This window comes from Girardinichthys multiradiatus, chromosome Y (genome assembly GCF_021462225.1).
Source record: "Girardinichthys multiradiatus isolate DD_20200921_A chromosome Y, DD_fGirMul_XY1, whole genome shotgun sequence".
Classification (NCBI taxonomy): Eukaryota; Metazoa; Chordata; class Actinopteri; order Cyprinodontiformes; family Goodeidae; genus Girardinichthys; species Girardinichthys multiradiatus.
In genome coordinates this window covers 2,153,164-2,225,252 of record NC_061818.1, presented here as the reverse complement: position 1 = coordinate 2,225,252, position 72,089 = coordinate 2,153,164, and the positions used below count along the sequence as shown (strand labels likewise).

At 39.9% G+C, this 72,089-nt stretch overlaps 2 protein-coding genes across 4 annotated transcripts; both read right to left on the bottom strand.

The window, feature by feature from the left end:
• Positions 1 to 17,665: 17,665 nt before the first annotated feature.
• Positions 17,666 to 40,884, bottom strand: LOC124864008 (protein rogdi homolog). Of its 2 annotated transcripts, none has more exons than XM_047358608.1 (11): positions 40,692 to 40,884; positions 37,926 to 37,997; positions 33,894 to 33,976; positions 29,964 to 30,018; positions 29,796 to 29,876; positions 27,226 to 27,321; positions 27,035 to 27,133; positions 25,636 to 25,665; positions 25,507 to 25,556; positions 19,269 to 19,395; positions 17,666 to 17,976 (listed from the first exon to the last, which is right to left on the bottom strand). In XM_047358608.1, the coding sequence occupies exons 1-11, from the start codon at positions 40,764 to 40,766 to the stop codon at positions 17,935 to 17,937; spliced, it is 810 nt and encodes a 269-aa protein (XP_047214564.1). In that variant the 5' UTR covers positions 40,767 to 40,884; the 3' UTR covers positions 17,666 to 17,934. The 2 variants fall into 2 exon arrangements, with proteins under 2 accessions (XP_047214564.1, XP_047214563.1); XM_047358607.1 differs by having other exon boundaries at positions 25,636 to 25,749; positions 40,692 to 40,881.
• Positions 40,885 to 45,529: 4,645 nt separating this feature from the next.
• On the bottom strand, positions 45,530 to 71,128 carry LOC124864766 (putative oxidoreductase GLYR1). 2 transcript variants are annotated; one of them, XM_047359671.1, is made up of 16 exons: positions 71,018 to 71,128; positions 68,905 to 68,941; positions 68,747 to 68,826; positions 68,511 to 68,649; positions 67,589 to 67,699; positions 66,215 to 66,298; positions 63,208 to 63,261; positions 61,453 to 61,503; positions 61,299 to 61,372; positions 61,052 to 61,151; positions 53,135 to 53,245; positions 51,260 to 51,361; positions 50,992 to 51,154; positions 49,665 to 49,844; positions 49,329 to 49,453; positions 45,530 to 48,023 (listed from the first exon to the last, which is right to left on the bottom strand). In XM_047359671.1, exons 1-16 carry the CDS (start codon positions 71,053 to 71,055, stop codon positions 47,949 to 47,951), a joined length of 1,524 nt encoding a protein of 507 aa, XP_047215627.1. In that variant the 5' UTR covers positions 71,056 to 71,128; the 3' UTR covers positions 45,530 to 47,948. The 2 variants fall into 2 exon arrangements, with proteins under 2 accessions (XP_047215627.1, XP_047215628.1); XM_047359672.1 differs by lacking the exon at positions 66,215 to 66,298.
• Between the last annotated feature and the right edge of the window lie 961 nt (positions 71,129 to 72,089).

Below are 72,089 nucleotides of genomic sequence, written 5' to 3'. Positions count from 1 at the left end.
TCTTACTCAAGGTTATCAGTCAGAATCTCATACTTGTACATGCCTAGTTTTAAATAGTTAATACAGTTATAATAATTCAAACTCCTGGTAGATTTAGGTTTAATATGTGTAACTTCTGTATTTTTCTGAGAGCAGACAAGAAGATGGGTCAGAAAAACGTCCAGCAAGATATCGGGGACCAGTTTAATGATGTGATCTCCAGACTGCAGTCAAAGCAGTTGTTCCAGTCTGACTGGGACGTTGCTTCTTTTGCTGTCTTCTTCATCTTCATCTTGGTAAGTTCAGCTCAAGGTGGCAGCATATTGGAGTATGCAGTTACTTTTATTCTGACTTATTTTTTTTAAAAACTTTAATTCCTCTTTTTCTGCCTGGGACCTTGCATGTTTGGACATTTATTCACTTTGGTTTTGGATGCTGTGCAGATGGAAGGATTTTTTGCTGATATCTTGATACTGTTGGACAGTTGTTATGATGCGTAACCATAGCAACATCTGAAAAGCTCAAATTATACTACAGTCCCAAATGCCAGATACGTTGAAAAGGAGGTGCCATGGATGCAGAGTAGTAGCAAAGAGGAGAAAGGGAAGGAGGAAGTTGTAATCTATTAATTATTATTTACTCCCAAGGATTATTAGTGTCATTTGATTTGTTTTTCTGTCTGTATCATTGTAATGTTTTTCCTCATGTACAGCACTTTGAGTGCCTTGTTGCTGAAAATCGCTATATAAATAAACTTGACTTGACTTCAATTCAATTCAATTCAAAAATACTTTATTAATCCCAAAGGGAAATTAAACTTGACTTAATCTCTTTCATCAATCACAATGGGCAATTTGAGATTGTTGGAAAACAAATTGGATGAACTCCTAGCCCTAACAAGAACCCAACCAGAGTATTGGGAATACAGTATTATGTATTTCACTGAGACATGACCATAGGATATATACAATACAGACCAAAAGTTTGGACACACCTTCTCATTCAAAGAGTTGTCTTTATTTTCATAACTATGAATATTGTAGCTTCACACCGAAGGCATCAACACTATGAATTAACACATGTGGAATTATATACTGAACACAAAAGTGTGAAACAACTGAAAATATGTCTTATATTCTAGGTTCTTCAAAGTAGACACCTTTTGCTTTGATTACTGCTCCGCACACTCTTGGTATTCTGTTGATGAGCTTCAAGAGGTAGTCATCTGAAATGGTTTTCCAACAGTCTTGAAGGAGTTCCCAGAGATGCTTAGCACTTGTTGGCCCTTTCGTCTTCACTCTGCGGTCCAGCTCACCCCAAACCATCTCGATTGGGTTCAGGTCCGGTGATTGTGGAGGCCAGGTCATCTGGTCACTCTTGGCATTCTGTTGATGAGCTTCAAGAGGTAGTCACCTGAAATAGTTTTCACTTCACAGGTGTGCCCTGTCAGGTTTAATAAGTGGGATTTCAAGCCTTATAAATGGGGTTGGGACCATCAGTTGTGTTGTGCAGGAGGTGGATACAGTACACAGCTGATAGTCCTACTGAATAGACTGTTAGAATTTGTATTATGGCAAGAAAAAAGCAGCTAAGTAAAGAAAAACGAGTGGCCATCATTACTTTAAGAAATGAAGGTCAATCCGTCCGAACAATTGGGAAAACTTTGAAAGTGTCCCAAAGTGCAGTCACAAAAACCATCAAGCGCTACAAAGAAACTGGCTCACATGAGGACCACCCCAGGAAAGGAAGACCAAGAGTCACTTCTGCTGCAGACGATAAGTTCATCCGAGTCACCAGCCTCAGTAATCGCAGGTTAACAGCAGCTTAGATTAGAGAACAGGTCAATGCCACACAGAGTTCTAGCAGCAGACACAGCTCTAGAACAACTGTTAAGAGGAGACTGTGTGAATCAGGCCTTCAAGGTAAAAGAGCTGCTAGGAAACCACTGCTGAGGACAGGCAACAAGCAGAAGAGACTTGTTTGGGCTAAAGAACACAAAGAATGGACATTAGACCAGTGGAAATCTGTGCTTTGGTCTGATGAGTCCAAGTTTGAGATCTTTGGTTCCAACCACCGTGTCTTTGTGCGGTGCAGAAGAGGTGAACGGATGGACTCTACATGTCTGGTTCCCACCGTGAAGCATGGAGTAGGAGGTGTGATGGTGTGAGAGTGCTTTGGTGGTGACACTGTTGGGGATTTATTCAAAATTGAAGGCATACTGAACCCACATTGCTACCACAGCCTCTGGCAGCGGCATGCTATTCCATCTGGTTTGCGTTTAGTTGGACCATAATTTATTTTTCAACAGGACAATGACCCCAAACACACCTCCAGGCTGTGTAAATAAATTGACCAAGACGGAGAGTGATGGGTTGATGCGCCAGATGACCTGGCCTCTACAGTCACCGGACCTGAACCCAATCGAGATGGTTTGGGGTGAGCTGGACCGCAGAGTTAAGGCAAAAGGGCCAACAAGTGCTAAGCATCTCTGGGAACTCCTTCAAGACCGTTGGAAAACCATTTCAGGTGACTACCTCTTGAAGCTCATCAACAGAATGCCAAGAGTGTGCGGAGCAGTAATCAAAGCAAAAGGTGGCTACTTTGAAGAACCTAGAATATAAGACATATTTTCAGTTGTTTCACACTTTTTTGTTCAGTATATAATTCCACATGTGTTAATTCATAGTTTTGATGCCTTCAGTGTGAAGCTACAATATTCATAGTCATGAAAATAAAGAAAACTCTTTGAATGAGAAGGTGTGTCCAAGCTTTTGGTCTGTACTGTATATCCTGACTCCAACGTCTCACTGCCGGGCTTTCTGACCATACAAGCAGAGATTTAAAGAGGAGTGTCAAAACCAAAGGAGGTGGATTAGCAGTGCTTGTGCACAACAGATGGTGTAATCAAAGATATGTTACTGTAAAGTGTAATCTTTGAAGCCCAAATATTAAATTGTTAGCAGTAAGTTTTCTTCCATATTATTTACCAAGAGTTTACCACTGTTATTTTGACAACTGTATACATTCCACTATCTGCTGTTGTGATATTACATGTGAAGTCATCAGCTCAGTTGTTGCTAATGTAACCCTTATTTGTTGCTTAGTAGCTTCTCCAAACAGGACAGCATACACAGAACCATAGCACATGGAGCCCTCTCTCAATCTCTTCTACATCTAACCAGCTTCCCCTTGAAACTGGTGAAGTGGGAACCAAAAATCACAATTTTTACGCTCATAATAAACACTTATTTAAACTATATTTAAAGTCCCAAAATGTCATTGACCATCAACATACTTGCTGCAGAAATTAAACCTTAACAATATTGACTGTCTAAATGACTCAAGGTAACACTAAGGTACAGACACATCACACCAATACTTTTATGGCAGTATCTGGTGATTTTATTCACGCCTCACTCTCTGCTACACTTCCACCATTTTAATAGTTTGTCACCTGCTCTACCAGAGAAAACAAAACATTGGATTTGTTTGCAAATGTCAGGGGTGCATAGAGTTCCAAATCAAGACTTCCTCCTGGCAAAGCAAATCATAATCTCGTTTTTCTCTGCATGGTGTATAAACCCCTTGTTCAGAGGCAACCTGTAATAAATAGAACAGTGAGAAGATGGTCACAGGAAGCTGAAGTGGCCCTGCAGGGATGTTTTCAGACTACAGACTGGGATGTCCTGTGCCAGCCACATGGAGAGGACACCAGTGGCATGACTAAGTGTGTGACCGACTATAGTAGAGATAACACCATCCCTACCAGAACAATGAGATGCTTCCCTGATTACAATCCCTGGATCATCAATGATGTGAAGGAACTTCTAAACAAGAACCAAAGAGTGAGACATGGAATTAATGAGTTTACAGAAGCAATTTAAAGGCAAGATTAGAAACAGCAAGGAGCTGTACAGAAAGATGCTAGAGAGCAAACTCCAGTAGAACAATATAAGAGATGTGTGGTCAGAGATGAGGAAGATCACAGGCTTCAAGCAAAAGGAGGATCAGATAGATGGAAGTCTGGACAGAGCCCATGAACTGAACACATTCTTCAATAGCTTCAGTTCAGGAACAAGCTCAGCATCCTCTTCTTCTGCCCACAGCCAAACAGATATCCCACCCTCCTTTTTTTCTGCAGCACTATTGGCCATTACTTTTCTCATGTTTTCCGAAAGTGAGCTGGCAGGAAATTGGGTTTAGAAAGGTTGAAGGCATGCGGCAAATGTCAGTCAGCCTGGACCTAAACTCAGCCACATCCATGTTGAGAACCAAAGCCTCTATACATCCGTCACGCTTTCTACTCCTGCATCACTGCCGTGCCCATCACACCCTACTTTGACCCAAAGCTTTTTTGTCATGCCTCAGATGTTTTATTGTTCTCCTCGGCCCCAGACCCTTCTGCTTCTACATGTTTGTCCGCAACCCAATCAGGAGATGCTGGTACTCCTATTGTGTCCGCCTACCACCTGTCTGTTTCTGTAAGTCAGGTGAAGAGGCAGCAGGAGAGAAACAACAATCCGGTGTTGTGAAAGACCTGTCTTGTTTCATTTCCACAGAAACCTCACTCATCAGTTCTCAATGACTAGACCTGTTGCCCTGACATTTCGCATCATGAAGGTCCTAGAGAGACTCCGGTTGGCCCACCTGAGAATGCAAACAAGCACAAATCAGGACCTCCTTCAGTTTGCGTATCGCTGTGGAGTTCGAGATGAAGATGCCAACAAAAACCTGTTTCAACAAACCCATTGTCATCTGGACAAAGCCAGCAGCACTGTGAGGATCATGTTCTTTGATTTCTCCAGTGCATTTAACACAATTCAACCTGATTTGCTTTGTCAAAAAGTCCAGAAGACTCAGTTGGAGGCCTCAACAATCTCCTGGATCAAAGACTACTTGACAAACAGACCACAGTTTGTGAAACTGAAGGGTTGTGAGTCTAACCAGGTAGTCAGCAGCACAGGAGCACCACAGGGGACTGTACTCTCACCATTCCTTTTGATTCTGTACACCTCAGACTTCCAGTACAAGACAGACTCAAGTCATCTGCAGAAATACTCGGATGATTCTGCAGTCGTTGGGTGGATCAGAGATGGACAAGAAGCTGAGTACAGGAAGGTGGTGGACCGCTTTGTGGCATGGTGTGGAAACAATCATCTCATCTTGAATGTGAATAAAACAAAGGAGATGATTGTAGATTTTAGGAGAAACTGGAGTAGGTCAAACACTATTTCCATCATGGGAGAAAAAGTGGAGGTGGTGGAGGAGTATACAGTTGTGTTCAAAATATTAGCAGTTCAAGTGGACTAACCAGATCTATCACTGTTCTTGGTAGAAATCATATAAACACATGAGAAATAATTTACTAGTAGGTGTAGAACCAATATTCATTACATGCATGCCCCTGAGTCTGTTATTAATTTATTTATTAAAAGAGGCGTGTTCAAAATAATAGCAGCGTGGAGCATCAATCTGGTGGCCCTTATTTAAGGATGATGTCTGAAAACCCGCCAAAAATGGGTCCTTCCAGGCATTGTTCAGAGGACTGGAATACTTGTTCACAGGTGTCAGAAGTTGGTTGGCTCCATGTAACACAGATATGAAGTAGTTCTCAGAAAAGTGGGTATGCAACTAAATATTAGTTTAGTGATTCACAGGGTTGACTACTATTTTGTTGAACAGTCCAATTTTTGTTTTTGGCATTTTCTGTAAAGCGATTAAAGCATTTTAGATCTTTCTTCATGGTTTGATTTAGAATATAATGTGTAGTGTTCCCAATACATAGAAACAACTATTCTAAAGATTTTGAGCTTTACTAAAATTTTTAAATCCACTGATATTTTGAACACAACTGTAAAACCTTGACGTTCACCTGGACAACAGGTTGGACTGGAGACACAACAGTGAAGCCGTCTACAAGTAGGAACACAGCAGACTGTACTTCTTGAGGAAGCTTAGGTTCTTCAGTGTGTGCAGCAAAATGCTACAGATCTTATATAAGTCTGTTGTGGAGAGTGTGATCTCTTCTGGCATCATATGTTGGGGTAGCGGCATCAGAACCATTGACAAAAAAAAGCTCAGTGAGCTGATAAAGAAGGCTGGTTCTGTTTTGCGGACTGCTCTATGACCTCTCAAGTTTACTGTATATTATAGACATCCTCTTTATACAACAGCAAATTGCCTTCAGTCAGAGGCTTCTTCAGATCTGCTGTAAGACAGAGCTCTACAGGAGATCCTTCCTGCCCACAGCCATCAGCATCTACAACGGCTCTTTGAGGAAACCTTCATAATATGAGCTACAACAACATTTAATTTCCCTTTGGGATTAATGAAGGATTTTGAATTGAAATAATGTGAAGATAAGATTATTTGGATTCATATTTGGTTTTTCACTGAAGGTAAAAACTAAGTATTTGTTTCATCTTCATCTATCCATCCTTAAATCCATTCCTCACTTTTTGATGTACAGACTGTCAAATATGGACTCATATTTTCTCCTAATTTGCGTTATTGTGCTAAGCACATTACAGTTTATTGTGGTGTCAGTCTGCAGATATTAGAGGGCTCCCTTCCAACCAGGTAAACAAGTCTGTACCAACACTGATACCTAAACTCTTTTTCTGCTTCTTCTCACTGTTGTGCTCAGGTGTGATTCTCACTCTGGTCATCCTGGTCCTCATCCGCTGCTGGTGCTGCTGCTGTTGTGATGATGAAAAGGTAAACGCAAAGAACCGGTGCCTCTGAGGCCAACATCATAGAACGAGGAAGGGCTGATAGTTGGAACTCCAAGGCACTGTTTAAGAGTAGGGCTGTTCAGTCTACTGCCCGGGGGCCCTTTGCAGCTCTATTATTTTGATTGGCCTCAGCACAGTTTATGAAAGGTACAATCTGGGCCGCCAGCACAGACAGATGAACATTTTATTATTTCTTGTGGCAAGATTTTTAATTCAATAAATCATTTTAGAAATTGGAAAATATTGTCGATGGTAGGAGGTCGGTGATCGACTTTGTTGTCGTATCATCAGACCTTCGGCCGCATGTTTTGGATACTCGGGTGAAGAGAGGGGCTGAGCTGTCCACTGATCACCACTTGGTGGTGAGTGGGATCCGCTCGAGGAGGAGAAAGCCGGACAGACTTGGCAGGCCCAAGCGCATAGTGAGGGTCTGCTGGGAAGGCCTGGCGGAGCCCTCGGCCAGGGATGTATTCAACTCCCACTTCCGGGAGAGCTTTGACCAGATCCCGGGGGATGTTGGAGACATAGAGTCCGAGTGGACCATGTTCTCCGCATCTATTGTCGATGCTGCTGGGAGGTGTTCCAGGCACGTCCCACCGGGAGGAGGCCCAGGGGACGGCCCAGGACACGCTGGAGGGACTATGTCTCTCGGCTGGCCTGGGAACGCCTTGGGCTCCACCCGGAGGAGCTGGAGGAGGTGTCTGGGGAGAGGGACGTCTGGGCGTCTCTGCTGAGTCTGCTGCCCCCGCGAACCGGTCCCGGATAAGCGGAAGACGACGAGTACAAGTACGAGGAAAATATTGTGTTAAGCTCGAAGTATTTCTATGTTATTAACCCCGCCTTTGGCTTTCATTTTCTGTTCCTAGTAAATACTTTTTACTCAGAACCAGAAAACTCACAATGCAATAATTGTATTTATTTTTTTAAATCCAGTTTTTGGGGCATGACCGTGCTGTCAACATCAATATTTTGGCACTCATTGCAAAAAGTTTGAACAGCATTATTTTAGAGCTCCAAAACGTGAGTGGATCAGAACAGTTCCAACTTTCTTTTGACTGAAATCTGCCAGTTAGCTGCAGTCAAAGCAAAAGTCCTCTTTATTTTATAGATACAGGACAACAGTATTTTCACAAGATCAAAACTTATCCCTTGTAATGTAAGGAAGTCTTTTTGCTCTGGTAGAAAATGACCTGATATTAGAATTTTATGAAATTTAACAAAAAATATGTCAACACATTAGGTACAACACATGTGTTGTGGATCATTACTTTTATGTTTTAAATAAAACATAAAAAGTTCTAAAAACCAGGTTTTTATCTTATGGCTTGGATATTGCATGGTACTGAGCAGTATATACAGCTGAAACCTGACACTTGCATGCACTGTATAAAAAGACACCTAAAATCTTGGTTTTCTCACTGTCTGACATTCAATTAGACTAACCTTACCAGCATTATTTCTATGTGCTAAATGAAAGAATTATCAAAGATCTTTTTTTTTCTCCTTTCTTCAAAGTAAGAAGTTTACACACACTAAACTTACCATTCTTTTATATAATTTGGGTACAGTTATGATGTCATGGCTTCTGATAGGAAAGAACATTATGTGGAAAAACCTCAGGACTTTAGCCAGGAAGTTAAAGCTCGGACACAAATGGGTCTACCAAATAAACAATGTCTCTCAGTGGTTTAAGGACAACAGAATCAATGTGTTTGAGTGATCATCATCACGAAGTCCTGATCTCAGTTTCATAGACAATTTGTGGGCAGGGCTGAAAAGGTGTGTTTGAGGCCTCCGTAAATAGGCCTCCATACCTGACCCAGTTACACCAGTTCTATCAGGAGGAACGGACCACAACTCCAGTGAACTACTGTGAAAAGCTTGAGGAAGGAACCAAAACATTTAACTCAAGTTAGACAGTAAATATCTGGTTTCAACTGTATTTACAGTAGCTGTCCACATGTAAAACCATCCCAATGATTCTCTTTGGGATCAAACGTTTTGAATATTGGGCTAACCCAAAATAATGCTGAAAACTATTTCTGAACAAGCAAATATGATTAAGGATGATTTTTAAATGAATACATTTTTCAACATTCTTCTTATATTTGAGTAATTCAGTTCAATTGAAACTCCTATAGATTCATTCCCCACATATATTTCTAGTCTTATGTTCATTTGGATGATTCTGGCTTACAGCTAATGAAAACCCAAATATCACAGAAAATTTGAATTTTATAATAGGCCTATAGACGATTTTTTATTTAAAGATATAAAAGTCTGTACAGTATCTGCACCCAATACTTGGTCTGGGCTGCTTTTGCATGAATTACTGCATCACTGCAGTTTGGCATGGAGGTGATCAGCCTGTGATTCTGCTGAGGTGTTCAGGAAGCCCAGATTGCTTTGACAACAGCCTGCAGGTCATCTGCATTGTTGGTTCTGGTATATCTCATCTTCCTCTTGACAACAGCTGTGTCGTTTGGGTCAGACTATTTTGCTGGTGTTCCCATGGTGAATAAAGCAGGTATTGATACTTTGGTCTGGTAGGTGGCTGCATTGTGTTTGAACTTGATTAAACCCAGTGGACCGACACCCGCAGGTGACAGGGCACCCGAAATCATCACTGACTGTGAAAACTTCAGAGTGGACTTCAAGTGACATGGATTCTGGGCCTCTCCACTCTTCTTCCAGACTCTGGGACCTTGATTTCAAAATGAAATACAAACTTTACTGTCACCTGAAAAGAAGTCTTTGGACCACTGAGCGGCAGTCCTGTCGTTTTTCCTCTTAGCCAAAGTAAGACGCTTCTGACATTGTCTCTGGTTCAGGAATGGCCTATTACAAGTAATGTGACAGCTGCAACCCACATTTTGTAAAACTTGTTTAAACTCTTGGATGGACTTTACTTCACAATCATCCCAAGGCTGTGGTTGTCCCAGTTGGTAACATACCTTTTTTTAGCCGCATTTCTTCCTTCCACCTAACTTTCCATTAATATTCTTGGATACAGCACTCTCTAAACAGCCAGCTTATTAAGCAATGACCTTGTCTGGCTTACCCTTCTCGTAGAGCTGCTGAGCAACTTTCATTAACAGTTTTCCCTATGATTGGGTAGGCCATAACATTTCTGTAATAAAATAATTTTTAATCATCTTATGTAATGTAAATAAATAAAAAATCCTTAAATCTTATATATTTATTAGCTGTAAGTAATTATTAAAATGATCATAATTAAACACTTGAAATAGTTTTGTTTAAACATCCTGCTGTTATTTTCAGCACCAGTGCACATTACTCTGTATTAAATGGAACTATTTAATAAACTTAACTTTTTGTATAGAAGCACTGAAATAAATAAACGTTGTAATGATATTCTAACTTGTTGAGATATACCTGTACATGAAGTGTGTGTTGCTGATATACTAACAACATTGTTAAATTTTTTATCCTTCCTAAACAGCCCCGCAGAAGAAAGGTTGGCATAGAGAACTATGGTCTGGAACCCTGATTGCTGATGGAGATTGAGCAGAACCTTCTAACCCTTTTCCTTTGCCAAAACACACGCTTTACCTCTCGGGTCACCGAACTGGAATCAAACTGCTTCTTCATTTACTTTAGACAAAATATTTGTCCTGCACAATACTGTTTGCTAGCCTATGGAAAGGTAGCACATGTGATCTTTTTTCCAGTTAACTCTTCATGGATTTTATTGCCAGAACAGCTGGGAGCTATCAACTGTCTGTTGTTTTAGATCTGTGTAGATTTGTAAAAATGTTCTTTGTTTGTATGCTAAAAGGATTTTATTTAAATCAGAGTTTTAGTGAGTAATAAAACAGTTCACTGTGTCTTCCTGTGCTATTCGGTTAATAATGAATGTGTCCACGAGGTTTCTGTACAAAACTGAAATAAAATCTAACTAAGCTGTGTGGCAGGCTACCCAATGGAAAATTAGGCAAAAAAAAGCTAGATAGAATTTGATTTTGAAAGAGGATGGTGAGTGCCGACAGAGACAGAGCTGCACTGTAAATCAGCCACTGTAGCTTTAAGTTGGTACTTCTCTCTGAATCAAGGTATCGAGCTATGTTTGATTCTGCCTGAACCCAACACCCAGCGTCTGTCAGATGGTAATAGCCAAGAATGACTGCTAAGCTGAAGTGGATTCAGTTTGGATTTCTCACATTGGTTTTGTCTCTCCAGAACTTACAAAGTGAATAATGAAAATTGATTTAACTTTAATTAGCAGTTTAAAGTAATTTTAACTTGCATGTTTGAATCTAAATGAAAATGTACAGTACAGTTTAAAAGACAGATTAGAAAAATACTTTATTTCTCCCTGTGTGCAGGGCCGGCTCAAAGTCGTATGAGGTCCTAATCAGTTGGGTTCCCACAGTCAGTCACAATTACTGTGAATTTAGCCGAGTTTGAGAGACCTGGACAGAGTTTAAAAATTTTCTTCATAAGTAACCACAGGAAAGCCTATTACTCACTGACCACGGACAGAAACACAAACACACTGTGCATGAAATATGACACCAGCTCAGACACAATTTTATCAGACCAAAATTATTTTAAGAGTACATCAAGCTGAAACAAAGACAACATTAACTTAACATGTTTTTTGTATTTGAGGTAAACATTTCAAATGTGAAGATATAGTAGAGCACACTACTGCTGATTATCAAGAATCACTTCAGGTTTGGCACAGATCATATATAATGCGGGTAAGAATGAATTAAATCAGATCAACTAAAAGGCCAAACATGTGTCTTAGGTTATTGTTGGACTTTTACCCGTTCCTGATTTTGCATCTTTTATGTGGTTTGTTTTTGTACCATGTACATGAACATTGTTTCAGACTTTATAGAAAGGTTAGTGAAGGAATCCTGTTTCCAGTTTGCCACAACCAATGTTCGGGATAGCTTTGGACTTGGATCTACATTTTGACAACGTCATAAGGTCTGTTACTAAATCATCTGAAAACTTCACCAGAGTAAAGGGTTTCCTGTCAAAACAGCACACAGAAAACTGGTTCATGACATTGCTCTGACCAACACCAGGGCAATGGATAACATCACACAATTAAATCATTGTTCTGGCTTTCAGTTAGACAAAGAATAGATATTAAAATTATTCTTGTGCATATAAAGCTCTAAATAGTCTTGCAGACATGCAGAGTGCTTGTCAGGTATTACCTGTACAGACCCCTCAGGTCAACAGAAATCAATTTACTCTTGTGTTCCCAAAACCAGAACTAAACAAGATGAGGCAGCATTTAGTTTCTGTGCTCCTCTGCTCCGGAACAAACATCCTGAAAACCTGAGATGTGAAAAAACTCTTGGTTATTTTGAATCAGGACAGAAAACCTTTCTGTTTACAGCTGTTAGTAATTTGAAAGTAATTGAAATTTACCCGTAGTATCTGGATAAACATAAGTTTCGTTTATAATATACTTTGTAGATTCTTAAAGTTCTGTTATTTAGGCCCAAGAAGGAAAAGAGCTGGGAAGGCCTATTGTATTCGCAGGATTCGCATAATATTCTGCAACTTTAAGTGGAATTTTGGGGGCCTAAACATATATGAAAACTCAGAAAAGTTTGCACAAAGTTGTCCCTCTAGTAACATTAAAGGATGGAATTTCAATGGAATTGAAAAGAGGCGTGGCCAAATTGTTCTACAGAGCCTCCTAAACTGAGATAAGCCAACCAGTTATATCGTAGATTTGAAATTTGGTACGCAGATAGAACCCTCCAAGTCAAGAAATGTCCTAAAACCAGCAAGAAGTCAGCCATTTTGACTCAAAGAGTCGTTTTTGACATTTCATACATGTTGAACTGTGAAAATACACTTCCTAGGAGATTTTGAGCTATCAGCTTCATAGCCCATTAAAAATGATCAATATCGCTAGTTTCTGAGCATATCGAGGAGGTGTGGCCAGGTCTCAAACTTGAATTTTAACTGGACATGACTGATCCCTTTTGGGTGCCCAACACTCGTATGTGACAAAATGCTGACATTGTCAAAGTCCCACCCTCTGAGAACAGGAAGTCCCTTTTGTCACTAGGAAAGGTCCCTCTCTGATCCTCTTGACTTAATCCACTTGAAATTGTGTCAGAAGACTGATAGGTTGATCTCTGCTTTCAAACACAACAACTTTTTGCTGGAGGTTGTGGCTATGGCGGCGTGGAGTGCCTGTGACCTGCTTTTCCCACAAATGCAGAAATTGAAAGAGAACATCTAAATATTGAAGGAATTGGGCAGTAATTAACTATTTACTGCACTGAGCTGCCTCCGAGCACCAGTACCTGCTCCTCGCCTCAAGCTACAGCTGCCGCTGCCTCTTGCTTCAGCTCCTGAGGTTTCCGACGAGGGTGTCCAGGTGGACCTGCCTTTTGCCCTGGCTCCCGAGGTCACCGATGAGGCTGTACTTGTGGATCAACCTTGTTTTCCTGCTCCCGAGTTCTCTGGCAAGGGTGTCCAGGTGGACCTGTTTTGTGTTTCTCTTTCTAAGCTCGTCTGTGATTTCCAGGTTTCAGAGCTCCTCTGTGGGTCCCATCTTCAGTGCTCCGCTGTGGGTTCCAGTCTCCAGAGCCCCTTGGCCAACCTCCTGGCAGTGTTCTTCGTGGGTTTTTCATGCAGTGCCAATGCCAGCCTCCAGGGTTCTTTGATCGGCATTGCCCTCCTCCAGTACTCTTTTCCTCTGTGGGACGACCTCCACGTCGTCTGCCTGAACTTTGGGTTTTTGTTTCATTTTGTTGCCTTCCCTTCGCCAAACTGGGTGGGCGGAAGGGGTCCTTGTGCGGAGCCTCATGGGGGCGTCTGGTATATGTCCTTGAGGGAGGGGTAACGTCATGATCCACACCTGTTTTGTTAATTGCACCCACCTGTTTGTAGTTTTTTTCACCTCAGTTGTATTTAAGTTCCTGTTTTGTGTCCCTTCCTTTTCAGGTTGTCTGATGTCTCCCAGATTCCTATGTTTCCTCCGTGTCAGTAAATGTCATTATTAAAATATATACATCTACCATTTGTCTGCCGATGTCCTGTTGCTGCTTTGGTCCTGCACAACCGCACACTATGGCAACTAGAGCTTGTGTGGTGGATGTAAACATCTGTGCATTGCAATGGGAGAAACTGCACAGCAAAAAATCTAAACTTGTACAGCTAAATATTTACTAAAGCCTTGCATATAAAATCAATTTAAGCTTGCTTGTAAAGTTTTTACATGTGGAAAATTTTCACAGAAACTTGCCCTGATTGTGAAGTTGTAGAAAAGAAATTACAAACACTTAAAATGACATTTACAAAACTAAAGCAACAGCTTCAAACTTAGAATTCATCACATATTTGTACTTTGTTCAATTTGTATTCACTGACCTATTACAGGGAAGGGAGGTGTTTCCAGGACAACGGACTCACCAATCACAGTAAGAGCTCCAGTTTGACCTGGGTTTTCTGGTCAGCCCTCATCTCTGCCGTTCTTTATGGCACACCAAGCTGAGGTAAGTGTGATATATAAAACCTTAAAGGCTGGTCCCAGACCAGATAAGCGATCCCAAATCGGACCTTGGCAACATCTGAGGGTAGAAAACCAAACTCCAGAATGTGTGCAGAACACAGGATTTTTCTCTTTTATCAAAAGGAGTAACGGTTTATTAACAAGAAACGCTCACAAAATCCCTCCCTCACCTAGAGCTAGTTCCTAGGATTGGTTTGCAACCTAGTCACAAGGCAACAAGCTCACCTGCTCACCAACTGAGTCTAATGCATTGTTATAAAATCTATGTTGTAGACACCAGTGATTGGGTCACAGGAGAATGTGAGGTGCGTGTGTGTTCCAGCATTTGTTAAATTGTAAGGCCCATTGTGGGGACCCTCTGGTCCTTATGGGGCCCAAACCTCTAAGCAATTGATACAATACAAAGAGTAGATATTTAATGTTCAAATTGATAACCTTTGTTTTGCAAATATTCATTTTTGAATTTGATGCTCATCACCTGTCCTCTATTTAGTTTTGTTTTCCATTTCATATATTTTTTATATTTTCTTTTTTCTAGTTTTAATAATCTATTTATACACATCTCATTTACATATTGAATGAATATACTAGGATTATTTTTGGGAGGTATGATTAATTGTAGGCCTATTGTTGTATTTATATAACTGACTTATCTGTTGTTCCTTGTTCTAATAAAGTTCCTAATAAAACTACTGCAGCCTAGCAAATCATGTAGATTAACGTTAGCCTAACTTTGTTTATTTGAATGTACTTGGAGAATACTTAGAGTCCGTTGCCCTGACAACTCCCCAGAGCAGGTTTGTGAGAATTTTCCACAAGTAAACATTTTCCACACAAGCTCAAACTGATTTTACATGTGAGTATTTAGTAAATATTTAGCTGTACAAGTTCTGGGTTTTTGCTGTAGCTTCTCACATCGTAATCTTCAGATGTTGACATTCACCATACAGGCTCTGGTATTTTAAAACAGAATCACATCATTTCAGTCCAAAATAGCTGCAGCTGGAACTGTAGCCAGTTGTGGTTCAACAAAGTACAGGCTCAGAGAAAGATGAGCACAAATGCAAACCACACTAGAGATTTGTCATTCTGGAAACCGTGCATTATTTTCTTCTCACACACTGCTGTGTGTTGGTCTGTCACACAGAATCCGAAGAAAATCCACAGAAGTATGTGGTTGTAAAATGAAAAATGTGAAAACTTTAGGGGATATGAACATATGAAAGCAAAGAAAATCAATGAAAATAGAGTCACACAAACGGGTTCATTAGGAGTTTTATTGCACAGAGAAATCATTTTCACATTTCATATTACAGACTGCTTCTCATAACAGATTTACACTTAGTGTTATGAAGTCATTTGTTCATGATTAGATTAATGTTCCACAGATGAACCACTTGAGAAGCATAATAAATACTAACACAGCAGACAAAGAGAATCAAATAACACAAATAGCTTAGAAGTGGGTTAAATACAGGAATGTGTACAAAACTGTAATTTTCCTAAAACAGTTGCTGTTTTCTGTTGCTGCAGAACCGAAAACCCCGATTCTGTCTGGTTATCTGGTACCTTGGAGTTAGCACTAGACAACAAATACCTGCCTGAAGATGAGCCTTGTAAGTTTGATGTAAATGATTTCAGTATGGACCAAAACAACTGCCAATTTTCCTGTGAGCATTTGTGGCATGTTGCAAATGTTTTTGCAGGAAGTGGACTCTGGAGCTGGGTCTCAAACAGATGATTCTGTCTGCTCAGTAAAAGGGCAGGAAACACCTTCTGATCACAGCAGGAATGTTTTCCTAAAAGTGCTGAATTCATTCCCTCACATCTGGGATTTTTTTTCCTGTTCTTGACAACCCAGTCATGAAAAAACAGAAAACCTCCCTTTGCCCCACTCCACAGACACTCAGAGGATGATGTAGAGAAACTGTCCACTGGACGGTGAGGAGGGTTTAGTGTGCTTTCAGTTGAGCTGCCTTGTTCTCATTCCTTAGCCTGATCATTAACTCATTGCCACAATATCAGCAGGTCCAGGGCCACCTTGGGTCAGTGATGCTGATCAATGTGTGCAGACACCGGTAGCTGTAGAAAGAACGTACTCATGTATTAGTATAGGACAATGACCAGCTGTCAAAGGAACAAACACCTTTTCATTGATGACTAAATTATTTACAAGAGACATGTTGATTGTTGTTTGCGTTGTCGCTTGTTTTTTAAAGAAAAAGCAGCATTGTATAAAAAAAATGGACAAAGAGGCTTGAAGTAGAAAATCAACAATCAGAGATTTGTGGCTGATTCCCATTTTCCATTTTTTGTAAAGTTCTGACCTACTGATATTAATTTTAGTCAATATCTGAAGAACTACAGTCAACAGCCCTTCCTATTATTGGTAATTTATTATTAACACCGGAAGCAGATGTAATGTCATGCTGTGTATGAGAGAGACCAGTCGCTGTAAAACAGGGCTTAGCTAACAATTTAAAACAAAGACAAAATAAATGCAGACCTCACACTCGTAACTTTCTTTAACATCTAATGCTGTGTTCAAGTTGTCTCGGAAGTTGGACATCAAAGCGGGGAATGATGTTATACCCGATCTCAGAATGTTTTAGTTGGAAAATCGGGATTAATCATTTTGGGGTGCTAACTACTATTATCACTACAAACTGATATATATTTATCTCTCCCCATTTTATGAATTTAAACATAGGAAAATTTTTACAAACAGATATTTTACAGCAAAATGTAAGCCAGTGGTTAAATGAGATAAAAACCATCAGAAGTGCTTGGAAATAGTTTCTACTGGCAACTTTCTTAACATGCTCTATGCATTGCAGCCATATTGGATAGAAAACTCAGGGCTGCTCAGCAACCTCTGTTGATCCCTGCTGGAATTCTGCCTGCAGGGGAGATACTTGTTTTGACTGGGAACTGTCACTTCCCTTAACATAGAGAATGCACTACTACATCAATTAGCATCCAAACTAACCCTTTAAATGAGCTGTGTTCACACTGACTGGAAAATAGATCAGATTTTTGCCATTTTAACTGGTTGGCCACCTGTCAGAGCTGGTCAAGCTAAAAAATAATAATTGACCAGTTTTGGTCGACGGCCAATTTTACTATTTCTGTAGCTTGAAGGTGTCACCTTCCAGACCAAATAACATTGACTATTTTTAGAAGCTGATAAGAGCTAACCATGGTGGAATGGTGGTACGTGTTAATCTAAGAGCACAATTGAAGTCTTTGAAGGATGAACCGGAGAAACAAGGACAACTAGAAACGGATCAGAGGAAATTCAGTCTTTTTAGGAAAAAAACAACCACTGTGATGATGCTTAGTCCTATACTGAGTGCAAACACTAGTGTTCAACATGATGAGTGACAAGTACCTACCTGGGACAACAACCAGGTACATACTGCTTTAACTTAAAGAATTCAAATAATCACATTCATTTATTGAGAGGTTCAAGTTGATACCATAAGCTGCAACATACACACGCACACACAAATGAAAAATCACTGACTACAACACAAATGGTAAATATTGATATCTGCTGTCAGATTGGTTTCCTCAGATCATCGTGCAACAGTTCAGGCTGACTAAATGCATGATAAACACATAGAAAAAGAAAAGCTTTCCAGGATATCCCTTACACTTGAGTGGTTAGTTTGATTAAGATCCGTTTCTGGAGGTTCGACTGGATCAGAACGGCCTGTAGTTCCAGAAACTGGAGAAGACAGATATCTGCAGGGGAGAAAGGACAGAAGCTCAGGTAAGTAACTGGATCAAATGCAGCACTGAGATCTAACAGAACAAGTACAGAGACAGGTCTGTTATCTGAGGCTATGAGAATATCATTAGTGACTTTCACCAGAGCTGTTTCAGTGCTATGATGAGCTCTGAAGCCTGACTGAAATTCTTCAAACAGATTATTACTCTGGAAAAGCTCACACACTTGACAGTTTTTTAACTGTCAATGTTAATTTTTGATACAGCACATTTAAAAACAAAGTTCACCAAAGTCCTTCACAAGATATAAAAAGCAGTCAAGATAAAAAAGTTGATGGGACTCGAAGAAAGTAAGTTTTCAGGCAGGATTTATACTAACTGTATGGACAGCTGGTTCCAGAGTCTATGGGCTACCACTGAAAAAGGCAGATCCCCTCTGTTCTTCAATCTGAACCTAGGCTGCACTGAAGGCAAGGGATTCTGTTTGTTGTGTTTAGATTTTGGACTTTTTTTTGGTAGAGTGCCTTAAGACATTTATTTTGAATTGGTGCTATTAGAACAGAATAGTTAAAATTCTAGAACGGTTCATAGTTTTTGACAAATGAATCAGTGAACCTTGAACTAAAGTTAATGTACCTTATTACAGGGATTAGTTTTCCTATGCAAAACCTTAGACCAGACAGTTTATTTAATTTTGACTGTACCAAACTAATTAGAAATTAAATGAATGAATAAAAGTTTGAATTCAACTGCAAACAGCAATTTAAGACACTTAATTGAGTTGGTGTTTATTGTTCTTTGTGTTTAACGTAATCTTTAGGAATATAACCGTTTCATTTCGGTTAGAAATTAAACAGAAAAAGTGTCCAAAGGGCTTTAGATTTGATATTAATGAAAATGTATCATTAAATATGACATAAGCATGTCAGCTCATTCCTCCACAGTCTGTGCTCTACCATAGTGATAATATCCCAGAAGCATGATTTCTGTCTTCTGGGAGTTTGCGACAGGATCATCGTCCTTGTTTGGCCTGGAGGTCCTACAGTTCGTTCAGGGCCCATCTGTAATTATGGAAGTGTGCTTCCACAGAAACTAGCTGTTTGATTTAATCCTTAATCCTTTTCCACCATACACCATAGTTTGACCTAACTACATGTAATTATTTTATATGTTCAAAATGGAATTTGTTCTGGAGTTTTCATATAAAAATTTAAGGCAAAAATAAACAAAACAAAGCCTTGTAAGAAAGGAGTGCTTCTGCTTTAGGAGGTGTTACAGTTTTAAGATGAAGCTTTGGCAACACCCACCTTGTCTTTGAGCTGCTGACATAGCTGCAGGGAGATGGTGAAGAACACCAGCGTGTCACTGAGCCATGGCACCACACACTCCACTTTGTGGACATGGCTTACCTCAAAGCGGTTGTTGTTGAGCTCACTGTGGAAGATAGTGTCCCGAAAAAAAGGAAAAGAGGGTTAATTAAACACACACCAAGTCAAACTACAGTACCTGATACCAGAATTTTAAGACAATATTTCCTACTGGTGAATGAATGCATGCACAGGACAGTTTGAATAACCCTGGTTTGTTCCAAAGAAGCTGTAAGTAAGTTAGTGACTAGAAGGAACAGCAGGAATCAATGTGTCTAAACTAATGACTGATTGTCTGGATCTAATTCAGTCAGTCATTTTCTATACCGCTTCTTCCATAGTGGGTCGCAGGGGAGCTGGTGCCTATCTCCAGCAGTCTGTCTATGGGCGGGAGGCTGGGTACACCCTGGATAGGTCACCAGTCCATTGCAGGTGGATACCATTCATTTGCCTAAAATAACTTTTGATCAAAATGAGGGTCTTCTATCTAAAATAACTGAAGTTGAAATAAAAAAGCCATTTTAGAGTCCAAAACTAATAAGGCACCAGGGCCGGACGTCTTCCCATCAGAGTGGTATAAACAGATGAAAGATCTCGTGGTCCCAACTTTGAAAACGGTATTCAATTATGTATTACAAAATGGAGTAATGCCACCATCTTGGAGCGATGCATCCATTTAATTGATAGCTAAGGAGGGTAAAGACAGACTTGAGTGTGGTAATCACCGCCCTATAAATGTGCTTAACCAAGACTATAAATTATTTACATGTATTATTTCTAGAAGATTAGAGAGTATTCTACCTAAAATCATTAGTTTGGATCAGATAGGTTTTGTAAAAAATAGACAGACACAGGATAACATTAGCCGAACGCTACACATCATTGATCATATTGTTAAAAATCAAAATGAGATGGTACTTATTAGTCTAGATGCTGAAAAGGCAAATTGGGAATTTCTGTACAAGGTTTTGGGTAAATTTGGTTTTAATCAATCATTTATAAAAGTGATTCAAGCTTTATATGAATGTCCAAAAGCGAGAATTAAAGTAAACAGAGCCCTCTCTCAAATATTTGAATTACAGAGAGGAAGCAGACAAGGATGTCAGAGTAGCCCGTTATTATTTGTTATCTTTATTGATGCACTGAGTCAAGGGATAATCCAGAATGCTAACATCACAGGAGTAAAATTGTTTGGACAAAAGCATAAGATTAGTCTTTTTGCAGATGATGTTTTAGTCTATTTGACAAATCCAGATCCATTTTTCCTTAAGCTCCTTTCTTATTTGGAAACACTTGGCTCAGTGTCTGGCTATAAACTTAGTATCGCTAAAACACAATCACTAAGCCTAGATTACAAACCTAGCCAAATACTGACCTCTAAGATTATTTAAATTGGGACCTTGATTGTTTAAAGTATCTAGGAGTATTATATTACCTAAATTATATGATGTAAATCTAAAGCCATTGTGGCAAAAAATTAATAAGGATATTAGAAGATGGGATTTAATACTAATATTAAATTTTGAATCCTGTGTAGAGAATGAACATACTGCCTAGGTTACTGTACCTGTTCCAAACTGTTCCTATTGTTATTTCAGACAAACAATTCAAGAAATGGAACAAAGCAATCACTAGATTTATTTGGCAGGGAAAAAGACAAAGAAGGCGTCTTAAAACTCTTTAGTTAGAAAAAGAGAAAGGCGGCCTGGCTTTACCCAACTTCAAGGATTACTACATCCCAGCCCAATTCAGAATACTGGTATGCTGGTGTAACTTAGAATATAAAGCGAGATGGAAAGAAATAGAATTGTGCCTTTCTGGAGGTTGTCTGATACAAGCTAGACTTGGAGATAAAAGGCTCATTAAAGAGCAGTTGCAGCAAAACAATCGGTGGATTAACGTACCTTTGAAACTATGACTGAAATACATAACTAGAAATACTCTGCAGGAAGAGATAAAGTTATTGCGTTGGGCCTCTTATGATTATGATTTTGTACCTGGAAAAACAGACGCAACATTTAACATTTGGAGAGGCAAAGGCCTATCTTCATACTGTATCAATATTCATAAAGGGACAATAGGAAATTTTCAATCCATTATGAGAATATTAACTACAAAATAGAGATTTATTCAGATTTCTACATATTCGTCATCATATACATAGTTTATATCTAAACATTAAGAATCTTTTTAAAATACCTATTTTGAAGATTTTTTTCAAAACATATCTCTATGATTCAGCTAATAATATCAAGATAATATAAGGATCTTTAGAAATTTGATATCTATTATTATGTTTTTAAACAAATATGGAAAAAAGAGAGCAAATCATTGAAGGACATTTGGTTAAAGTATTGCTCTTCGCAGTGGAAAAGAAGCTTTGGCTGGAAGAGCCTCTGTAGATATTTTATAACTCCAGCACAGAGTTCACCCAACTCTGGTTTAACTACTTGTTGGAGAAACTGTGGTGTAGAGGGAGTAAAACACTTTCATTTGTTCTGGTCATGCCCCTTAATACAAAGCTTCTGGAACTTGATTCAAATTTAATTGAAAATAATATTGAAATGTGCAGATAACTTTCAATTGGGATGAATATTATTTGGTACTTGGTACTCTATAGATGTGGATAAAAATACTAAATGTTTGTTTGGCACGATGAGGTTGGCAGCACAAAAATCCTTGTTATAATCTTGTTCATGAATCGCATTTCATAACAGACTTCAAATGGACGATTTCAACAAACTTTTGGAGAAATGGAGAACATATATTTTGCCTAGAAGGCCAGGATATGTCTGACACCCATGTACTACCTGTAAAAGAAACAAATCTGTATAATCTGCACCTCGTTTATCGCTTGGTTTTTGCTGTATTTTCTTGTTTGTTTTTTTTTGGTTTGTGTGCGGTTGTATATTTTTAAAGATGAAAAAATAAAATATATATACCGTATTTTCCGCACTATAAGGCGCACTTAAAAACCTTAAATGTTTTCAAAAAATGACAGTGCGCCTTGTAATCCGGAGCGCCTTATATATGGATCAATTGGTTAATTGGTTGATCCATACTGGTTGTACACGGCGCTCTGTCAAAATGTTTCAGTACGACTGGTAGACTACAAAGCCGCACCGCTTGCAGCATTACGGCTACCGTAGTCAGGGGTGTCGTCGAAGGAATAGCGGTAAACACCTGTACTGTGCTTACTCCTAGTCCAACACCACTTGTGTGTGTATAACGTTTGAATGTACTGTTGCAGGAATTGCCTGAACTATATGTGATTAGAAGCTCAGTGTGTGGGGTGTATGTTTCGTGTGTGTATGGAAGATGTTGACATTACTCCTCCGGACAGAGGTGGCGCTGTGTGCTGCCGTAGCTGAGAATCAAGAGTGAAGGAGTGACGTCGGTATTATTGTGTGTGTGGGGTGGGTAGAGACGGCGACCGGAGCAGCGGTGTATGAGTCTGTAAGCCCTGTGTTTTTACGTGCTGCAAAGTCATTAAAAAGAACCCCGAATCTCGTCAACAACTCAGTGTTTTGATGCTGTTTCTTCATGCTCAACTCAGCAACGTATGAGTGAGGGAGTTAACCCCGAGGAAACTAGTAACTTCGGCCCCTGTGTCATCAGACTACGGTCAGGGGACAGAAACAGGAAAGGTTAACAGTACTAACGTTTGATTTAGTGCATCAAACTGTTTCTTTTACGTGTTTACTGAATCAGGGAAAAGTTCCCTTTCACGTTTTAACTAACGTTTGATTTCAACTTCAACTTCATAGACTCCAATGCATTCCTAACGTGCGGTTGGCTCTATTCAATAGAATTCTATGTAGAGGAGACCTTACCATGAGAGTGAATGGAGTTATCAGAACGCTGGTTTGTAGTGTATTAATAAAGTTTGACTGACTGACTTATCTGACTGTTTTGTTGACATTCTCTTTAGCACAGCTCCATCTAGTGGATGCATAACGCAACCCCAGTCAAACGTTTGACTGCAGTAGCTTCTATTCTATGCGCCTTATAATCCAGTGCGCCTTATAGTGCGGAAAATATGGTATAAAAAAAAGAAGAATCAATGTGTCTAGAATAAATACATTAATTCTTGCAGCCACCTCTATGGGACTCTTTTGTTTTAAGAGCAAAATGTGTATCAGTCATTCAAGGGCATAAGAAGGTTATCAGTATGGATGCAGCACTGTGTTATAACCACATGGTTTTTTTTGCTGCCACTAAGATATAATACATCTACACATGGACATGTAAGTAGAGTGACTACATCTCTTAGACGATGGTTACAGCTAACAAGCCTCTGTCTATAGTTCAGACACTGTGGGTATGGAATGAGGAAGCTGGTGCATTGCTGCAGGACTGCTTTCAGAGCACAGCCTGGAAACAGAGCTACGCAAGACACTCATCCAATTTTGCATTATTTGCTGTTATTTCAGCTTTTAACTTTGTTCTCTCTTTTCTCTTCGTAGAAGCTACACCTGGCCTGACTCTGTGTCTGCCTGTGACACCTTTCTGGAGAGGGGTATCGTCAAAGCTTCTGCTGGCAACAACTTAATGCTCACCTTCTACAGATGATCCACATAGCCCTGTCTTTTAGTATTTAACCCTTTCTCTCTCCTAGACATGGAAATTGACTGAGCTTTTACTGTAACTAACTCTATGTTCTCTCTTTCAGACTCTAACCTTGAAAACTGGCTCAGAGTTTATCTGTTCTTTCTTTCTAGATGAAACGACTAAAGGAGCTACATCCACCAACATTTACTTTTCCTTCCCATAGAAAGTACTCCCTGGATCAGTGCTTCTTTGTTCTTTTTGTGTCTCTGCTCTGTTCTCTCAAACCTCCAGTCGGTCGTGTGGCCGCTCACACTGAGCCTGGTTCTGGTTCTGCTGGAGGTTTCTTCCTGTTAAAAGGGAGTTTTTCCTCTCCACTGTCGCTACATGCATGCTCAGTATGAGGGATTGCTGCAAAGTCAACACCAGTGACTGTCCACTGTCTCTACATGCTCATCCAGGAGGAGTGAATGCTGCAAGTCACTGACTGGATGCAATCTGCTGGGTTTCCTTAGATAGAAAAACTTTTTATCCAATTTGAATAAATAACTAAATCTGACTGCATTGTTCAATTGTTAGGATTAATTGGAATGTATGTACCTGACTATTGTGAAGCGCCTTGAGACAACATGTGTTGTGAATTGGCGCTATATAAATAAGAAATAAATAAAAAAACTCTTTCTATGGCAAGTTACCTGGAGCAATCAAAAACACGTCAAAAGCAGGTTTTTATAAATGTCAACTCTGACTTAACATCTGAAAAGCACGACACACTGGTACACAAATCGGCCACGTTGGTTTGCCACCCCCTCTGCTAAGGATAGGAATTTGATTTCGTCCACAAAATGTTTTTTTTTTTTTACCTGTCCTGTCCGGTGTTCAGGCATACCATAAAGAGCAGATGGTTGCCAACATGTGCCAGGGCAGGTTTGCTCTACAAAAAGGATAGCTCAAGACATAAAACTAATTGCGCGATTAACTTTATTGATCCAAAGCCTCTGAAAGGCATCAGGGTCCAAACACTAAATCTGACTCGGGTTATTTGACATGACCTTCAACAAGCAGTTCATCCTGGGAAACCCTCACATGGAATCAAAACAACTCCGCAAGGAAGAGTTGGCCAGAATTCTTCCACAGTGACGTAAAATACTGACTTCAAACGGCCAAGGGTGGAATAACCAGTTATTAAGTTTAGAGGCAATTACTTTTTCACACACACAGGTTGGTCTGCATAGCTTTATCCTTTAAAAGATGACTTCATTATTTAAAAACTGAGTTTAGTATTTACCCTGCTTATCTTTTGTTGATATTAAAGTTTATTTGATGATCTGAAACATTTAGGTGTTATAGAAGCAGAAACAGAAAAAAAAACTGTAATGTGGGAAATACTTTTCACAGCATTGCAACTTCTAATGAACTGGGTGACAGTGGCTTCTGACTGCACAAAGTAGAGCTGGAAACAGTCCTGTTATATATATATATGCCACAAAGTAAATGTTTATACATTTTAATCTGATAGGTGGATGGATAAAAAACTCTCAAGATGCTCATTGATTAATGAGTACAAAAGGGGCCACCTTACAGCAGACAGACAATTTTGGCTATACTGAATCTGGAAAAGCAAACTTACAACATCGCTCCAGGATTGTGCAACACTGAGCTTCCTGTTGGCTTGAAGTTCTAAGAACACAGGAGGGAAACCATTAAAACGGCGGGCAGGTGAGCTGTAGGTGGATCCATTAGTGTTGTTGGTTCTAACCTTGGTGGTGTTGGGTGGCAGCACATGTAGCTGGTAGACAGTCAGACACAGTTTGCTTAAATTTATGTAAAAGTTCACCATCACATTACCAGGCATAGGAGGAGTGAACATTTTCTGGTGTTAAAATGACAGATGGAAAAAGGTGTGAAACAACATCTCATGGCTTCATGTCTGTAAGCTGACACCTGTACTCTATACTCTACACCCTGCAGATACAACACCTTGCACATGCATTCAGACCCCTGGAACTGTCCAGTCTTTGTCACATAACCATAATCTTCATTGTATTTCATTGGGATTTTATGTGACAGGCCAAGATAAAGTAGTACATAATAAAATGATTTTTGTTGTTTTTTATGTTTCTGCAAATAAAAATCTGAAAAGTGTGGTGTGCATTTATATTCAGCTCCTCCAAGTTAACACTAGAACCACCTTTGGCTGCAGTACCGGCTCCAGGTCTTTTTGGGTATGTATTCTGCAGCCTCTAACGTTTTTTTTTTCAGGATTCGGTTAATTTATATAACGCCGATTTGCAGCTAATTTTATCTCAAGGCACAAAAAGGAAAACCTGTCCAATTAGGATTGTCCTGTATAAAGTTCCATCCATCTTCCCATCATCTCTGAACAGCTTCCCAGTTCCTGATTTTGGTCTGATCTTAGCAGAGCACCTACGTCCACATGTTTACTGTATCTCCTGCATGGCTCCTGGCAAATTGCAAACAGACCTTCTTATGGGATCCTTTACACAGCTTTCTTCTTGTCACTCGTCCATTAGTGCTGGAGAGGGTAGACTTTCCCTGTCTGTTTCGCCAACAGATTCCCCCACCTGAGCTGTGAATCTCTGCAGCTTTTGGCTGCTTCTCTGATTAATGCCGTCTTGCCCAGTCTGTCTGTTTAGTTGGACATCCATGTCTTGGCAGGTCTGCCGTTGGTCCATCCTCTCTCCATGTTCAGATGATGGGCTGAAAAGAGCTCTGTGACATGTTCACAGCTTGGGATATTGTTGTAGAACCTAACCCAGCTTTAAACTTTTCCACAACTTTCTCCCAGACCTGTCTGCAGTGTTCCTTGGTCTTCAAGATGCTGCTTTTTCTATGATGTTCTTTAACAAACCTCTGAGGCCAGAAACAGAATATCTGCAGTCAAACTCAGATTCAGTTACAAGCAGATGAACTCTGTCTACTACATAGATCACTTCTCAACCCTGGATTTTATTGACTGCTTTCACAACAATGCACTCATTTGTGTAGATCTTTCACATAAAATTTGGATGAAACAAACACATTGAGCTTTATGCTTGTAATATGTGACAAAACGTTAATATGAATACTTATGCAAGGTATTGCTGCAGCATTAAAAATGGAGCTTGTGTGAAAGGCCTACTCATGCTGGCCCGTACCATCAGACCACTGGTTGCAAGTTCTGGAAGAGTCAAGGATGCAGGAGTGGTGAGGCGGTTTCGTGCACGTGTCAGCTGTAACATCACTGCGTCCATGAGCTTTAGGGTGAACAGAAACATCTGGTCATTATCACAGAGAGTAGCCACATTCAGCTGCACCCCGAGGTGCCACCAAGCTCAGAGAGACAGACCTTATTAACCTCAGCCCCCGTCTTGAACTGGTACGTCTCATCACGGCTGTTTAGAAGCAGCAAAGCTTGGTTTACATGGTTCCTGGCATCCTGGATCTGAGGAAATAAAAGAACAGGAATAATGATAGAGATTCCAGATGAAGTCCGTCTTCAGATGTTGATGTGGAAAAGCTTAAGCTACTGACCACCAGGCAGGATAAGGAGCCATATTTATCTTCCATACTCAGCGAGCAGGATGATAACGGAGGTAAAAGAATCTCCTAAGCTGATTACTATAGAACTGCATCTTAGTCTCCATAACAACCTCAAGATACTATCGTCAGCTTGTTGTTGGGAGTAATGTAAGAAAAAATGCTTTTTCTGTCCTAAAATCACAAACCTTTGCCGAACTGAGCCAGGTCTTTAACTGGAAGTCTTCTACAAAAAACCCTCCAGGGGGGTTTGGTGAAATATGCCCACTCTTAGGTATGGTGGAGGATCCATGATGCAGTGGGCCAATTTATTTTCCAAACCCCATGGGAACGTTGTCAGAGTGCATGACATCATGAACTCTTTGAAAATATCAGGGTATTTTAGATAAAACCTGGTAAACTAAAAAAGGGTCATCAGCAGCATAATGATCCAAAGCATTAACAACAGTACAGAAAAGATTCATCAGACGTCAAATCAGCTTTCTTCCATGCCTCATGACCATCTCAGTCTCTAGTTAGTCTTTTCTTGCTAGGTGCTGAAAGAAATTTTCCATTTTATGTCAATTTAATGGATAATAAAGTAACTTATCTAATTGATCATAAATTAAAAATGCAATAAAATTAACATGTCTAATTTTAAAACAATGTGGTTAAGTTGGGTCTTAATTTTAAGACAAAAATATTTTTTAATTAAACATTTTCGAAATTAAATAAATGTATTAATCATAAATTCTAACAGTTTTTGCATAATTCAGCCCAAAAATTATGTCTGCTGAATCAAAAACAATACACGTTTTAGATTCCAGCCAATGTTGCCAGTCCAGTCAATCCAAAACCCACAAAAAAAAAACAAAGAACCTGACATTAGCAAAACAAAGAATACAGTCAACACATAAAAACCATAATGGTAAATGGACTGAACTTATATAGCGCTTTTCCAGTCATACAGACCGCTTTACACTAGAGCCACATTCACCCAATCGCACTCACTAACACTCACACATTCATACACCGATACGCAGATCGATAGGCAACTTGAGGTTAAGTGCCTTGCCCAGAGGCACATCGACATATGGCAGGAGGAAGCTGGAATCGAACCCACAACCTTCTGAGCCACAGTCGCCTATCTTATAATGAAACACATTCTAAATTGCACCTCTTTCAGTTTATAGGGGAATGGAACAGAAATATAGCCTGAATTCTGAGACTGTCTTCTATTACCACCACCTAGTGGCATGTTTGTTTACCCTTTAAACTGTGACCTCAATTGATGCATTTGGTTGGCTTTAGTTGGTCTGATAAATCCTGTAGTCTGTAATCCTGAGCAGTTCCAGCTGTTCAGGCAGCCTTTCAGTCATTAAAAACCAGCCTGTTAGTTGGAACTCCAAGTCTTTCCAAAACCAGTGAAGACTGTGGCACTAGTCCAGTGTGTCCCCAGCTTTGGTACAGTTCGGTTGGCCATATGGAGTAACAGCAGGGGGACGAACAATTGTGCCATCAGTACATTTGTTAATAAGTGTTTCTTAATATGGAATTTCCCTCACTGAATCAATATAATTAAGTTATTTTACACTTCTCAGTGTGAGATTATGTTGCTGCAATAACAGATTAATTTATATCCAGGCTTTTTCCCATGTATGTTTATATTCTGCTTCTTCTTGTTCAGGTGCAAGGTGAGCAATACAATCACAAGGTTGCATGTTAACATTCACTATTCACCTAATAATGGATCTTTTTAATTGATCAACATGCTGCTTTTACACAGATAGTTGTAGTTTAGCAGTGTGTTTATGAAATTGGAATGGTGAAAATATTATAAAATTATATTATAAGCACTGTTTTCAAGTGCAAGGCTGTTAGTTTTTAAGGAAACATGAAACTGGTCTAATTTTACCAATTAAACCGATAAATTAGCAACGTTTTTTTTTTTGCCATTTGTTTGCGAGCATGCTTGCAACCATCAGTGCAAATATATGGATATGTGCGCAGATGAACTCCAAGGTGGAGAAAAGGGCACAGCTTATATCGCCTATAGAAGCAGGGAAAGAGGTTGGGAACCCACTGATTTAACCAAACATGTCGGTCTTTTAACTGTGGAATGAAACTGGATCTGCCAGAGATAACACACAGGCAGACTCAGTGAGACCATGGAAATGGCACACAGGAGGAGACAGGAACCAGGAAGTGTGGCAGGCAAGGCTAGCTAATTCATCTGCAGCATTTATATGTCACATTATTACAAGCAGACTTGCTGTAGGACTACTGGTTCGACTGCAAAATATTTCTAACATGTTGAATTAAATAATCTTATTTGTTTACTTTTTGAAAACATCTTCCCTAAACATGAAGGAACTGAAAATAGACACTGAACACTTATACCTGCTGGAGTTTCCACTGTTTGTCTTCTCTCAACTGAAAATGCAGGACTTGGCCGCTCTTGGCAACCTTCAGGTTTATGTCCTGTTGAGAAAAGTTAAACATTGAAAGCTGTCATTCAGCCTTTAATCAGTGTTTGAGGGAGCAATGAGGGAAATATTGTCTACTCACAGCCTGAGTCAGAGCTTCTCCCTGCAGAGTCAGCACCCCTTTCACCTGATCCATGCTGCAAAAACAACCCAATGAATAAGAGATCAGTCTTTTAAAAGTGCTTCCATAAAGTTATGTAGAGTAATGCAAACTGGGACACTCCAGAAAAAAGTAAACTTCCAACAAGTCCAGTGTCTCATAAAAGTGTTCATACACTTTGACCTTATTCACATTTAGTCACGTTCCAACCACAAAATCCAATGTATTTTATTGGGATTCTATGTCACAGAATTGTCAAGTAGAAGACAAACAAAACAAACATTGTGTTAAAAGGTTTTAACAAATATAATCTGAAAAGTGTAAAGTACATTTATATTCATGTCTCTTTACTCCGATACCCTGAAATAAAATCTGTGTCAAACAAATCAAGTGTCTTCAGAAATCCCAGAGTCCTTCTGTAGCCCCTTTCCATTGCAGGAAGTTTCAGCCATTAGCTGGACTTTAAAACCTTTCTGCGTGTTTTGACACAATTTTACCCAAGTATTTTCAGTTTTCAAGGTCTTCAATTTCAGACAAAATGGTTCCTTATGTAGGGTAGGACTTTTCTTTCTTTTCTTCCTTCCTTCCTTCTATGAAGAATGGAAAATAATAGAGTTCACACTCCACTAAGTTAGGTTTACATGAAATGCCAGTCTTAGGGATGGTGTGGTTTTATTATACTATACAAGGAATATTATATAATATATTATACTATATAAGGAAATGGGGTTCTGTTTGATCATTAAAGTGGACTCTATAAAAGTACTTTTCTTAATATGAATTTACATGCCCAAAATGTTCTGCGAAGACAGATAAAATTAACTTGTAAATAAATACTTCGGTGACACTACCAGCTGTGTGCTGATAGGACAATGCAGCTGATTGATAAAACTTCCGCCTCTCTTCTCAAGGACAATGACTCTTCTATCAGTGTTGACACATAATTCTTGCAAACACACTCAGACTAATATATTCGCACCATCAAGATTCCACCGTACTCTTGCTAAATCTTTACTTATGTGTGTGTTGCTCACCCCTGCTGAGGTTTTTTGTACTATTTCAGACTCTATTCTGCTAAAAATAGAGGCTGAAATATGATTTTCTTTCCTCCTATCTTACTTTACCTAAACTTGTGATTTCAATAATTTTCATAGATTTTTAGATTTCTCAGAAGGATTACCAGCAAAAGCCAATTATTATTAGTATTTGATTAAAGCTGTTTTTTCACCAATGACCAGAGATTTTTAGATTTCTTAGGATTGTATTACAACACTTTCATACCAGTGAAAGCCAAACATTATTAGTATTTAAAAAGTTTGGACCTACCAGTGACCCAGCTTCTTTACTTAGACTTCAGTGAGCGCCCATGACTGTTACTATTTGAATGGTGGGACCACAGCTGTCTCATATCAGCGACCTCAAGGATTAATATTATTATTTTTCTTCTAGCACAGGATGAATTCCTTACCACAGAGGACTTAATGAGCTAATTACCTCTATTAGAAAGATTGGATTAGAACCAGCTCTTACCGGTAAACTCCCAAGGATTATTAATGTCATTTGATTTGTTTTTCTGTTTGAGTTTCTGTATCATTGGAATGTTTTTCCTCTTGTACAGCGCTTTGAGTGCCTTGTTCCTGAAAAGCGCTTTATAAATAAACTTGACTTGACAGTTTATAAAATAGCTACATTCACGTAAAATGTCAAACATTTTTTATTGAATTATAAAATAGTTTATATTCTGTTACTGTTATTCACCAGATTTTCCAAAATGCCTTATATCCACTTTCAGCTGCAGCAAACAGCAGGGAGCAGAAATGACAGAGTGATATGGCAGGATCAGGCTGCGGTTACTGGGAAAACATACTCCAACCGCTGAGCCTGCAGCCAGAGGACAGCTCTGCTGTCTGAAAACTCCGGAGCTCATTTTATAATGTAAGCTTATTCTTGAAGAATGCACAGATGAGGTTTTGAGGTTACCTTTCTCATTTAAAAACATCTTTAAGCTGCTTTTTGTGGGCGCGCCGGCGGCGCAGGAGTAAAGCAAGCGACCCATGTACGGAGGCCTTAGTCCTCGACGCGGCTGTCACAAGTTCCAGTCTATGGGGGAAATTTACTGGCAAAAATCAAGAGCACATATTTTTAATTTGAGAGCAGGATTTCATTCTGCTTGCACTCAAAACTTCTGCTTTCCTTAAAATATACTGTTCTCTCTCAAATCTTTGTTTCTGTGCTCTGATCTAAAGCTTCTTGCATAGATAATTTCTCTAACAGCTTCCTTCATCCTCCATGCGCGCAAACTTGCTCTCTGCTCGGATCAAAACTGCCCTCTCGAGTTTTTCCCTGCTCACAAATTCTTTTGTTCTCTCTCAGATTAAAGTCATATCATCTCCTATCAACCATGTCAGCCAATAGAATGACTGTGTGCAAATGCTAGGTCACAGGCTTAGTTGGGGTGCACTTGTTTCCTTCTACTGACTGTGCCTGTATTGCTATAATTGAGTGAGAACATATTGCATTTGGCTCAGCAATTGATCCAGAATTTGACGCCTCAGCAGAGTCTGTCACAATGGTAGATAGTATAACATTACAGTTATTTTATTGTGAAGCACTTAAATTATGGAAAATGAAGAATAAGCATTTATTTATAAAATGTAAGATTCAGATATCATAAACAGCTATCCTAATAAGTAAAAAAAAAAAGTGTTTAATTTAACCCAACAAGGACCAAACACTTAAAATGTAAGGTTAGCTTTGTCACCATTTTACTGAAAATATTGTTATAACAGTGATATTGTAAATCATTAACTTTATCTTTGATATACTAGATGAATTAGCAAATTTACAATGCAATTCTTAAATATGTCTTCCACTGAAAAGATGTTTGATTGTCATATTTTATTCTAATGTTGTATATGTTGATAGAAACAGATGTAGATGTTAAACTACTGAATGTTTAAAATCACTTACTTCAGGATAGTTTGAACTATCCATTGTCATTATACTTTGCTGAGTTGAGCTATCCATTGAAGTAGATTGACCTATTTCACAAAATTGCGACGCGCACCGGATGCATAGAAACACTTCCAGATTTTGCTCCATATGACCTGTGTCAGGGTAGTAGCAACCCAGGTACGCTCAGTAGAAGGAAACAAGTGCACCCCAACTAAGCCTGTGACCTAGCAGTTGCACACAGTCATTCTATTGGCTGACATGGTTGCTAGGAGATGATATGACTTTAATCTGAGAGAGAACAAAAATAATTTGTAAGCAGAGAAGAAACTTGAGAGCGCAGTTTTGATCTGAGCAGAGAGCAGGCTTGCGCACATGGAGGATGAAGCAAGCTGGAAGAGAAATCATCTATGCAAGAAGCATTAGATCAGAGCACAGAAACAAAGATTTGAGAGAGAACAGTATATTTGAAGGAAAGCAGGAGTTTTGAGTGCAAGTATTACTACGTTTGAGTGCAGAATGAAATCCTGCTCTCAAATTGAAAATATGTACCCTTGATTTTTAGCAGTAAATTTCCCCAATACCAGTCCCAGCCCGTTGACATTTAATGCAGGTTTGGTTACAGATACTGCCAATAAACTCAGTTGTCAAATCTTTTATGTTATTAACTTGCTACTTACTTGCAGCCTTGACTGTTTTTGATTAGCTGAATCTTTGTCACACACTGACAAAACTAGCTTAGCTTAAGCGAGTTAAAACTTATTATGTGAGGTGACAATAAAACGGACTCACCTAAACACTTAGACCATGTATCTGCCACTTCCTCACTCAGAAAGCCATTGTTTTCTAACAAACATTGTCTGCTTACTGTAAGCTGCAGCTAACTGGAAGACAATGTAGCTGTACACCATCTAAAAAGTTTGGCTTTAAAACAAATAGGTAAAGCTTTGGCAATATTACGTTGAGCTGCCAAGGATGAAGTTTTCCTGCTTCAGCTGACTTTCCAGGCCTGGTGTGGACATGGAGAAACGTCTGGACGCCTCCTGGAAACAAAAACCAAGAGACATTTCATTCACCATCACAGCATTTTATTTAGCAGATCAACTAGATTATTCTGTTCCAGAATTAAGCCACTAAAGATGGCAGCATATATGAAGAAGTCTGGACAGAGCAAAAGAACGGAACACATTCTTCAACAGGTTCAGTTCAGAAACAAGCTCATCATCCTTCTTTCCTCCCTCCAGCCAAACAGACATCCCACCCTCCTTGGACCCAAATCTTTCCTATTTTTCAGAAAGGATTCAGTGAAGTTGGTTTTAAGGGCTGAGATTTGTTGTGTTTCTCACTGCATCGTCTGGCAGCATTCGCCACATCCAACTTGTGTGTCTCTTCATCTTGTTGTTGTCACCCCAAGTTGTTGCATTTTATCTGTGAGGACTGAGAGGCTATACGATATCCTCTTAGATATGCTTTAAATGTCTCACACAACTAGATAGGGGAAGTGTCATCCTTATCATTCATCTCAAAAAACAGATGAATCAAAAGGCTCAGTCATAGTTGCGCTTTGGGGTGGTGTGCAGGACTCTGTTGACGGCACACAAGCCTGAACAAGAGCTAAGCATTTATAGTTGACGCAGATGTTACTGCAGTATTCACGGAAAACACAGGGGGCAGTATGCTAGGAAACCAGTGGAAATGTAATAAAAGAGAAGAAGTGCTTCACGTAACACCAGAAATGGCTGCGTACACAATGAAAACATTTATAATTAAAGTGATTCTGCTTCTCAGATTCATAAGAGTAAAACAATAAAGAAGAAAAAGCTTTTTGACCTCTTTGTGAAGGATCTAAAACTGTACCTAGATACAATTTTGGACTCAATAAAAAAGCTCAAAAACACGTGTTAATTCAGACAATTTAACTTTGTAACTCTAATTTCTCTTGCCTTTTTTTAATCTTATCTATTCTGTTACTCCCTTCCTTCTGTTCGTAAAAAGGTGATTTATTTGTGCGTGAAATGATTTCACCTTCAACCTCATTTTATTCTGAATGGAGCATGACATGCGCGGTCCGTGCCACAAAGCTTCAGAGGTCAAGTGTTAATTTTCTTACATATCTCTGCCATGATGAGTGTTAGCTCTAAGGTGAAGGAATGGATTGAATTTACCTCCTTACTCAAGCTTAAGGAAAATACAGAGGGTCCACCGTATTTGGGATATATTAATAATACTGAAATAACAAAGGAACACATTTTCTGTGGGTTACTCATCTGTTAGACATTATGGACAGCCAGGTAAAATAAAACATTTTTTACTACTACTACCACCATTATTATTAGTATTAAGAAAATACAAAACCACTTTCATTATGTCTTCAGGAAAGACGTCAGGGGTCCTCTCCATCTTGGAGCACTCTGCCTTGGGTCCATCACCCAACACCAAGTCAAAACATTTATGGCAGTTCTGGCATCCCGTACTTAATGTGAATACAGCCGCTGGCTTGCTGTCTCCAAGCTTGTAATTAGGAACTGGCCCAAAGGAACATGCTTCTGTCAGCTTTTAAAGTCTAACGGAAGGTGCTATAACATTATCGTGCAGATTTCTGCTAAAAAGCAAGCCAACATGTTGTTTGGACAGTTTTTCGTTTTGCTTTTTCCAACTTTGCACATACCTACTGCTGGATGACAGAACCTCTCCATCATTGTTGGAGTCTTCACTGTCATCGCAGGATGCAGGAGAAAAACATGGAAGCAACACGGTTGAAGCAGCAATGTTGTTGCAGCAACAGGAGGAGGAAATAGTAGCAAATGGTCAGAGGCGCTGAGTGGGCTGGATCACACACCAGGCACAGTTCAGTTGTAACACATTTCCTGCTCGGTTTAAGACCTCAAGCCTTTTCAAGACAAATGATTCCAGTCCACATCATGAGTCCATGGTGTGAAACTCCAAGTCAAGTCCTAAATCTTTTGTGATTTTAACAGGTCAAGTCTAACATCATGCCGCAAAGTGGTCCCCTAGCTCGCTGTACTCAGCTTCTTGTCCATTTCTTACCCACCGAGCGACTACAGAGTCATCTAAGTATTTCTGCAGATGACAAGAGTCTGTCTTGTACTGAAAGTCTGAGGTGTACAGAGTGAAAAAAGAACGGCGAGAGTACAGTTCCCTGTGGTGCTCCTGACTACCTGGTTAGACACACAACCCTTCAGTCTCTCACGAGTCTCTCTAGGACCTTCACGGTGTGGGATGTCAGGGCAACAACTCTATAGGCATTGAAGATGGATGGATGAGTTTTCTTTGGTACCGAAACCTGGTACTGGCACCTAGAACCCTTTCCTGGGTCAGGCTAAGGTTGAAAAGGTTCTGCAGAATGCCAAGGAGCTGCTCTGCACAGGCCTTCAGGACTCTGGGGCTGACACCATATGGACCTGGAGCCTTTTCTAGTTTTTTCTGTATACCTCCTTGTTGTCTCTTATCTTGACTTTAAGTTTATTCTGAATACTCCTCAATAATCTCCTCTCTCCCTTCCCTTGCTTTTTTTTTTACTTGTTTAGCAGTGACCTTTGATTGTCTCAAAAAAGCTCATAACATCATAAAGCACACTTCTCACCTGGGTCACACTCTGAACTGTTACTGTTAGGCAGACGCTGTAGATCAGTTAAAGTAAGGACAAGCAGATTCAACAGTTTCTATCCAGCAACAGCTAAACTCAACACAGCCAGACTGTAAGGAGAGATGCAATAATGGCAATGTGTGATCAGTACAAATACAAGTATGTGTTTTTATTTTAATAATTTTTAATAATAATTTTATTTTTTAACAAACTTCTATTTTACATTAATCATTTGTTGGTCATGCACAGACCAGATAATGTTTTTCAATTTCTTTGTACTTGTGACAATGACAATAAAAGGATTCCATTGTAATATATTCTATTCTATAATGCCACAAACCCATTGAGGTGTTGTGTCTGTAGCTTAGCAACAACTGGGTGGATGACATCACATCCATTGTCATGCACGTCGGCAACATGTCTGCTCATAATAGTACAAAAGTCAGGCAGAAAGACAGAGTCAGGGAAATGATCCTGCAACTGCACCCAGGGACAAATACCTTAAGTACTGGAGACTTGTCCTGTGGTGTGATGAAACTGAACTTTAAGTCTTTGGCCATAATGACCATTATTAGCTTTGCAGGAATAGGGGGAAGCTTACATGCCTGAGAACATCATCCATACTGTTGCTGAAATATTGCACGTAATGCAGAGCACTTTCTGTCGCTAATTTTCTGTCACAGCTTGTTTTGTTTTTTGCTGTTCGGTTTCAAAAGAATGCTAGAAGCTACTGTATTTTGATGTATTAAGCACCATTAGTAAAAAAATATACATTCTTGCACATGAGAATATTCAAATGGTAGAGTTGGGGGGCAAATTGGGCAATTTGGAGACCTCGCCTCAAAAGTCTTAATATTAAAACCTCTTCTGCGCTTTGAGCGTCTGGTTGCTGAAAAGCGCTATATAAATAAACTTACCTTACCTTCTGCTTCACTTTATGAAGATACATATTTGCAGAGACTATAATCACAAATTATACTATAATTTGACAGAAGTTTAGAACATCATTAGAATCATTATGAAAGGAATCCTCATCCTAAAATATGTTTTTTCATCATGTTTTTCTTTCCCCCCATTAACAAATATACTGAGATTCATCCACCCTAACACATCTTAGAAGTGTTCACATTAATACGACACCAAAGGTATTCAAATAGACCATGTGACTGCAAAGATATAAAACTTTTATTATGGTGAAGCAGTTTCTCCAGCAGATAACTAAAAATAGGTTTAGAGTTGAAAGGGTTAAATGATAGTGGTCTCTCATACTGCCTGTTGGCCACATTCAGTTTCAAAAACTACCTTTGTTATTATTATTAGACTTTTCTGCTTCTTGATAAGTTAGTAAAATGTTTAATTGTCCATCACTAAATTGCAGCTCTTACCTTTAGGATCTCCTGGAGCTGCTTCAGGACAGCGTGAACTTCTTCTTTCAGCAGCCAGTTAAACTCCTCCACCTAACAGATGGGAGAATCACAGTGAATATCTGTAAGATCAATACAAGCACCTGGATGCTACTTCTTACGAAGCCTCTACAAGAGTACGCTGAACTTTTTTACGCTTTGTCAAATTTCTGCTGCAAACTTGTCAGGACCTGAGGACCAACATAACATCATTGTGAGGTAATGGGACAGTAATTAACAGTTTTCACCATGTAGTTTTACATAAATAAGAAATGTCATGCCTTTGTCTTGAGACCCATTTACTCTGACACCTCTAAATACAGTTCAGTGCAACCAGCTACCTTCAGAAGTAACCTAATCGGTAAAAAGAGTCCAGTTGTCAGTTGTTTAATCTAAGTTCAGATGTTCTGTTTCTAGTCTTTTGAGGTTTGTTAGAGAACATTAGAGAACAAACAGCATCGTGTAGACCAAGGACCACAGTAGAAAGGGCAGGGAGAAAGTCGTGGAGAAGTTTAAAGCAGCGTTAGATTCTAAAACAGTATTCAAAGCTTTGAACATCTCACAGTCAATCATCTGAACATGGAGACAAGATGGAGCAACGGCAGACCTACCATTAAAACCTTTGTGTGACAGAAAACCAACATTGCACATCATCCTGAACATGCCATCTCTATGGTAACATGATGGTGTTTGCAGCATCCTTTGTGGATGTTCTTTTTAGGCATAGACAGGGAGGCCTTTAGACTGGGGTGGAGGTTCACCTTCCCGCAGAAAAATTTGGTCAAGATCAAAGCATGTTTATGTGTTAGAATGGTCCAGTCAAAGCCCAGAACTAAATCCAACTGGGAATCTTTGCAAATACTTGAAAAGTGATGTTTACAGACACTCTCCATTCAGTCTGTGAATGTGTAATGCTGGTAGCGAGGTCCACAGAAGATTCGCAGCTATAACTGAAAGGTGCTTCAACAAAATTTCATTCAAATGTATGCCTCAATTTCTCAGATTTCTGTTCTCTAGACAAGCCATGCGTCGTTTTTCCTTCCACTTCAGAATTCTGCATCCCATAAAATTCCAATAAAAACACATTGAACAACATGTAGAACAGTTCTATTGGTAGGAACAGTTTTGCGAGACAACAAAAAACAATTTGGTTGTTCTGTTTCCCTGTTTAGCCGAGGTTCTATTGATCTCATTTTAGGACAATATATACTAGGATAGGATAATATCAATTAATTACCAATTACAGTGTAATCTAAAATGTTAAATCTCAGACAGAAATGTTTAAGTATGTAAAAGTCAGGTTTTGGCTTCCTTAGGAAAATATCCTTATGTGCACAACTATTGGGCAACTATTATTGTGCAGTTTTGATGCAACTAAATGAAAAACACTTTTCACAAAACATTTTCCCGTCTCACTTTATTTTATTTCTTTAAAGTGAGAATTATAAACATACAACTTAAAATTTCCAATAAACATTTATGACATAAAAATAATAATAATCAGCGACCAATTTAGTCCCCCTTCTTTTCAATAACAGTGATAAGCCTTCCATTCATGTCAGTTTCTTGATCTGTTGGCGATCAGCTTCGTGTGGAGCAGCAACCACGTCTCCCAGACACTGTTCCTAGGTGGACTATTTGCTTTCACTGTAAATCTTCTGTTTAGAACTGCCCACAAGTTCTCATTTGGCTTCAGGCTAACCATGCAGAGGAGTATTTGGATGCACGTGATGGAGCATTGTCCCGCATAAAAATCATTGTCTTTCTGAAAGATGCAGACTTCCTGCTTCTTGCTTGCGGAAAGTGCCCAAAAACTGGAAGTAGGTTTGGGAGTTGATTTTGAGCCCATCTTCAACCTGAAAAGGTCCAACGAGCTTATCTTTATTAATACCAGCCCATACCAGTACCCCACCTCCACCTTGCTGGCATCTGACTCGAAGTGGAGCTCTGTGCCCGTTACTAATCCAGCCACAGGCCCAGTAATGGAAGATGTCAGCACTGGAGGATTATGGGTTCCTGGTAGCTTCATGCTTGATTCTTTTCAAATCCTTGCATCTTTTTTTTTCTCACCACACTTTTCCTGCGACCCTGTTGACTATTTGCAACAAGACGGTTCTGTGATCACGCCCCAATATCTAAGCAATTTCAAGAGTGCTGCATCCCTCTGAAAGACGTTAGGTCATTTTTGACTTTTCAGTCTTTTAAAGCTAAAGAAAAGAAGCTGCCTAATGCACATCTTGACATAGGGCGCTGACCTCCTTAGCCCACACCCTCCTTCATTACATGGACACACACCACCTGCTATGCTTAAATCCATTAAGCATTAAAGTTTATCCAGCTTGGAGTTAGAAAATATGTCTAAAAGTATTGATATGGTAAAAATACTCAATTGCCTAATAATTGTATACCTGTAGTGTCTAATCAAGTTCAGCATTTTAATCGTCTCATGTTTGCCAAACATCTGTACATTTGATCTATTTTTGATGTATTTGTCTAATTAAGTTTTGGACTAGCCTCCATGTTCAGTGATGCTCTGTCACCGCGCGGGCCTTCTGATTGGCCGCGGTGACAGCGCGAGCTCCTTCTCCCCTCGCGCCTCACAAACATTTAGACTGGCGTCATGCTATGCCGACCAAGAACTGGACGGCAAGATGTCCCACAGCAACATTTGGGGTATGTAAGGATGAGACGGCTAGCTGTCTGTTTCAGCAGGCTGTCCCTGTGTGTCTCCCTGTTGGAGGCGCTTACCAGCACGGCTCTTTCCACCTGACTGGCAGCGGACATCTTCGGCAGCTCGGACAGGGATCTCTGCGGGTGCAGCATTTTTCTGCGGCCAAGAAGCAAAACCTAAATGAGCAGCTTAACAACACTGTCCGTTCTCTTGAGATGAAGGTGATTTTGCAGCCCATTAGCTTAGCGGAGGATGTGTTGCCTTCAAGGCTATCGGAAATTATATAACAAATGAGGGTAACAAAGAATCTCTTAAAAAATAAGAAATATGCACTCTGTAATAGACCGTAACAAGTCTAACTTGATTGACTTTAATAAAGATGCTAAAAAAAATTGATACCAGTTCATTTGTAATTAAAAACAGGATGTTAAAGGAATCTACTATGGTGCGTGTGCAGGTCAGTTGTTTTCCCATCTTAGAAACATCAACATTTTAGCATTTAAGTTGTCTAAAAAACAGACCGCTGTAATTGTGGTTGAATCTGAAAATTTATATCACCCAGTCAATTATTAAAGAAGTAAATTTTGATTATTACGAGAATCAAGTAAACGCATCATTATACTAGTCACACACTTGCCATTACGATGGCCCCACCCACTCGGCCTTATTTGGTAAACCCCGCCCACTCACAGAAACAAACCCGACCATGCAAAGTTCAGACTTGTTCAATGTTATCGCTGGTCGGCAGAGAATCGTTGGGGGCAGAAGTTTAGTCACTGTTTGCAAGTACTTTTCAGCTGCAAACAGAAACGCTTTGTCTCTATCTGTGGATAATTTTTTATTGTCTATTTTAGACATTTTGTTGATTCATTTATCCCTCCCACTTGTACTTGAGGTAAATAAAAGCTATGAAAGTTAGCATTCAATAGAAACTATGTTTTTTCCACTTAAAAGTGAAAAAACTGACAAAGCACGCTTGGCAGTGAAGTATAGATTTTCACTGCAGTCATTTTCTACCGCTTCTTCCATAGTGGGTCACGGGGGAGCTGGTGTCTATCTCCAGCAGTCTATGGGCGAGAGGGAGGGTACACCCTGGACAGGTCACCAGTCCATCGCAGGGCAACACACAAACAACCATGCACACACTCATTCATACACCTAAGGGCAATTTAGAGCTACCAATTAACCTAACAGGCATGTCTTTGGACTGTGGGAGGAAGCCAGAGTACCTGGTGAGAACCAACGCATGCACAGGGAGAACATGTAAACTCTATGCAGAAAGACCCCCGGCTGGGAATCAAACCCACGACCTTCTTGCTGCAAGGCAACAGTGCTACCAACTGTGCCACCGTGCAGCCCTTTTTTCACTTTTCTTAAAAGCACAGAGAAGGAAAAAAAAAACCTGCTAGTTCTTATTTCTATGTGTTTTGGGTCAATCACAAGGGGAACAAGATTCAAGCTGGTCGATTGACATTGATAAACACTGTGGTAACAAATGACTTTTAGATTTTGAAGCACTGGACCTGCAAACAGTTGAACATTACATGTTTGAGCCAGAGTTGGAATCCAATGGCCCTAAAACATAATGGATGCTGGAGTGGATGGTTGAACCTGAAGCAAACAGTGTTCATAAACATGTTTCTCTTTAGAACTGGTACATTCTTGTTTATATTCCTATTGGATTTTTTTCCCCCTGGCATCCACACCATCTTCTCCAAACACCTTCTCTCTGACTAGTGAGCGACAGAAATGTTTTTCCTTGCCACCTCCCTGTGTTGTTGACTTGATGATGGATTTGAAAGAGTAATGTGATGCAAAATAGGTATAAAGCTAAACATAAAAAGCAAAATTCAAATGGATATATTCAAAAGAACTAATCAGACAAGATAACGATAAATATCTAAATAGCAACTAGAATTAGGTCTAAATGTTTCAGAGAATTAACAGTGGAGTACAGCAATTCAATTTCTTAAAATTATGCAGTTTGCTTCTCTGCAGGATTCAGGTGTGTCACAATACAGAGGATGAATCACAATCAGATTTCCCAAAAATCTGAGAATGTTTTAAGAACATTTACAAATTATCCAGCAATCATTGTGTTAGAACGAGAATAATTAATCATAGGTTAAAAACTTTCATGACTATTGCATATTCAGAAAAACAGACATCTGTTTAGTCTGAGAATTTATAAAATTTCCAAGAACTCCATCTTCAGCTCTTCTGGCCTCAGCTATTGTTAGTGTTCCAGAGCTAATATAGCAGACTTGGGGTTGCAGAAGAAACCCTCTCTCTGAAAACAAATCTGGCAGCATGACTTTGGTTTGCAACGTTGCACGCAAAAGCCGAGATCTTTGGCTACAATGTACAAGTTTCTACAAGAAAGGACTGATGATCTGGGTTTGTTGAACAGGTGCAGCTTACTAAGGATCTTCTGCTGTTGAATGAACAAGTACAGCTTAAACTACTAGAATATTGGAAAAGTTGGTTTTGCCCTCATTTCAGAGAAATAATTACAAAATCCAAAATTCAGTGTTTCAGGAAATTTGAATATTACTGGTCCTTCTCAAAATATTAGCATATTGTGATAAAGTTCATTATTTTCCATAATGTCATGATGAAAATTTAACATTCATATATTTTAGATTCATTGCACACTAACTGAAATATTTCAGGTCTTTTATTGTCTTAATATGGATGATTTTGGCATACAGCTCATGAAAACCCAAAATTCCTATCTCACAAAATTAGCATATTTCATCCGACCAATAAAAGAAAAGTGTTTTTAATACAAAAAACGTCAACCTTCAAATAATCATGTACAGTTATGCACTCAATACTTGGTCGGGAATCCTTTGGCAGAAATGACTGCTTCAATGCGGCGTGGCATGGAGGCAATCAGCCTGTGGCACTGCTGAGGTCTTATGGAGGCCCAGGATGCTTCGATAGCGGCCTTTAGCTCATCCAGAGTGTTGGGTCTTGAGTGTCTCAACGTTCTCTTCACAATATCCCACAGATTCTCTATGGGGTTCAGGTCAGGAGAGTTGGCAGGCCAATTGAGCACAGTGATACCATGGTCAGTAAACCATTTACCAGTGGTTTTGGCACTGTGAGCAGGTGCCAGGTCGTGCTGAAAAATGAAATCTTCATCTCCATAAAGCTTTTCAGCAGATGGAAGCATGAAGTGCTCCAAAATCTCCTGATAGTTAGCTGCATTGACCCTGCCCTTGATAAAACACAGTGGACCAACACCAGCAGCTGACACGGCACCCCAGACCATCACTGACTGTGGGTACTTGACACTGGACTTCTGGCATTTTGGCATTTCCTTCTCCCCAGTCTTCCTCCAGACTCTGGCACCTTGATTTCCGAATGACATGCAGAATTTGCTTTCATCCGAAAAAAGTACTTTGGACCACTGAGCAACAGTCCAGTGCTGCTTCTCTGTAGCCCAGGTCAGGCGCTTGTGCCGCTGTTTCTGGTTCAAAAGTGGCTTGACCTGGGGAATGCGGCACCTGTAGCCCATTTCCTGCACACACCTGTGCACGGTGGCTCTGGATGTTTCTACTCCAGACTCAGTCCACTGCTTCTGCAGGTCCCCCAAGGTCTGGAATCGGCTCTTCTCCACAATCTTCCTCAGGGTCCGGTCACCTCTTCTCGTTGTGCAGCGTTTTCTGCCACACTTTTTCCTTCCCACAGACTTCCCACTGAGGTGCCTTGATACAGCACTCTGGGAACAGCCTATTCGTTCAGAAATGTCTTTCTGTGTCTTACCCTCTTGCTTGAGGGTGTCAATAGTGGCCTTCTGGACAGCAGTCAGGTCGGCAGTCTTACCCATGATTGGGGTTTTGAGTGATGAACCAGGCTGGGAGTTTTAAAGGCCTCAGGAATCTTTTGCAGGTGTTTAGAGTTAACTCGTTGATTCAGATGATTAGGTTCATAGCTCGTTTAGAGACACTTTTAATGATATGCTAATTTTGTGAGATAGGAATTTTGGGTTTTCATGAGCTGTATGCCAAAATCATCCGTATTAAGACAATAAAAGACCTGAAATATTTCAGTTAGTGTGCAATGAATCTAAAATATATGATGGTTACATTTTCATCATGACATTATGGAAAATAATGAACTTTATCACAATATGCTAATATTTTGAGAAGGACCTGTACATCAGATCAATGAAAGTGATATTTTAAACAAAAACATCAGGCTTCAGGAAAGTCTGCTCATTTATATGCACTCATTACCTGGCCTGGAAATTACAAGAAGCCTATTTTTCTCTACATGTAATGAATCTGAGTTTCACTTTCTACGGTTAGGGATAGGGTTACCCTAGGCCCTAGGGTCAAACTACACTGGAACCTACTGAAGGATGTGCATGCAACAGACAAATTTCCTTACTGGGTGACTAATGGTGCACACCCACTGAGATGATCATTAAATCTACCATAAACCATATAAAATATATATTTTAGAGTAATATGGGAGACCTTATGTTAAACAACTTAGATTTAAGTCATACTGTATAATGAATACATACATGGCAGCAAGTCTAATAGCATGGTGTGGGTCAATGACCCAGTCAAAGTCCAGGTCTTAAACTGAAATGTTTTGTTAGGACCAGAGATAAGCTGCTCAGATACAAATGGCAAAAACAAACAAGATGAAGCAACCTTACAAAGAACGGACCAAAGTCAGTCACGACGTGTGAGACTGCTGCAGCCAGACAGAGGGTGGCTTCTTCATTTCTACACAGCCTCTAGTTTGCATCCAGTAAATATTGACAAGCTGCATGATGTCACTTCTGGTAAATTTTTAACTACTATAAACTGTACTTACATTTACATCACAATCCTGATGACTTACTATGCAAACATCGTCTTCATCATGAAAAAAGAAACAAAACAGTAAATCAATGTCAGTAATCAAGAGAAGATTTATTAAGCACAAAATTCTTGGTATTTCTACATGTACACAAACTCATAAATATTCCCCCAAACCAAAGTTGCATCCTCTCTCTATTGATGGGATCCAAATCCTTATCCTTATGATTTCAATGCAATAAGCCAGACTGTATGAGCCACATATTTATAAACCATTTACAGTTGAACAAAACCATCTACTGTATCAAGAAATAGATGTTAGTCATTCCGCAGAGTCCAAACAAATGTAGTTGTCAGTAATTCTGGTTATTGTAAATACAAAAGGAACCCTATGTAGTTTCATGTGCTATTTACAACTGTCTTCTAAAAACAGGTTCTCACCCTCATAGGTGTCTGGAAAAACTAAAGAAAAAAGATCTTTGTCATAGCAAACAGGAAGTTTTTCAAAATAAAACACTTGAGTCCTCATACACAACTTAAGAGTTTAATTAAAAAACAAAAAACAAATCCTTTCTACTTTCAACTGATGAAAATGTAGAAAAACAAAAACACTGGGGTCTTCTGGTTGTTACCTGTCCAATCAGGGTGCTGATTCTTCAGGTCATTGCATACAATCTACCAGACATGCAGCATTTTCACAAAACAAATCCCCATTGTTAACATCTGTCTTTTATTTTCGCATCAATAAATTTGCCATTTGGTTGTCTTTAGTTTTCTTCTGAGGATCAGAAGCTGTTTGTTATGTAGCCACAGCACCCACCACATGTTTAGGCACCCCTGCTACAGAAGTCTTAAATTAATTAGCAGCAGCATCTCCCACTTGGAGTAACAGATTTTTTTTCTCTTTTTAATCATCTGAAAATTTAGTCCAGTATATATTTTCATACCTTACTTGAATGCTATATTCTCTTTTCTATTCCATATTGAAGAGTGACTAAAAGAAATAAGAATTTCATGACAAAAAGCTAAATAGATACTAGAAACTTTGATACTTTAATAAAAGTTTATAATTAAAAATACATTTCTGATTTATATATTTCTGATTTGTGTTATTAGGATTGTTATGGGTGACAATTGTAGCACCTGTGATTTTGTAAAAACAATTAAAATTAATCAAAACTTGAATCTTTCTACTGCTGCTGTAATAAAAGGTCTCGGTAAACTGTGGAAAGTGCTGTGCTTAAAAGCTGAAGATCTATGTCCGCAGATCAACAAGTCCTAAAATAAGTATTAAAAAGAAAAAAGGTATTTTGATGTGGAAAATGAAGTTGACAGAACTTAACAGGCTGTATAATTAACATGCTCTCCAGTAATATCAGATGGAAGTGCTGTTTTTCTCTTAGCAAACAACTGAAGCATGAAGCAGAGTCCATCTGACAACATCATGGCTCTGTGTTTACTTTACTTGTTAGTTGAAGCAAAGGAGGAAACCATCAGAAACAGAGCTGTTCAACATGCCATTTTGGACCCCGAGTTGAATCATGTAACAGTTTATATTCTATCAAAAATCAGCTGAAGATTTAAATAAAGATTTGATTATCGGTTGTTAAATCCCACCTAAACCTTTCAGTTACTTGACTTAATATTCTTCCACGGCTTTTATAAACTCCCAACCAATAATAAACATTTCAAAATACAAATAAAAAACTGGATTTGCCTTCTTTAAGAGGAGTAACTGAACTCAAAAAAGATGAAGATACGAGAACTTTCCCCAAACCCAAAAACCCAATGATTTAATAAGCGGAACTCAGATTCTGGTGAAACTAGCTTTTACTGGAGTTTAAGGCCTCAACGTAGTTGTTGATCGGTCCTTAGAGATTACACCCTCTGATGTAAGAGACAAGGATTCAGTTTACCACAGGAAGAAGTCATGACCATGCTGCACAATACGACCTACAGAGGAACATAAATAAATACATCTATACTTGAAATACTTGAAGGGTTTCAATATTAAGGCAATGCAGTGGCATGTTCTTGGTGGTTCTGTTAGGGATCTTGAGAGTTAAAGAAAAAAAAAAAGCAAAGATTACACTTAAAATACTCACTTGAACAAAAAAGGTTTAACTTTATGTGTGCACAAAACATGACAGCAACGCTTCTAGCCACACAGTGGGGCTGGACCCCAAGATCTCTCCAGACACTGTATTTTGTTGACCATTTTTCAAAAAGATGAAACCAGGACTGCTGCTGCAGCATAGTAGTACAACCTCCTTTTGGAGCTTTCTTACAATGTTTGTCCTTCCCAGTACAGTCAGTGCAATGCTCCACTTTGTCTTTAAAAACAAAAAAAGCAAAAATCCCAGACTTGGGGTAGCATGGGGCAAACAATGTGACTGGCACTAGGGCAAAATGAAATAAAACCACTAGAATTTCAAATAAAAACTCATTAGATGACAAAGAAGAGATAAATGATTAAAGACTGCGTGGTCCAGAGGATAAGTCACCTCTCTCTCTCTAGTGAATGTAGGCTCTGTAGACTGCAGAAATATCATTGTCTGACTGGTCCAGTGCTTTAGCCCTCTTGTAAACCTGCAAGTGGAACAGTGAAAAGGAGATGCACATGACTAGAACCAATTCATCCCAACAGACATAACCAAATTAAAAGAAGTACCACTAGTTTAGAGAAGCAAATACTTTAATATCGGTGCATCTGTATAAATTAGAATATTAATGCAAAGTTTATTCTAGTGTATATTACACTTCATCTATCATATCTCTATTTTAAGAGAAAACCTTCTTTAATGCCTTGTTATTTTTTTCTTTATCCTACTGTGGTGTATGGTAGCCCAGAGCGAACAACCTCAATTTTGTTGCAACCCCCAGCACAATGACAATAAAGACTATTCTATTCAATTTACTACTTCAATAGAGTAAAATATCATTGAAAAACTGAAACTCAGATTCATTCCCCACTGAGTGACATATTACAAGTGTTTAGTTCTGTTCATTAGGATGATTCTGGCTTACAGCTAATAAAATCCAAATCTAATTTTTCAGAAAATTAGAATAATATATCAGACCAATAATAGGATTTTTAATTTAAAGGTATGAAAGCCTGTCCAGGTATTGTACAGCATCTGCACCAAGTGCTTGGTTAGGACTCTTTTTGCATGAATTCCTGCATCAATGCAGCGTGGCATGGAGGTGATCAGTCTGTGGTTCTGCTGAGGGCCTTCAGGTCATTTGAATAGTTGGGTTCTGGTCATGCCAAATTGCTAATTGAACCAGGTTTTGGTACCTTTGGCAGTGTGGCCCGGTACCAAGTCCTGCTGGAAAATGAAACCAGCATCTCTATATAAAGGTTGTCATAAGAAGGAAACATGAGGTGCTCTAAAATGTCCTGATAGATGGCTGTGTTGATTGTGGACTTGATAAAACCCAGTGGACCAGAACCAACAGATGACATGGCCCCCAAATCATCACTGACTGTGGAAACTTTACTCTGGACTTGAAAAAACGTGGATTCTGTTCCTCTCCACTCTTCCTCCAGACTCGGGGACCTTAATTTCCAAATGAAATAAAAGCTATACTTTCATCTAAAAGGGACTTTGGACCACTGAGCAACAGTCCAGTTCTGTTTCTCCTCAGACCAGATAGAACACTTCTGATATACTGTGTGTTCTTGTGTAATATGTATATTTTCTGATTTGTAATATTCATATTAGGAGATTTCATTTCAGCCTTAATTATCACAATAACCTGACCTGCCCTGCTGAAACATATCACTGTGTGGAATGAATCTATACACATTATAAATTTCACTTTTTGAAGTGAATTAGTGAAATAAATTTACTCCTACTTTAAGGAGCACATATAAAACAAACCCAGCAGTACCTCATTGGCTGCTGCAGCCATTGGAGTTGGATGGTTGGCCATGTCGCCCATGGAGATGGCTAGCCTCAGGTCCTTCTGAATGTGTTTCAAATAGTAGTCTGGTTTAAAGTTGCCTTGCAAAATATCTAGAAGAAACACACAAAAAACAGTTGTGCTGTATCTAACTGAAAATAACATGATAGTATACCTGCTCTGACATGTTGGAGGTCATGCAAGTTTTTTTCAGCAGAGCTTAGACTAAAAACAACAAAAAAGCATTAAAGCCGTGAAGCAGTCCAGAACCAAAATCTATATCAGCCAGCATAGAAAGACACTTCAGAATCTTCAGAGACTTACTCTGACATTTCTGGTCCACAAAGGTGCTCGCCATCTGGCCCTGGCACAAGATGTCAAGGAAGGTCTGCTGTGATTGGCCGGTGGCCTGAGCCAGAGTGAGCCCCTCTGCAATGGTGGCCATGAAGCTGCCCTGGACCATGTTGAGGATTAGCATCATCCTCGCTGCATTGCCTGCTTCACCTTGAGACACAAAAACACACGGTTTAAACTCACACCAAAGAACAGGAAAACCTGCCGATACAACATTGCATTGGAATATTCTTCCCACCCCTTGGACTTTTTTGCTTTACATTTTGCCACAGTACAACAGCACATTGTATTCTATTGAGATTTTATAAGACAGACCAAATGAATGTAGTGCGTAACTGTCAAGCGGAAAGAAAATGCTACAACATTTTCAAGGTTTTTTTTACAGATAAAAACTGAAAAACTGCCTGGCCTGCCTGCGCTTTGACCTAAACCATTCTAGTTTTTCCACCAATAAAAGGATTTTCAGTGTGTCCTTTTCCTCTTGGCTTACAAACCTGCATCCACACGTCAGCATAACTTCCAGAGACATGCTAGCTTGTGGGTTCTTCCGTTAGCTGCTAACGCAAACCACCACCTTGTAAACTGCATATCTTGCTTGTTCGCTAAGCTATGGCACCACACTCTGATTTCCTGTAATTAGCTGGACACATACATACATATAAAAATGGATCAACTCTTGTTCTTTATTTAGCCTTAGTGCTAATTTGTCCTCATCCGGTCTTTCATTTAGCACACCTTTGTTTTGACAAACACACACACACTGATGCTGGGCTGTGATATTACTGCACAGAGTTTATTTTTCTTCTTTGCTTTCCTTTTTGCTTTGTGGTTTAGCTGGAAGCTGCCAGCCTAGTTAAAGACGGAAGTATTCTGTTAATACATACTTTTATTTGGAGAGAATTTGTTTGTGTTTATTCTGTGAATGTTTCTAATGCTTGCCGTTTGGAAACAACTGTGTGTGAATTCCCTCCATTTATTGTTCTATAATACCACACCTCACTAGGCAGATATCCATAAAACAATAACTGACAGAGACTGAGAGCTGTTTGGCTATTAATTCCTGATAATCAGGTGGTGCCTGGCTTTTTGTTTTGGTCTCATCTACTCAGATCACGTTTCACGTTTGCTGTGTTCCTACATGACTTGTGGCAAACAGGAGTACTTATGACTTCTTTCAACAATGGTTTTCTTTCTCGCCACTCTAAAAGGCTAGATTTGTGGTGTGCATGGCCTGTAGTTGTTCAGTCAACCAATTTTCCTACCGATGTGAACACCCACATCAGTGTAGCCTACGTACCGAGGAAGAATGAGGTCTTGCCCATGGCCTGAAAGCAGCTGCTGCAGTCCTCATAGACCGTTCTATCACCAGCTGCCAGGATAACCAGCATCCCGTCGTTGGAGAGCTGCTGGCTTCCTGCCACTGGAGCCTCCAGGAACCGGCCACCCCGTGATGTGATCACCTAAAATTCAAACATACAAAACTGAGAACATATACTTCTCCAGATAATGAGTGCCTATAACATTCCATATGTAAAGTATAAAGCTACAGTCTGGTTAACTGTTACCTGTGAGAGTTCTGTGATGGTTTCTGGATCTACAGTGGACATCTCTATATAGCACTTGCCTGGCCTGATTCCCTGGAGCACTCCACTGGGTCCCAACACCAACTGCAAACAATTAGGCAAGTTATACAGGTCCTTCTCAAAATATTAGCATATTGTGATAAAGTTCATTATTTTCCATAATGTAATGATGAAAATTTAACATTCATATATTTTAGATTCATTGCACACTAACTGAAATATTTTAGGTCTTTTATTGTCTTAATACGGATGATTTTGGCATACAGCTCATGAAAACCCAAAATTCCTATCTCACAATATTAGCATATTTCATCCGACCAATAAAAGAAAAGTGTGTTTAATACAAAAAACGTCAACCTTCAAATAATCATGTACAGTTATGCACTCAATACTTGGTCGGGAATCCTTTGGCAGAAATGACTGCTTCAATGCGGCGTGGCATGGAGGCAATCAGCCTGTGGCACTGCTGAGGTCTTATGGAGGCCCAGGATGCTTCGATAGCGGCCTTTAGCTCATCCAGAGTGTTGGGTCTTGAGTCTCTCAACGTTCTCTTCACAATATCCCACAGATTCTCTATGGGGTTCAGGTCAGGAGAGTTGGCAGGCCAATTGAGCACAGTGATACCATGGTCAGTAAACCATTTACCAGTGGTTTTGGCACTGTGAGCAGGTGCCAGGTTGTGCTGAAAAATGAAATCTTCATCTCCATAAAGCTTTTCAGCAGATGGAAGCATGAAGTGCTCCAAAATCTCCTGATAGCTAGCTGCATTGACCCTGCCCTTGATAAAACACAGTGGACCAACACCAGCAGCTGACACGGCACCCCAGACCATCACTGACTGTGGGTACTTGACACTGAACTTCTGGCATTTTGGCATTTCCTTCTCCCCAGTCTTCCTCCAGACTCTGGCACCTTGATTTCCGAATGACATGCAGAATTTGCTTTCATCCGAAAAAAGTACTTTGGACCACTGAGCAACAGTCCAGTGCTGCTTCTCTGTAGCCCAGGTCAGGCGCTTCTGCCGCTGTTTCTGGTTCAAAAGTGGCTTGACCTGGGGAATGCGGCACCTGTAGCCCATTTCCTGCACACACCTGTGCACGGTGGCTCTGGATGTTTCTACTCCAGACTCAGTCCACTGCTTCCGCAGGTCCCCCAAGGTCTGGAATCGGCCCTTCTCCACAATCTTCCTCAGGGTCCGGTCACCTCTTCTCGTTGTGCAGCGTTTTCTGCCACACTTTTTCCTTCCCACAGAGGTGCCTTGATACAGCACTCTGAGAACAGCCTATTCGTTCAGAAATGTCTTTCTGTGTCTTACCCTCTTGCTTGAGGGTGTCAATAGTGGCCTTCTGGACAGCAGTCAGGTCGGCAGTCTTACCCATGATTGGGGTTTTGAGTGATGAACCAGGCTGGGAGTTTTAAAGGCCTCAGGAATCTTTTGCAGGTGTTTAGAGTTAACTCGTTGATTCAGATGATTAGGTTCATAGCTCGTTTAGAGACCCTTTTAATGATATGCTAATTTTGTGAGATAGGAATTTTGGGTTTTCATGAGCTGTATGCCAAAATCATCCGTATTAAGACAATAAAAGACCTAAAATATTTCAGTTAGTGTGCAATGAATCTAAAATATATGAATGTTAAATTTTCATCATGACATTATGGAAAATAATGAACTTTATCACAATATGCTAATATTTTTAGAAGGACCTGTACAGACTCTAACATGCTGAGAATATCTTTCTGAAAGCAGTTGCTGGAAAAGCAGGATATTAAAGAGTTAATCAGCAAACAAGTTAACTGATGAACTGCACGTACAGTAGATAATATGAGCCTTTCTGCAGTCGTTGAGAAGATACTTACATCCCTGGCAGCCTTGGGGTCTGAGACACATGAGAAAGTAATGTCACACATGGAGGACACCTCTGCAGGAGTCCGGCCTAACCTGGCTCCTTCCTGGATGAACAGGTCACACTAAAACACAGCAGAGAGTGGCAATCAACCCCTCTGACCTCTTTCTATTATCTAACACTGCACTCCCAGTTTCATGAAAGGTGTTACAGTAGATTTATGTAAAGCATCATGAGCCACTGCGTGTATCTGTATGTATATGTCGTTGTCTGACATTAAATAAGACTAAACTTTCTTGTTTTAAGTTGGTTAGAATTACCAATATTCCTGTTTGCTAAATTCCTGAATAAAGAGAGAGAGAATGTTTGCTTCAAAGTCAGACGTTTAGATACATCTCCTCACTATTTTGTAGAATTGCCTTTAAACTGTATGATACACTCACTGGTGTGCCTCCATTTAAGTTAAAAAATGTGAACTGACCAATCAGAAGCTTACAATGCCGTGACATCATCATCTTTGCTGTTAATGTATGCAAAGTTCTGACTTTGAAGAAAGTGTTAACAAGGTTCTCTGTCTCATTGTTGTGGCACTGAACAGAACAAATGTTGGTGATCCTACGTGAGCTAAAACAGGAACACTTCAGTGTCAGACTGGGTGGTTTTCATACAATATGTTTGTGTGTGGTCTCAACCGGAGTTTCTCGGTGAATCTCTGTTAAAACAGCAAAACCCTTCTACACTGAATAACAAACAAACTAATTATTCCAATCACGGCGATCTCAAGACCACTTGATTAACTTGGCGTAGTTGACGAGCCCCTCACTCACAATATACACAAACTGGTAGCTTGATCTGAATGTATTCTGTGTGAAAGAAGCAAGGTAGAATGATGGTGGGTGTTAATCTGATTAGTGTGAGCAGCTCTGCACTCTGCTCAATCAGTAGGGCCAAGTAAGCACATCCCGGCACAGGTTGGGTTGACCCTGACTGGCTAATGTGTGAATGACCAAGAGCTGTTCATAGGGGAGCTCATCTTTGCAGCCACACTGCTGTATCACTGTCCCAGTTCAAACCAGACATTCGAATGTGGTATGGCTTCTTTCCAAAAAGTAGAGCGGTCATTCTGAAACTATGGGTCGATGACATTACCACCCCATCATACCATTGGGAGGCACACGAATGAACAGCCTACACACGGCCAAATGGGAATGTCGCAGGACTCTGACTCATTTGGGGATGACACAATAAACAACAAGCGGAGCTGAAAATCTATTTGGCCTTATAAATGATTAAACATGGCCTAAAATGGAGAACTCTCGGTGGAGCAAAGACCATGGGAGGAAAACTCAAAGGGCTGCAGACACTAATTAAGGAGGTTTCACTAAATGCACAGTGGACACACTGTGTCATACACAGAGAAGCACTAGCAGCACCACAGATTAGCCCTGCACCTAATAATGTTTTTGACAATATTATTTTGTGGTAAATCTTATCAAAACGAGACACCTGAAAAAAAAACTGTTGTCTGCACTTCGTGAGGAGATAGGAACGCAACACGCAGCTGTGTTGTTTTACAGTATCTCAGCAGCTCTGGCACAGTAAAGTCTTAATGAGGGAGTTGGAGCTCCAGTAGGATTGCGAAAGATTCTCGCCTATCATTAAAATCTCCCCTCAGATTCTCGTGGGTTTGTTGTGGAGTGATTTGCCACATGTCCCTTGATAAGCTTTATTATACAACAAGGCCTAATTTTAGGTTGTAGTGTTATCGCGAGAGTCTGGGGGAGGCGGGTGGAGGGAACGGGGGATTTGGCGATGCTGTTTTTTGGGTTGAACCGTGGAGACGGCGGGTTGGTGACAATAAACCTGGCTAAATTATAAACATGGTGTTTATGAGTTTTCATGGTAGCAGACGATGGTTACCAATTACTGAGTACCACTGAAGTTTGACGCGACCAGGCCATACGACTGCTGGAAAAATGAAGTTAGTATTTGAGGCTTGTTATGAACTTGGACCCAAAAAAAACAGGCATTAGCAGTGGCGCTGGGGCTCGAAGGGAGAGCCAGAGAGACTGCTTTGGAAATATCTGCAGAAAATCTGAACAAAGATAACGGTATGGAAACCTTGCTTACTAAATTTGATGAGGTATTCTAAGAGAAGAAAAAGACCGCGCTTATGAGGCATACTCCTATTTTGACTCGATATCCAAAGATAACAATGTCAATGGCGGACTACATAATAGACTTTGAACAACGATACAACCGTATGAAGAAGTACAATATGACCCTGCCTGACGCTGTGCTGGCGTTTAAACTCCTGGACACGGCATGTCTCGAGGAGAAGAATAGGCAGCTTGCTCTCACAGCATGCACAGATTTGACTTTTTCGTCTATGAAGTCTGGATTAAAGCGGATTTTGGGAGGAAAAACCAGCGCACCAAGCATCGGCAGCGAGACACAAGATGCCATTTTATTTACAGTGCAAAGACCACCAGGAAAATTCAGGCGGAGCAGTTGCCCGTCACAGAGCGGACAGCGGCAGCCACAGCATGGTACAAATCCACTTGACAAATATGGTAAACGAACAAAATGCGCCATTTGTCAGAGCACGTACCATTGGGCTAAAGACTGTCCTCATCGGAGAAATGAAGTGAAGCTGACAGAAGATGTAGAGGAATGTAACATTACATTGTTTACTAAAGTAATGACGGACTCTAAGATCTTTCTGACTGACTCACTTGGATCAGCTATCATTGACACAGCCTGCACACGTACCGTTTGTGGTGAAAAGTGACTGGATAGTTACATTAAAGACCTGAGTCTCTAAAGAGAGATTGAACTGTTTTAGATATGGAGAATGACAGAGTTGTCATGTTCAAACAAAACATTCCTCTTGAGTTCACTAGTTCAGGATACTATTGTGAGGACATCCGAGATTAAACTACAAAAATGAGTAGAAATGAAAGTGAAGTCCTTGTCGTCACAGCAGGGAAGTCTATAAAAGAGAAGCAAAAAGTTCTCCTGAAGCTGCACCAGCAGTTTGGCCACGCCTCCGCAGATCGTCTGCAGAGGTTCATTCACAGCTCTGGAAATACTGACAAAGACTGTTCAGTCATTTTATAGAAGATTATTCAGGACTGTGAGATATGTCAGAGATACAGCAGGGCCAAGCCCAGGCCTGCTGTTGGTTAGCCCTTAGCCTCAGAATACAATGAGACGGTGGCAATGGATTTACATGAGTTGGAACCAGGCGTATGGTATCTGCACATCATCGAACAGTTCACACGCTTCAGCGTGGAAACATTGTGAGGAGCAAGAAACCCTCCGAAATCATCCAGTTATGGATAAGTGTACACGGTGCTCCCAAACGGATCTACACAGATGAGGAAATGAATGACATGGAAGAAAACTTTTAACATTGAGACAAAGACTACAACGGGATACAGTCCCTGGAGCAATGGACTGCTTGAGAGACACAACATGACACTGACTGAGATCCTCCTGAAGGTGCAAAGGGAAAATGGGTGTGGTTTGCAAACTGCTCTAGACTGGACTCTTACAGTGTTTGGTCACAGTCCTAATCTCCCTTCTGTTTTGGCTGATAAACTACCTGTTCTAGAGGGTACTTCTATGAGTACTAGAGTAGGACAGCACTTAACAGCACTACATGCTTCCAGGAGAGCCTTCACAGAGGTGGAATGCTCAGAAACAATAGGAAGAGCATAGCGCAAGCAGCTAAGGCCTACAGATGAAAAGTATGAGACAGGTGACAAAGTGTACTACAAGCGAGCAGATAATACAGAATGGAAGGGCTCTGGTGTAGTTATTGGTCAGGATGGAGCTGTAGTGTTCATAAGACATGGTGGGATTCTTGTCTGAGTACATCAGTCCAGGCTAAATAAAGTGAATGTACAAAGGGAGGATAAACCACTACTGCCCAGACTGAAAATGATAGAGAAACTGAAGGCATGGTTCATACTGATGTGTCGGAGAGTTCAGATGATGAAATGAGTGTTAATAGAGAAGAATAAATCACATGTAGATGATTTTCTTTGGGCAGGTTCAGACCACTTTGTAACTAATGTACAGGTCCTTCTCAAAATATTAGCATATTGTGATAAAGTTCATTATTTTCCATAATGCAATGATGAAAATGTAACATTCATATATTTTAGATTCATTGAACACTAACTGAAATATTTCAGGTCTTTTATTGTCTTAATACGGACGATTTTGGCATACAGCTCATGAAAACCCAAAATTCCTATCTCACAAAATTAGCATATCATTAAAAGGGTCTCTAAACGAGCTATGAACCTAATCATCTGAATCAACGAGTTAACTCTAAACACCTGCAAAAGATTCCTGAGGCCTTTAAAACTCCCAGCCTGGTTCATCACTCAAAACCCCAATCATGGGTAAGACTGCCGACCTGACTGCTGTCCAGAAGGCCACTATTGACACCCTCAAGCAAGAGGGTAAGACACAGAAAGACATTTCTGAACGAATAGGCTGTTCCCAGAGTGCTGTATCAAGGCACCTCAGTGGGAAGTCTGTGGGAAGGAAAAAGTGTGGCAGAAAACGCTGCACAACGAGAAGAGGTGACCGGACCCTGAGGAAGATTGTGGAGAAGGGCCGATTCCAGACCTTGGGGGACCTGCGGAAGCAGTGGACTGAGTCTGGGGTAGAAACATTCAGAGCCACCGTGCACAGGCGTGTGCAGGAAATGGGCTACAGGTGCCGCATTCCCCAGGTCAAGCCACTTTTGAACCAGAAACAGCGGCAGAAGCGCCTGACCTGGGCTACAGAGAAGCAGCACTGGACTGTTGCTCAGTGGTCCAAAGTACTTTTTTCGGATGAAAGCAAATTCTGCATGTCATTCGGAAATCAAGGTGCCAGAGTCTGGAGGAAGACTGGGGAGAAGGAAATGCCAAAATGCCAGAAGTCCAGTGTCAAGTCAGTGATGGTCTGGGGTGCCGTGTCAGCTGCTGGTGTTGGTCCACTGTGTTTTATCAAGGGCAGGGTCAATGCAGCTAGCTATCAGGAGATTTTGGAGCACTTCATGCTTCCATCTGCTGAAAAGCTTTATGGAGATGAAGATTTCATTTTTCAGCACGACCTGGCACCTGCTCACAGTGCCAAAACCACTGGTAAATGGTTTACTGACCATGGTATCACTGTGCTCAATTGGCCTGCCAACTCTCCTGACCTGAACCCCATAGAGAATCTGTGGGATATTGTGAAGAGAACGTTGAGAGACTCAAGACCCAACACTCTGGATGAGCTAAAGGCCGCTATCGAAGCATCCTGGGCCTCCATAAGACCTCAGCAGTGCCACAGGCTGATTGCCTCCATGCCACGCCGCATTGAAGCAGTCATTTCTGCCAAAGGATTCCCGACCAAGTATTGAGTGCATAACTGTACATGATTATTTGAAGGTTGACTTTTTTTGTATTAAAAACACTTTTCTTTTATTGGTCGGATGAAATATGCTAATTTTGTGAGATATGAATTTTGGGTTTTCATGAGCTGTATGCCAAAATCATCCGTATTAAGACAATAAAAGACCTGAAATATTTCAGTTAGTGTGCAATGAATCTAAAATATGTGAATGTTACATTTTCATCATGACATTATAGAAAATAATGAACTTTATCATAATATGCTAATATTTTGAGAAGGACCTGTAGTTAAGTCTGCTTTTCATGTGGGACGTGAAGAGCATGAGAGTTTTAGCATGTGGGGATGCACATTGCTACTTTGGGTGATGTGGTGCAGGTGCAACAGCACAGTTACATTGACAACCAGCAAACAGTTCATTTACAGGCATCACGAGCTGTACAGCGAGATAACCCACTAAATGACACAGAGAGAGAACTAAGGTCCAAAATAGGTCAGATTTTATGGGTTGCAAAACAGACTAGAGCACATGTTATGTTTGACACGTAGCCTGGCATCCAGCATTAAGAATGCTACTGTTCTGTCCATACATGATGTGAACAAAATGATTCACAAACTCAAGTTGGAGAACGTCACACTTAAGTTTCAACATTTGGGCAACAGTAATAACTTGGGTTTAGTTATCTTCAGTGATGCTTCACTGGGCAATCTTCCAGATCGAGGTTCCTAATGAAAAAAAAACACAGGAAAATTCTCCCCTCTGTTTCTAAGAAAATCAGACGTGAGGTAAGAAGCACATTAGCTGGAGAAACCCTTGCCATGTCAGATGGTATTGACAATGCAATATTCTTAGCTACGTGCTACTCTGAGCTCACTACTGGTGCACTAGATCTTAACTCTCTCCCCCTCACTTGTGTTACTGATAACCATTCCCTGTTTGACGCACTGAAGTCGACAAAACAAGTCACAGAAAAGAGACTAAGATTGGAAATAAGAAGCATTAAAGAAAACAAAATCAAAGGGGTGTGTTGGTCAGAAGCAAAGTCACAACTCGCTGATAGTTTGACTAAGAAAGGTGCTGCCCCCCTTATGCTCCTTAAGGCACCAAATCAGGGTGTATGGACACTGATGCTATGTGCACTGTTTAACATTCATTTGGTTGTAGCTTTGAAAATGCTACGATGTTCTGATAAATTTGTTTTGGTGACTGTTTTTTAGCCAAGGTAAACCTCCTATCTATTGTTAATTTTTATTTAAAGAGAAAGAGGGAGATTGTTAACCTCCTCTGGGAGGAAAGGTGTTATCGCGAGAGTTTGGTGGAGTTTGAGGATGGTTTTTATGGTTGAGCTGAGAGACGGCGGATTGGTGAAAATAAACCTGGCTAAATTATAAACGTGGTGTTTATGAGTTTACAGAAGACCTTTAATTTATACGTGCTACCACTGTTGAAGATCATCAGGAGATACAGCAATAATTTTCAGTCAGGCTGATGACAGAAATATTAAACTGAAGTTTGAATAATTGGAAATGATCCTCAGAAAGTAAAACTACCCACGGTGGGGAAGAACCTCTATTTTAGTCTAGTTTAAAGCCGGTAATGATTTCAGTCCTACTTATTTTGCAGATCTGGTTTTATCATACAAGCCATCCAGTTCATCTGCTAACATCCAAAGTAAGAACAACAACTACTCTCACTGAGGCTTTATTTTCTACTATTATTCTCCCGCCTGTTGATCAGCCTTTCTGTAGACATTGGTGCAGCTCAAACGGTTGATGTTTTTAAAACTGCAGACTTATATTTTGCTATGACTAGAACAGAATACACTTTATTGTCATTGCAGTGTGCAAACATACAGTACAATGAAATGTTTCAGAAGCTCCATGAGAAAGAACACAGTTGATTAAAGAGACAATAAGCAAATAAAAAATAGGACCAAATACAACATAAAAATCCAAACATTCCAACAGTTCAGCAGCAGTTACGATGATGGCGGGGAACAGGGTTAGTGTCGAAAAATGTCCAAAAGGTGATGCAGGAAGGTTCATACACAGTGCAAACAGAAGGCAGCATAATAATAAGATGGGAGGCAGGTAAACTACTGCAGATATCAGAGTCCCAGGCTACTTCTGAAGGTGGTCTGATGAACAAAACCTGTATTTAGCTCTGTCTGGAGTCAACTGGACCCACAGGTGTTATTGTTCTGTCTGAACAGAGTTATAGTGTTAATAAGGTAATAAACTATCTGTGTACGGCACATAGCAGAAACATGAACTTGTCTGTTCAGAGGCATGAGATAAATACCACTGTGTTTGTGCTAAACATCATGAACGTCATCCTGCTTTGGCTTCCCAGTAACACGCTGATCTGACTCAGTGACCTCTGAGGCTGAGCTCTAACCAGACAGTCTAATTAAGAGGAAGCTAAGCTCTGCATTGGTGGACTCAGCTTCCCTACACTGTAGAGATACTGGCGCTGATCAACAATAAATAAACATCTAACATTTCTGTGGCAGCAACTGTTTTATTACAGTACCTTTTCTGCAGTGCGATTCCACACGGTGACAACATGACCCATTTTCAACAGGTTGGAAACGATGCCACTACCCATGAGGCCTAGACCAAGGAAGCCTATCCTGCAGGGTAAAACCCATGAGGGCCACATAAGCCAACGTAAAAATTGATAACATTAACTATGCAGATGAAGTATGTGAGCAGTTTTCAGACAAAGTATTCGTTTGGCCTATAATTTGGAAATCCTGCAGTTAAAACGCTACCTGTACCTTTTATCTGTGGGCGTGATGCTGCCATTAATAGCTGTGCTGTCTGCTGCTTGAATAGAAGTTGAACCTGTGACCTGCAAAAGAAAAGCACCTGTCAATATCACAGTAAATAAAATGTAAATTTAGTTTTTGGTAAATTTACTACTTCCCTTACCTCTTCAATGATTTTCAGCCGCTTGCTAATTGGCTCCATTGATGATGCTGGCTGTGGGGAAAAATGCTAAAGATGAGGCGACCAGTAAACACAGGACAAATGTTCATTCAGAACTGAGTTAGTCATCAAAGGTAAACCTGCTCAGCTCACAGTGGATTCATGGTCTAAAATGGAAAACGTCCAGCCACTCTTTATAATTCAATGGTTAAATGAATAAATTATCTGCTCTATAACACATTAACATCAAGCAGATCAAACATCATGTGAACACCACACATTTAACAAGTTTACTGTCCCAAATACCAGCAGCGGTATATGGAAAACCCCATGCACATCCAGGGCAATCATTTGAGGTCAACAGATGGGACAGCCTGATCACGTCATACATGTTTGACCTGATGAGGCCTGTGTAAAGTTGGTTCACTTCACTGAGGTTTTCAGGCAACATCATTGTATTTTATTTAACTGATCACAGAGTAGCACATAAACCTTTAAAGTGTGGGGTGCATTGTATTCAGCCACATTTACTCTTGATACCCCTAAATAAAATCTAGTGCAACCAAATGCCTTTAGAAGACACCTAACTAGTAGACATGTAATGTAATCTGAGTATAAATGCAGCTATTATGATTACATTAATGAACAAGCAACATCATGAAGACCAAGGATCATCACAGAAATGTCAGGGAGAAAGGTGTGAAGAGGTTAAAAGCAGTTTCTAGTTTCAGTTTGTTACCAGGAACGTGGTCAGTACCGGGCCGAGGAGCTATTGGTACCTGGCTGGGAACTGAAAAATAAATGTGTTGTAATCTCTGGGGTATTAATGATGAGAACATGTAAGTGGATTTATTTTTGAAAACCTAGAAGCACCCATGTTTTTGATGAACTTGACAAGTAGAAAGATACACTGTCTAAATCAAATGGCTGATGGGACATCTAATTCAGGAGTGGGGGTGGCTGTGGCTCTGGTGGTAAGAGTTCATCCTGTAACCGCTGGGTTGCCAATTCGAACTCCTGCTTTGTCCATCTCAGTCGCTGTGTCCTTGGGCAAGACACCTGACTTACCTGCCCATGGTGGTCAGAAGGGCCGGTGGCGCCGATTGTATGGCAGCCTCGCTTATGTCAGTCTGCCCAAGGGCAGCTGTGGCTACATTGTGTGCATGAATGGGTGAATGACCGATTGTAGTGTAAAGCGCTTTGGGGTCTTTGGGCCCATTTACCATTTTACCACAGGTGTGTTGGGTCTGAAAGCTGCAGAACACAGCCCTTAGAGAACTTTAATTTGAGACCTCTAGTATAAAACAAAGAATATTTCTAATGTAGAATGGACAGTTATTAAGTATCAGAGGCTAAACCCCCTTCTGCCCCAGCTCTGCTGCAACCCTGCATGAATAAGTGTGTGTGTTCTTGTACTTGATGCCGAGTGAGAACCATTTTTCAGTTTTTACCAGCAAAGTGAGGATATTTTTGGAAAGTGAGGACATTTCCCCGGACCTCACTTTTTAAATGCTGTTCTTGGGTTAGTGGTTAGGTTTGAGACTGAGGTGTAAATTGAGTTTAGGTTGGAGTAGTGGTAATGGTTAGGGTAAGGAACAGGGTTAGATCATTGAAATGAATAAAAAATAATGGAAGTCAATAAAAAGTCAAACATAATAAAACACATGTGTATGTGTATGTGTGTGTGTGTGTGTGTGTGTAACATTTGCGCGCGCGCTTGCAAATGTTACAATGATGAGAAACTTTGTTTCTTCTCACCTTTTCGGACTGGCTAAGCAGGAAGTGATGAAAATGTGGGTCGTCCTTGACAGGCTGTAAGGCAAACAGAGCTCAGTGGAAAAATGTTCTGTATGAACACAGAAAATACTGAGCAGAGGGAAAACATTCCAAATTTGTCACAAGTATTCTCTATTTATTCTCCAAAGCATTCAGAAAAGAGGCAAACATGAGCTGAAAGAGTGCAGATGTGTGCAATAACATGGGACCCAGCCATGCAACATTTGTAGCAACACTTTGTACTGTTTAGAACTCCAGTGAACAGTGTAGCTATGGTTACAATTGGATCACTATTATAGTACTCGTACTCGTCGTCTTCCGCTTATCCGGGACCGGGTCTCGGGGGCAGCAGACTCAGCAGAGACGCCCCTCTATCTCTATCTCAACTGATCTCTCATCCAGCAGCTGGAAGACTGGAGTCAAGCAGTTTTGAGGGCAGGATTTATTAAGACCAGCTGGAGACATTACAAGACCAACAGTGGTAAAGAACAGAGTCCGACATGTTTATGGATTCAGGGGGGCGGCACGTTGACCCAATTAAACTCTGACTGGCGAACAAGGCAGGCTGCAACAACCTTTGTCCTGATCAGTCCAGAACACTTTGTTATTGTGTCATTGCCGAAGCAATTTTTTAAATTTGATGGATCAAAAACAAAACTAAACACTGGAGCTTGAAACATGGCTCTGAAAACTTTCTGATTGGCTGCTGTTCCCCATGAGCCCACCTCCAACCGCTGATGAACGCAACTTTTTCTCTGGTCCAGCCGCGAACCGGGCCATGGTGGAAACGCAAAGAACTAGCACCAGTTAAGCAATGGAACCAGTTTGGTGGAAAAGGTACACTCTATATTCTCTTGTAATGAAATATGGTTATATGACACCAATAAACATCTACCAGGTCAGTTAAGTGTTACTGTGGTTTATCAGAGGTTCTAAATCTCTAATATTTTTCTGGCAGGGATCAGAACCAAAAGAAATAGTGCATCTTCATGTTAAATTATATTTTACAACAAAACATAAAAGCTTAACTGGAATAAAAACCTTTTAAAATGTATATTTTGGTTTTGGAGCAATGTAATGAATTTCTCCATTTGTTTTAGGACGAGTCATACTTTCAGATATAATAAATACGTCCGTAAGAAAAAAACTGACATGATTATTTAAAGTTAATCGCTTGATATATCACAGCTCAAATAATTAGAATATTGTGACAATGTTTAATATGTTTGTCACTCAGAAAGTGAAATTTACAAAAATTCACTGAACATAGTGGGAAATATTTCAAGCCTTTATTTCTTGACATTTTGATGGTTATGGCTTACAGAGAATGAAAACCCTAAATTTAGTGTCAGAAAATTTGAATATTACATACAACTGGGTCATAATCTGTTCAGTGGGAGGAAAAGCTGCACCAGCAACAGGGATAACCGCAGCCTTGTGAGGATAGTCAAGCAGAATCCATCCAAGAATTTAGAAGGGAGCTTAACTGAGGCTGCAGTCAGCACATCAAGAGCTGCTGCACATAGACCAATACTGCACATGGGCTACAAGCGTCTTATCTGGACTGAGGAGAAACAGAACTGGACCGCTGCTCACTGGTCCAAAGTTCTCTTTTCAGATAAAAGTAAAGTTTGCATTTTACTTTGAAATCAAAGTCCCAGAGTCTGGAGGAAGCGTGGAGAGGAACAGAATCCACGTTTCTTCTAGTCCAGAGTGAAGTTTCCACAGTCAGTGATGATTAGGGGTTCCATGTAATGCTGGTTCTGGTCCACTTGGTTTTCTGAAGTCCACAGTCAACGCAGCCATCTACCAGGACATTTTAGAGCACTTCATGCTTCCTTCTGAGACAGACTGTATGGAGATGCTGGTTTCATTTTCCACCAGGACTTGGTACCGACCCACACTGCCAAAGGCACCACAAGCTGGTTCAAAGACCATGGTGTTACTGTGCTTGACTGGTCAGCAAACTGGCCTGATCAGAACCTCATATCTATGGGGTAATGTAAAGAGGAAGATGAGAAACACTAGAACCAACAATGCAGATGACCTGATGGCTGGTATCAAAGCAAAATTGGACTTCCTGAGCACCTCAACAGAACCCCAGGCAGATCCCATCCATGCCATGCTGCATTGATGCAGTAATTTATGCAAAAGGAGCCCTAACCAGGTACTCAGTGCATAGAAATAAATATTCCTTTCAGAAGCCTGAAATTTCTGTTTAAAATCTCCTTTTTTATTGAATCTGATGTAATATTCTAATTTTCTATGACACTAAATTTTGAGTTTTCATTATCTGTAGTTGTAAATTGTAAATAGGGGAGGTTTGTAGGTTTAGCAAATGTCAAAAGTTAATAGAATGAACATTTCCAGTTCTGAGGCACTAAAAGAAAAAGCTTTCTGCCACTGTGCTCCACAAGAGGAAATGGTTGCTTTTGTTAAGACTGAGCAGTAATGAGGAAATGGGTGGATTCAACTATAAACTCTGCAGGATGGTAGCAAACATTTGTCACCACTGAGATAGGCATCATTAATACAAGGAAAATCTTATCAGTTATGACTGTTGCTGAAATGTTTCTATTCTAGGGGTTCACTATTTTATTACACACACAGACATACACACCAGGGAGCACGGGACCTAATAGTACTTCAGAGTGGTCATCAACGCTTTTCTAAGAGAGCATTTTGGTTCTCCTTACCTCCACCTACTCAACAAATCAAGACTTCTGGCCTGTGTAATTTATTTCTGTGCGAACTGCCCCAAACCTCTGCCGTTCTAGAAGCACTGCTTTAAAAGTCACTGACCATCTCATGAGCACACAAACACCCAACAAACAGCATCAGCAGTCAAAGGTGAGCACCAAACAGGTCAGAAGGGAAAGGTCTGCAGTCGTTGGTGATTTAAAGCCAAAGTTAGGGTTAAGGTCAGGTAGAAAAACAGCAAGGCAGGGCAGGCTTGATAGCAAGGGGAGGCAGGGAGGGGTTCACCTACACTGCTTTCCCATTTGAATCCTGAACCAGGTCCAGCCCCCAGCCTCTCAATAGCAGACGGCTCAGGGTCAGAATCAGTTAAGTCCTTAAGGAGGAAAAAGACACATGTTCACCTTTAAAAATCAAAGGAGAGGGTGATTTGGTAAAGGTCTATATTTGCTGTAGAGGGGGAACTGCTGTAGGTCCCAGTGTGTGGAGGGAAGGTAAAAATATCCAAAAACCCACTTGAATAACAGAAAACGTATCAGCATTGTTAGATGACAACAAGAGAAGGACTCTTCAAAACCCTGCTTCAGAAAACTGGTCTACTGTAACCAGGATCTGTACGCATTCACATTAAAATTAGCTACACACACCAGGTAATGGAAATTTGTCTGAGGCAGGAATGCAGACCGGATTCTACAAAATTTAATGTCCTACAATTATTTAAACTACATTTAAGGATTTATTTCATGGTAGCATCACAGTTAAATGATCTATGTCTATGTAAAGACGTACATTTTCAGGGCAATGATTCCTAAGATTCTTATTTATTATCTGAAACTGTTGGAAAATAACCAACTGGATTAATACATGAAAAACAACCAGACAATATACCATCACTGTCTTCTTCTTTTGTTAAAGAGCTTTCTGGTGTTTGAGATAACCTGAACAGAAGCTTTATCATCAACCCATAGTATGGATTCTACTGCATCCATTAACTCTTTACTGTTATTTCACATAGAAAGGACTCCTGGATCAGTGCTTCTGGGTTACTTTGTATGTCCGCCCTGTCTTCTCAAACCCCCAATCGATCGTGGCAGATGGCCGCTCACACTGAGCCTGGTTCTGGTTCTGGTTCTGCTGGAGGTTTCTTCCTGTTAAAAGGGAGTTTTTCCTCTCCACTGTCACTACATGCATGCTCAGTATGAGGGAATGGTGCAAAGTCAACGCCATCTACTGCGTTTCTTTAGATAGAAAAACGTTTGACTAGTATTAAATAATAAACCTAACTTGACCGTAATAATATAAAACAATGATTGAATAGGAATGTATGTGATTGATTTTAAATCTGTCTGTATGATGGATTGAATAGATATTTCTGTATAGAAATTGGATTGTTTCTGTTTTATATATACAAAAAATGAACTTAATTACTCCAGATGAACAAAATTAACACATTCTACTTTTACCTAAAAGAATAGTGAAAGGATGATTGTAAAGCATTAAAATGATAATTGGTTTTCTGACGGGTATAAAACAGCACTTGTGGAAGGGGTCACTTCACATCAAAATGTTTTCTTACGGAACAACGAAAACATGTCATGGATGCCAGAATGAGATGTGGCATACCTAAATAATTGTATTACTTTTGATAATACAAGACACCACTGACCTTTTCAGAAGGGTCCTTCAATGCACTGAGGTCTTCATCGTCCTCCTCTAGAATTTTCAGTGGCTTGTTGGATGTTTTTTTTGCTTTTGAATCTCCTTTACAATCAGAGTTCTGTAAAAATCACAGTCATTTTAGCTTCCATCCAAACATGTCTAACATGTTGTAGCATGTGTTCAACGTACCAGCAGTGCACTGAAAGCCTCCAGCGAGAGTACGTTTTGGTTAAAAGAAGACCGACAGGTTCAGAACTAAATGTGAAAACCCACCGTAACCTGCTGCAGCTAGCTCAGTTGTCCATTTGACCTGCTAAGTTAACATAGTCCAGTAGAAAAGTGAACAGGCTATGTTCAAAGCTTGTAAAAATTTTTTAGAACCTAATCTTGCTTTAAACTACTCCCCGATGTTCTCCCTGACCTGTCTGCTGTATTCCTTGGTTTTCATGATGCTGTTTGTTCTCTCATGTTCTCTAAAGAACCTCTGAGACCGAAAACAGAACAGCTGCATCTATACTGAAATTCAGTTACAAACAGCTGGATGTCTGAAGGCAGCACTGGATTTCATATGAGTGTTAAACTGAAAAGGGTTTAATACACATGCAGGGCACACTTTTCAGTTGTTCTCAGGAGAATTTTTAATACCATGTATCATTTTCCCTCTAGTGGCTATAGCACATAAAATTCCAATAAAATACACAGAGGCTTGTGGTTGTCATGTGAAAATGCTGAAAAGTTAAAGGGGTATGAACCTGTTTTTAATACTTCTTGCATTGTAGGACAGGACTTTTTCATGTCAACACAAAATCATTTAAAATGATACAAGACAAAGCACCACATTTCCTCTCACGCAGAAAGAGAATATTCAGATTTTCTAGAAGTTATCTCTATTCTACATTGCAGTAACAGTCGAAGCAACCCTCCAGTACCTGTTCTTTCCCTTTTGCTTGCTTTAGGTAGTCTTCCACTGCATCGACTGCCTGCTGGAAGCGCTTTCCTTTATTTATCTTGATCATCTCTTCTTTGTGGGCGTGGTAGGGCTTCAGCTGTTCTACTTTGATCCAGGCGCTGGTCAGAGAGACAGAAGCACAACTCTAAACACATTTGGCAAAAAAACGTAAAGGATGGTGAAAATCAGGGCAGATACTTTGTGACTCCTACTTACTGGTCCTCAGTTCCAAAGAATTTCACAAAGTGGCATTTTTTGCCCCTGGGCTTTTTCAGGTCCTTGGGGGGACTTACTATCTGAAACATACAGATTTCGCAGCAAATACTTATTCGTATTGCATTGCTTTAAGTTAATGTAAAGGTGTTGTTCCTTACCTTTCCTGGCCATGGTGGGTAACGGCCCAGCTTGCCCCTGAAATGAGAAGTGACATTTGTTTCAAACATTAAAAAAGAAACTATACCTGCCATCACACAAAATTTTGCATCAGATATCAATACCCTGACTAAACACAATCAGTTTTGAAATGATTGTTTTCTTTAAACTAAAGAAACTGGAAAATAAATTGTCCTCTGAACCCAACAACTGGTTAGGCCAGGTTCGGCAGTAATAACTGGAACATCAATGGTCAGGGAGTCAGCCGAATGGGAGGGTTTTGAACTTGAACAGTCGGTTTAAATTCATGTCACAGCATCACAATCAGATAGATCCATGTCCAGGCTTTGACTAGGCCACTCCAAAACATTTGGTTTCTTTTGTAGTCATTCAGCATTGTTAAAAAAAACAAAAAAACTTTTACTTTTAGCAATTCAATAAAACCTAGACAAATCACAAGCTGAGTTTAGCAATATCTGTTTACTTTATTTTGATCAAGCTTAGGTTTAACGATTAAACATCTGTGACTTTAAGATGGATCTGATTAAAATTATTCCAGAAAATTTAGAAAAAATTGAAATAGCCCTTTGCTCAACACACCAAAAGCTAACTTCAAGGTAGCCACAGAACAATTACCACTATCAAAGTATAACGGCTGCAAAATCCCAATAATTTCCTGTCAGCTAGAGATGCACAATATTATGAAAACATGCAATATGTCATAATAATGCTTAATGTTGCAAAAATGATATGATTTATGCGGTTCATGTAGTTTTTGTACAATGATGCATATAAAGTACGATGTTATTACTTTAACCATAAATTTGCGATACATTATGCAGCCCCACTGCGTCCCATTCCTACGGTTTAAGGTCCTCAAAAAAAGAGGCCAGAGAACAAACCGAGTGACCGGAGTTTTCTCTGGTTATATGAACTATGGAATAACTCAGCGCTGTCCGTCCTCCAACCTGTGCTGCACACTGCTGGTTAGCTAACTGAAAAATGACAACATTTTCTCCTGACTTCCTCGAAAAATTTATTCAGCTATTTGGAAGTATTTATCCTCATTCAAACAGATAGTAATGACATTTCAACAACACTGTCTAAAGTATAGTAGGCAAGCTACAGGCAGCATTTCTGGAAAGAAGTCAGTTGTATAATACCTGGTGGTGTTTTGTTTGAGCCGTGTTGAGACAATGAGCACTTGGAGAGTTTAGGAGCTAAATCTAATGTAATGTGTTGTAAGTTTGCTGATCCACAGTTTTAGTGAGGACTGGTGCATCTGTCCCCACTAGAAACTAATCCTGTACAAAATGTGTGTGCAGAAGTCTGGTCAAATCTAACTCCTTCCCAAGGCCGTGTCTGAATTAACTGGGGCTTTACTAGTTTGGTTTGTTTTAATACAAGTACAGCTGCTTAACTTTAGTCAACGTCAAGAGGCCGTGGCCTCCTGAAATATGGCTTATCTTTTCAGGTTAACGGTAACAGTTTACTCCGGCGTTTTCTCTCCTGAAAAAAGGAAAAGAGTACAACAGAAGACAATGTTGTCATATTTTCGGTAGCCTGTGATCAACTCTGGTTGGTTGTTTATTGCATTAGCCAAACGAGAGTCGTTTTGTTTTAATTTCCTACATGTAATTAGAAGCTAAACGCCACAAAACAGGCGCATGTAAAGAAAACAAGAACTAGAGCTAAGATTACAACAACACGGAAGGCGAGCAGACGCAGAGCCTAACGATATCCGCCGTAAGCTATGATGCTAGCACAGCTAGCACAACATTTCAACAAGAAGAGAAAATAAAACTCATAATCGACACTTTACAAAATTCATCACCGGTTCACGATTCTGGAAGACAAAATGCAACTTTGTGACCGAAAAAACCAACTATGCGAGCTTTAAAACCTGTTATAGTAGTTGGTTCGCTGACTGCGAGCTAACTCAACTTGGTTAGCAATTTATTTGGGTTGAACACCAACTAACCTACTACGCTTCCACTGCAGCGAATTACTTCTGCGTAACACAAACAGGGCCGGGGCTTTAAACTAGCAACTACAACACGTTATGCAGTTTGAACTGAAAACTGAGCGTATAATTGTGTTTAAAGGTCATCTCACCACACTAGATCCCCGATCCTGAGATGCACCGCCGCCATCTTTAAACTTAAATAAAACGTCGCACTGAATGAGAGAAAAAGACGACACACACCCACTGGAAGCCTTCCTCCGTGCGTGTGTGTAGAATATCCGCCTCCTAGTTTGACTCTGCGGTCAACGTCATTAAACATTATACGAAATAAGAAGGTTTAAAAATAGTAATGTAATGTTATTATTATCTAAAATATCAGTTAAAAACGTCTAAAATCACAGCTATGGTCTAGTGTTTCCTTGTTCCATTCTGGCTTTATATAATTATACTAGTTAAGAAGATTAATTTTTCACAGTGAGGAAAAGTAATATTTGATGGTTTGTTAATCGATTACCTCATTTATATCTATTTCTAAACACATTTATTGGAACCACTGATAAAGATGTAAAAAAAAGTCGTTAGATAAACGAATCTTTTCTAACAGTAGTATAATCTCACACTGAAAAGTAGAAAATCCAACTTTAATATGAGTACAATTATTCATTGAGGAAAAATCTCTAGTTAATATTTTATTTTTTACCAAAATCATAGGTGGCACAATTATGGGTCCCTATGTTTAATACTTTGTACAACCTACATTTTCCAACAGGACGGATCTTAGTCTTCCTCTATATCATTTCACCAGATTGAAGCATACACAGTCTTTCAAAATCATTTTGGTCCTCATATACCATCATCTTTTCAGCTCATCCCACAGGTTCTCAATAGGACCTAGCTTAAAAATGTCCAGGTATTTCAAAGAGTTCAGCACTAAGGTTGCCAGTGCCTTCAGGAAAAAGGGAAACAGGCCCAGTGAATTACACATCTTCCAGCTTACTTAACACTGGACATGAAGTGTTCAGGCTGCATAATATCAGGAAAACATGTAACTGTGAAACTATCACAATGGCAATATTAATAAAACACATTATCCTGACTGTTTTGCTTGTTTTCCATCATTGCAACTTTCCCGCCATTTTTTATGAGGTTCAGCATCTCACTTACTAAAATTATGCCTCTGATGTGGGCAACACAGGCACTTGGAAACTATTCAACTGAACA

Coding starts and splice junctions, on each gene's coding strand:
- LOC124864008 (XM_047358607.1), bottom strand. CDS start 40,766: ATGCTGCACCCGCAGAGATCCCTGTCCGAGCTGCCGAAGATGTCCGCT. Junction 37,998..40,691: donor AGGTGGAAAGAGCCGTGCTG/GTAAGCGCCTCC, acceptor CCCATCTGTTAG/GTGGAGGAGTTTAACTGGCT. Junction 30,019..33,893: donor TTCATCCTTGGCAGCTCAAC/GTAATATTGCCA, acceptor TTGTTTTTGCAG/CATGGATCAGGTGAAAGGGG.
- LOC124864766 (XM_047359671.1), bottom strand. CDS start 71,055: ATGGCGGCGGTGCATCTCAGGATCGGGGATCTAGTGTG. Junction 61,373..61,452: donor GGCTGAAAATCATTGAAGAG/GTAAGGGAAGTA, acceptor TTTCTTTTGCAG/GTCACAGGTTCAACTTCTAT. Junction 48,024..49,328: donor TGGCTGCAGCAGCCAATGAG/GTACTGCTGGGT, acceptor TTCCACTTGCAG/GTTTACAAGAGGGCTAAAGC.